This window comes from Osmerus eperlanus, chromosome 13 (assembly GCF_963692335.1).
Source record: "Osmerus eperlanus chromosome 13, fOsmEpe2.1, whole genome shotgun sequence".
Lineage (NCBI taxonomy): Eukaryota > Metazoa > Chordata > Actinopteri > Osmeriformes > Osmeridae > Osmerus > Osmerus eperlanus.
In genome coordinates, this window is record NC_085030.1 from 5,392,827 (window position 1) to 5,459,181 (window position 66,355).

Here is a 66,355-nt window from a genome sequence, read left to right on the forward strand (position 1 = left end):
TACCGCAGCTGAATACTCGAACTGTTTCAGTAATTGAGCAAGAGTATAATGGAGAGCAGCAACAAAGGCCTAGAAAAGTCTGGATCAGAGAAGGCAGGGAGAGGGATGGATGGAGAGAGATAGAGAGAGGGAGGGGGGGGGTGAAAGGAGGGCGCAGGGAGGGGGGAGGAGCTAAACAGTTTGAGGAGTAGACAGCTGTGGAGAGAGAAGAGTGGGAGAGAGTCAGTGCAGCTATAGTCTCTCTCCCCTCTCACTCGCTTTCTCTCCTTCTCTTCCTCTCTCTCTCCTTCTCTCTCCTTCTCTGTATTTCTCTCTTAGTTTGAACTCCATCCAGTCTCTGGGTCTCTGATGGGGCTCTCCTATTGGCTGATGGCTCCACAGTGATGCTGATAATAACCACCAACCAGGGCCAGGGAGCCCCCTTCACATGGTTACCACAGCAACGCCAACTGCAACACACTCACACACAACTCATGTGTGTGTGTGTGTATAGAGTGAGAGATAGCATATCATGACAGCTCATCTCTAAACTAATTACTCTTCGGTGAGTTGCATACACAGATGTCCTGTGCTGTACGTAGCTTCTGCAATGTACAAACATAAAACAACAAAACAACAGACTGGTTGTAGGGAGAGCGACAAGCTATACTTGGTAGCTTCTGAGTAGGTTATGTAATATAATGTTGTAATATACCGGCTTCAACCAGGTACTAACTAAAGCTGAGGAATTTAATTACCATCAGTGTGTGTAACACTACGATAAACCCTTGACCTAAGAGTGCAATATATGCGGCACACACACATATACACACCTTAGCAGGAGCTCAACCCCCCTATTAAGGTTCCCTCAAGTGTATGTATGTATGTATGTATGTGTGTGTGTGTGTGTGTGTGTATGTGTTTGTATGTGTGTGTGTGTGTGTGTGTGTTTGTATGTAGGTCAATTGTAAACAAGCAGACATAGTCGTCCAAAATTCATTTTTTTCAGCAACAGTTGGTCATTTTGTGTGTGTATTGAGCACCTACCTGTACAGGTGAAACACTTGACATGAAAGTGTGTGTCCTGGACTCGCACAACTTCCCCCTTACACACCTCCCGACAACGCTGGCATCTGATTGGTCCAGAGCTCTTCTCCCCGCCCACCGAGCCTTGCTGATAGGGTACTGCTGGAGACAAGCAGATCATACACTTAAACCAATCAGTACAATCAATCACAACAACAACCAGAACATTCCCATCATGCACTTTTAGACACTCCTACAACATATGCTGTGTCATTCTTAGGGTAATCTTCAGACAAATAGATTTCATATCGATTTGGTACGGGTCAGACAATACGTATTTTCACCCGTAAGAATTCAAGATATGCTGTCAAATGTGATGATGAGAAGCAAAGGACAGTGTGAGAGATGATGGAAGGAACCATACAGTAGGCTGTCAGGGCCAGTCATGATGAGCGAGCATCCTGTTAGCTGTGAAGGAGGACTTCACAGTCGTCCAATAAGATAAGGATGAGCCACGCTAACGTGCCGTGAAGCTGTTACTGCAGATCTGTCTGACACCTCTGGAAGCATCTCTCTCTCTCCTCCCTCTCCTTCATTTCTCTCTCTATTGCTGAGTCAGTGGTAGTGTGGGAGGTTGATATAGATCTCACTACCTCATTATACACCAGGTTACTTTACATTAACCGGGACAGAGAGGACTCCAAGACACTGGAGTCCTCAATTATATTAGATCACCTGCCTGCCTGTCTTGTCTGTCTGTCTGTCTGTTTGCTTAACTGTCAGGGGAGGAAAATGCGTGGGTCTGTCTTTCTCAAACAGAAGTGCGTGTGTGCGTGTGTGTGTGTGTTTGGCTGTGTGTTTGCATTTGCATGCATAGCTGTGTGGGTGAGTCCAGTATGTGAATGTGTTTCCAACTCTCCCACAGAGTCTATCAGTCCATTGTTTTCCTCACAATGCCAGAAAGATCCTTAACGCCCACTTGCCAGCCCTGTCCAGCCCTGTCTAGCCCTGACCATTCCCCCAGGCCTGTCCAGCCCTGACCATTCCCCCAGCCCTGTCCAGCCCCCCAGTCCCCGAGTCTTCTCCAGCCCTGCCCAGTCCCCCAGTCCTGATCAGCCCTGTCCAGCCCTGCCCAGTCCCCCAGTCCTGATCAGCCCTACCCTGCCCAGCCCTGCCCAGTCCCCTGGTCCCCCAGACCACCAGTCCACCAGTGCCCCAGTAAACCGGTCCTGTCCCGTGCTTGTTAATGGATGAATGACAGAGAGAATGTGTGTGGATGTGTCATAAAGAGAGTGAGAGAGAAAGTAAGTGAGTGTGAGACTGTTTCTGGGACACAGGACCCTGAGAACAGCATCTGGGCTAATAGAGTGCTGATCTTATCAGGTGTGAACTGAGGGTAATGTGGTTTAATGTCTGGAATTAGTCACAAAGGAAGCACACACACACTTCTACAATACCTCACTTCTCCCACACAGGAAACACAGCACCAAAATAATACTAAACGGCCTCACCTTCCCACAGTCCTTAGCTATGGAGTTATTCTGTGTGTGCTGTATTCCTTACAGAAGGGTCTGGAAACTTGTAGTGTCTAATCCTGACATAATCAGAGCGAGAGGCCCTAGGTGCAGTAAATAGGTGATGGATTAACCTTAATCTGAACCTGAGGTAAATAATCTGCTATCCCACATAGACCTGGGAAGTATGGTAAACTGGGATTAGGGCAGACCAGTGTGTTTGATAGAGTTTGTGTGTGTGTGTGACAACGCAGTTTATAATCCCTGGGATTACAGGTGTGTCCCAGGTGAATGGAACATTTCACCCCCCCCCTCCTCCAGCCCTAAGGCAGAATCCATGGCTCTCACAGCATCGAGGAGTGGTAATAACTCTGATTGGCTTGTTGATCTGTCTGTTCGTCATTCTCAACCCCTCTTCTAATCTACACAGTCCTATCTAGCTTCTGAAGTCAGTGAATAGTTTCCAGGATTTAGCCTGTGGTAATCTCCTAACCCAGCCAGACAACTTCAAACAACACCCTCCTCCCCGCATGGCGAATCAGACAACAAAGCCTAGAATAAAAACACACATGCACACATCCATGCAACCTTCTACCAACCCACACACATACACAGGCACACACCTCACCCACGCACCTCTTTCTCCCCACACACAACATCTCCCCCTCACTTCACACACGCACACACGCAGGTGTGCTTTCCACTCTTCCAGGTGGAAAGCAGCAGATTGGGCCACAGGTGCTGAGCCCAGACCGTGTGAGCCCAGACCGTGTGAGGCCAGTGTGTGAGGCTGTGGGAGCCCAGGTGTCCAGGTCTGCTCCTGGACCAGCTGGTGTTCCTGGGGCCTGGGATGCCTGCTGCTATTCCAGCCCTGCGACCTGACCAGTCTGCCGGGAGCTCGCCGTCACAGGGGATTGTGGTCTATTGGAGCTGACAGGTCCTGCCCTTGGTCTCCTCTCAGCCCAGAGGTTGGGAGAGATAGAGAGAGAGATATGGACAGACAGAGAGAGTCGTACTGTAACAGAAGCACTCAGGTAGATGAGCCTAAAGAAGCTTAGACACTGACCTTTGTCATTTGAATATTTTAAACAGAGTGGACTGTCTCCCTCCAACAGTGTTATGACTATTCATTCAAATAGATGCTCTCTCTCTCCTTCTCTCTCCTCTCTCTCCTTCTCTCTCCTCTCTCTCTCTCTCTCTCTCTCTCTCTCTCTCTCTCTCTCTCTCTCTCTCTCTCTCTCTCTCTCTCCTCTCTATCTCTCTCTATCTCTCTCTCTCCTCTCTCTGGACCTTGGAAGGGACCATACATCAGACAGTGATGGAGTGTCCAGTGACATCACCGACACGCCGTTGTTCTACGGCAGGAGAAGAGGGTCAAACTGTCCCTGACAGACTGAATGATCACTCACTCCCAACCCAATCCAAGGTCAAGCAATGGGGGTGGGGGTGTGTGTGGGGGGGGGTGGGGGGGGGGGGGGGGGGGGGGGGGGGTGGGGGGGTGTTGTCTGGATGCAGGACCAGAGAGCTAGAATGGGAAATGTCAGGTCTGTGTATGTACCGTATGTGTGTGCGTATGTGTACAGTATGTCTGTGTGTAGGTGTGTGTGTGCTTGCCCATTCTTCCTTTGTTCAGTCAGTGGTTGAACTACATAGCGTGGGAGCCGTGATAGATGATGCTTGGCTCTGGCTCCGACGGCTCTACCGATGAGGTGGGGGAGTGGCTATCATAACTGATACAGCTCGCCATCCACCATTGTTTTATATCATACCCCTCACACACACACACACACACACAGACACACACACATGCATGCACACGTGCACAGACATACACACAAAGATATGAGAGGCCGTATAGGCCTTAATTCATACTTGATCTCACATACACGCCATGACCTCACATATATACCATCACACTCTCACATATATACCATTATACTCTCACGTATATACCATTATACTCTCACATATACACCATTATACTCTCACATACACGCCATGACCTCACATATATACCATTATACTCTCACATATATACCATTATACTCTCACGTATATACCATTATACTTTCACATATATACCATTATACTCTCACATATACACCATTATACTCTCACATATATACCATTATACTCTCACATATATACCATTATACTCTCACATATATACCATTATACTCTCACATATATACCATTATACTCTCACGTATATACCATTATAATTTCACATATATACCATTATACTCTCACATATACACCATTATACTCTCACATATATACCATTATACTCTCACATATATACCATTATACTCTCACATATATACCATTATACTCTCACATATACACCATTATACTCTCACATATACACCATTATACTCTCACATATACATCAGTATACTCTCACATATACACCATTATACTCTTGCACATAAACTGGCATACTCTCTTACACACACAAAAATACCGTCTTATATGCACCATCATACTAAAGTATGACAATATATGTAAGAGACAAATAGTATGTGTGAAACAGAATGTTACTAAATGCAAGAGAATAACAGGATGTGTAAGAGAGAATACTTGTCTATGTGAGAGAGAATACTTGTCTATGTGAGAGAGAATACTTGTCTATGTGAGAGAGAATACTTGTGTATGTGAGAGAGAATACTTGTCTATGTGAGAGAGAATACTTGTCTATGTTTGAGAGAATACTTGTCTATGTGACAGAGAATACTTGTCTATATGAGAGAGAATACTTGTCTATGTGAGAGAGTTTGATTGAAACGGAAGGCAGTTTGATTGAAAAGGAAGTAGTACTGAATTCTCAGTTCCTGATTGGCTTACACATGAAGAAGGATTTGGGGTAGATGTAGCTAACGCCCACCTTCCCTATCAAGACGAGACTGAGTGACATGACAAGATGGATTCATCAATAACATTTTGCATACTCCAAATCCTAAGGCGTCATTGTCAGAAATGTTGTATCAAGGACGACAGCCATACGCGGGGGCTGTTTCTAACGCTAACGTTGACAATGAAATGCGCCGGCTCTTCAGACCTGGATCAGGTGCATCAAGGAGCGGCAGCAGCACTCTGTCAGGAGCTCGTCTTAATGCCAGCCAAGTGATGGCGCAATCCCAATATCAAACTCCGCAGTATTTCGGTTAAGACTCCTGACAGAGTGCTGCTGCCGCTCCGTGATGCACCTGATCCAGGTCTGAAGAGCCGGCGCATTTCATCGTTAGCGTTAGAAATAGCCACTGTGGATGGCTGTCGTCTTTGATTCCAACATTTCTGACAACGATTCAAGCAAATCCACTAAAAAACTCAAATGTAGAATTCCATAGTTGTTTAGGAAGCTATACCGACCCCCACTACTTGAGTCAAAAGTCCTAGATCAGTTTTTCAATTGATGAAACAAACTATCATTTAAATTAAAGCCAATGCCTGTGTGAATACCGTCCCGTGGCACTGGGGTTTTAACCGTTGACGTCTTTAATTAGCCGAGTGGTCTTTACACCTTTGGCTATTAACCTAAACTTCAATGCCACAAACTGAACTTGATGTCAATCTGTTCACAACATTTTCCAGTTGGGACTTTTAAGATCCTATTTGAGTGTAGGCCCCTATGCCCGATGAGTGCCCGCACCCATTCACTGCAACGAAAGCTTCATGGATCCGACTCGGAATCTGAGTTTAGAGACGCTTGACAAAAAAAATTCTTTGGCGTGTGGTGCGTTTTGGAATTGTTAATGTGATGTGTTCCCATCGTATTTAAGTTTACAAAGAAGAGGTTTGTTAATGTGACTGTATACATATCTCACTCGTACTGGCTAATCAGCTAACAGTATACATCCAAAGTCGCTGTCGTGAAACTAGCCTCATTTTCACAAAAGGCTTCGAGGTCAAATTAAAAACCTTTAAAAACGTCTACATTTAGCAAATATTATTGTGCACAAGTATTTTAGTATAGTTAATATGTAATTTAATTCCATAATTTCCCCAGGAATAACTGTAAAAACGTAATTCAGGAACGGGTCTGTCCTCCCTACAATAACGCCGCAGCATTTGGAGTATAAAATGTTAATAAAATGTTAATAAAATGTTATTAATGAGTCCAATGGCTTCATTAAGCCGCCCACTCTCTGCCATCTTATCATGTCACTCAGTCTCGTCTTGATAGGGAAGGTGGGCGTTAGCTACATCTACCCCAAATCCTTCTTCATGTGTAAGCCAATCAGGAACTGAGAATTCAGTACTACTTCCTTTTCAATCAAACTGCCTTCCGTTTCAATCAAACTCTCTCACATAGACAAGTATTCTCTCTCATATAGACAAGTATTCTCTCTCACATAGACAAGTATTCTCTCTCACATAGACAAGTATTCTCTCTCACATAGACAAGTATTCTCTCTCACATACACAAGTATTCTCTCTCACATAGACAAGTATTCTCTCTCACATAGACAAGTATTCTCTCTCACATAGACAAGTATTCTCTCTCACATAGACAAGTATTCTCTCTCACATAGATAAGTATTCTCTCTTACACATCCTGTTATTCTCTTGCATATAGTAACATTCTGTTTCACACATACTATTTGTCTCTTACATATATTGTCATACTTTAGTATGATGGTGCATATAAGACGGTATTTTTGTGTGTGTAAGAGAGTATGCCAGTTTATGTGCAAGAGTATAATGGTGTATATGTGAGAGTATAATGGTGTATATGTGAGAGTATAATGGTGTATATGTGAGAGTATAATGGTGTATATGTGAGAGTATAATGGTGTATATGTGAGTGTATAATAGTGTATATGTGAGAGTATAATGGTATGTATGTGAGAGTATAATGGTATATATGTGAGAGTATAATGGTGTATATGTGAGAGAATAATGGTATATATGTGAAAGTATAATGGTATATATGTGAGGTCATGGCGTGTATGTGAGAGTATAATGGTGTATATGTGAGAGTATAATGGTATATACGTGAGAGTATAATGGTATATATGTGAGAGTATAATGGTATATATGTGAGGTCATGGCATGTATGTGAGACCAAGTATGAATTATGGCCTATACGGCCTCTCATACAAAGACACGCACAGACACAAACACACACACACATCGTACACAGATGCACACCTGCATACATGCATGCAGAGGCACACACACATGCAAACACACATGCATGCGCAGACACACATCCATACACACACACCCAGACACATTCACGCACAGACACAGAGACGCAGACACGCACACACACATACATTGTGCACAGGCACACACGCTACACATGCTCACAGACACATGGGATATGCTCACAGTCACAGACACACAACGACACTCACACACAGACATGCATGAAAGAGAATCCAAACACATGCATGTGCTATCTGAGGTTTAAAGGTGACTGATTGTATAGCAGAGAACAGGCAAGCCATCCGAATGTGTAACTAACTATGTGTCCTCAGGTTTCCCCTTTAAAGAAAGAGAGGGGGAGACAGACAGATGCAAAGAACATGAGAGAGAGAGAGAGATAGGGAGAGAGAATGACAGTAAAAGAGAGATGGGAGGCAAAATAGAGACAAAGAGAAACAGAGAAAGAGATGGCGGAATATAAAAAGAGAGCCAAAGGGGGATAGAGAGAGGGGGAGAAAGGGATTGGGAGAGAAACAGAAAGTGAGGGGAGAGGGAGGGAGAGAGAGAGAGAGAGAGAGAGAGAGAGAAAGAGAGAGAGAAAGAGAGATGGAGGGAGGGTGAGAAGAGGAGAAAGAGGGAGAGAGGGGGGGGAACCGCATGTCAGCACTGCCAGTGATTCATGATTGTGCTGGTCTTCTGGTCCCTGAGCTCAATGATCAGTTTATTGATCAACATGTGTTTTATCACTCCTCAGAAACACACACACACAGCTGCTGTACCATGGACACACACACACACACACACACACACAATACAACATCATGCATACACACAGACATATGCACACAGTGTAGAGAGTCTAGACACTAATACACTGTGTGCAATTGGCCTTATTCATCAATGTGTCCAGGTATTGGGTGTATGTGTCTGTGTGTGTGTGTGTGTGTGTTTGTGTGTGTGAGGATGTGTGTGTGTGAGGATGTGTGTGTGTGTATCAGCCAGAGAAAGACTCCGCACCCGCAACTAACCTGCTGCTCTTCCTGCAGTCAGGCAGAAAATAGAGTACAGGACAGACGCACACACGCACACACACATGCACACACGCATACACACACACACACGCACACACACACACACACACACAAACACACACAGCTTTCACCTCTCACACAATGCTTGCTCATTGCCCATTATGAATGGAGGGCCTAGAAGATGAAGAGAGACAGAGAGAACTCTGGGTAACTACTCTGTATGTGTCTGTGGCCACCGGGCACTCATAGCCAATGTAGCATAAAATATGGTACAGCACTGGCTAACAGGCTAAAACAGAGAGGAGAGGAGAGGAGGAGAGGAGAAGAGGAGGAGAGAAGAGGAGGAGGAAAGGAGGTTGCAAGAGGAGAGGTGGGGGGTGAAGGTGGAGGAGAAGAAAAACTGCTGTTCATTTCTTGGCTCCTGTTCCTGCTGTGTTTGTGCCTGGGGCCAGAGCACTGACACATGTCACACTGCCATCTGCCTGCTGTGAGGCACACAGATGTGTGTGCGTGAGTGTGCGTGTACAGGGATGGTGTGTGTGTACAAGGACCATGGGTACTGGTGACATCTCTCCCATTGCCCCTTCAACTCTCATCAGCTGAGAAAGGAATGCCAAAGCTTAACTAAGGAATTCTAAATAGTCTCTCTCTCTCTCTCTCTCTCTCTCTCTCTCTCTCTCTCTCTCTCTCTCTCTCTCTCTCTCTCTCTCTCTCTCTCACACACACACACACACACGCACACATATACATACATGCAGGAGAAGGTACAATGTTAAATGAATATGGAACTGTATTGCATCCAGTGAAAGTGAGTATGATTTATGCAGTCACACCTAGTAGCCCAGGAGATAGACTGGCCGGGGCACTACAGGAAACACACAACAGTCACTTATCATCCTATCAGACTGACTATCTATTTCCTCTATGTCTCGTGGCAGACACACACACACACCCACACACTTGCACATACACACAGATGACTTGATGTGTGAACTGCTGATTAGCCCTCTGGCCCAGTCAACCAGCAGCTGAGAGTCAGCTGCTGGTTTGAGGTCATTGTGGTCTGGCTGGGTGACTGCTGACCCCGGGGCTGAACTTGGAAAGTCATCTGATCTGAGATCTGATCGCTAACAGATCAGTATGTTGTAGGAGAGATGGGACCACTGAGGGTCTAGACTGGTTGGAAGGTCAGTGATGATGAAGAAGATGGTGATGAAGATGGTGAAGATGGTGATGATATAGTCATGATGGTGATGGTGAGGATGATGGTGATGATAGTCTTTATGGTGGTGATAATGGGGATGATTGTCAAGAGGGTGATGACGGTGATAACAGTGATATCAATGTGATAATGATGAGGATGATGCTGACGCGGGACAATAGAAGAAGATCAATCTGTTTTGATGGATGTCCCATTAGAGGTGCCGACATAACTGACAGGTTGACAGTGAGAAGGAGTTAGAGAGACAAAGAAAAGAGAGCATTTATAGTCCATGTGTGTGTGTGTGACTGGGTGAGAGAGAGACAGAGACATACAGATACACAGAGAGGCAGAGAGAGAGAGAAAGAGAGAAAGAGAGAAAGAGAGAGAGAGACGCCTTGACAAGTCAAATATTGCAACAGCTGCCTGGTGGATAATTCCAAAGATTCTCCTTCAAGACGAATTGCAACAGATGATGTCACCTGAAATACTTACTGGCTACCCTACATTTGACACCAACCCTTTACTCTGTCTAACATACCCCAAGCCATCCCGGCTTGTCTTTGAACAATGTGTGGTGAACTAGAGATGAATGACCTCAACCTAAACAGTGTAAGTATGAATGTGATATCACAGAGGTATCAAATATAACACGAGTACTCACATAAACACTAAGGATGAGCGAAAAGCGATCATGCTTTAACAGTGGGTAGAACAGTTATTCTACTAAAATGTAAATTAAATGTGTTTTCACACTGGTGTAACCATGCTTTTTTTCTCTGTAGTTTTCCGGGATCCCCTTGCTTTCCCACGATAGGTGTATTTGCTTGAGCGGCGCTTCAAAGTGACCGGGAGGACACGAGCGCGCAAGAATGGACTTACCGCTGGTACTCATGATGCTCGAGGCTTCTCTTCCAAAACAAAACAGTTTTCGACAGCACTATTCCATAAAGAACAGACAAAGGTTTTTTTTCACCGTGATATTTCCTATGTCCGTGAATGAGCTTCACTCTAGAAAAGGATCCCCGAGACTGGCTCTGCTTTGCTTTGGAGAGGTGGATAGACCCAAACAGAACGAAAGAGAAAGGGAGAGCGAGCGAGCAAGAGAGAAAGAGAGAGAGAGATCAAAAAGGAAGGGGATGAGTAAAAGAGGAGAGAGGGTGTTCCCACTGTTGGGTGTCTGATTCTGCGAGCCTCCTCAGACAGTGTCTGCCCAGTGTTGTTCACAGATGAGAAACGATGCCGATAACAGAACAATGTGGCTAAAGCGCATTCCACCCTTGTTGTTTAGCTTCTGTCTCATTCCAATGGGTCTCGTTTAGTGTGCCCCGTGCGCTGTTCTTCCCGCTAAGTAGCCTGTATGTAACCACTCACGCTCCAGCTCTCGCATCCAACCGTGAGCGTCGTCACTCAGAGAGCGCGCTGGTTCGGTGAGCCACGCGAGTGAACGGGAGAGTGTGTTTGTTCTGAGGTCACAGGGAAGGAGAGGTGTCGGGACGCACGGGGGCTCGCACAACAGGGCTGGGTTTTTATTCTAGTGTTGGAAAGAGCGCTGATATCGCCCCCTTCTGGAAATGTGCCGTATGTCAATTAGCTTTATTGGATCATAGTTGTTGGAAAAAAGACCAATATTGTCCTTCCAATAATATCAGTGTTATTGACCTCAGCATTCATTTACTACTTTTTGGCACAATCAACTTTTTGATTTGCTGTTAAGGCAGTATATTGGTGAATGTTATGGTGCGTTCATTGTGTGCGCCTGCATCTCCTGAAAACTTGGACAAGGTCGCTCCCTGGTGGTTAGATGAAATAGGCACCATCACACATACAGGGAAACTGCAGTAGATTTAAGGGAAATGAAACAAAATAATATAACTAATTTAAATCTCTTTATTTTCACGTGTATAGCCATTCAGAACTTGTGTGTCATTGTTTCGTTTTTTTTTGTTGGAGACAGTTAACTTCATGATTCCACTTTCTCACTACACTTGATGCTGAGTATAGATTGTAGATGCATTTGTGTGTGTGTGTGTGTGTGCTCAAAGGAAACCAGACTTCTGAGGCCTGGAGGAAACAAGACAATTAAGGGATGTGAGAGGATCTCTCTCATTTCACTCTCTCTCCCTTTCTCTCTCTCTCTCTCTCTCTCTCTCTCTCTCTCTCTCTCTCTCTCTCTCTCTCTCTCTCTCTCTCTCTCTCTCTCTCTCTCTCTCTCTCTCTCTCTCTCTCTCTCTCTCTCTCTCTCTCTCTCTCTCTCTCTCTCTCTCTCTCTCTCTCTCTCTCTTTCTCTCTCTGTCTTTCTCTCCCTTTCGCTCTCTCACTCTCTCTCCAGAGACACTCTGTAACTTAACTGGTATCTTAGCAGAAAGACAAACCTTTCCAAACAGTGAAGGAGATGGTGTGTGTGCGTGTGTGTCCGTCCGTGTGTGTATGAATGTGCATGGGTGTCCGTCCGTGTGTGTGTGAGTGTGCATGGGTGTCCGTCCGTGTGTGTGTGAGTGTGCATGTGTGTCCGTCCGTGTGTGTGCATGTGACAAGCATCTCGTGTTTGTAGTACGTGTGCTGCTGTGTCACACCAACGCCGCTGCCATTGTCCTCCAATCTGGCAACCGGGAACAACAGGAAGCTGGTCTTCCTGAGGGCAGGGAGGCAGGGGCAGAGGGGTAGGGGGGAAGGGGGGCAAGAGTTCTCCCCCTCTTCCTCCCGTTGGTCCCTCAAATCCCAGCCTGAGCAACACCCCCCCCCCCCCCCCCTCTGTTGACTGTTCTAAGCTGTCACTCTAACCGTATGACATCATCATTGTGCCCCTTGAAAATACCCATTTGTTGGAGTTCTGTTTTGGGCAGAGGGCTGTTTTACTGCACGCTACATGCTGAGAATGTCTGTGTTGGAGTTTGTTTCTTGTTAAAAAGCTGGACACGTCCCATCTACTGTGAGATCAGATATGGACTAGTTATCAGTTATCACAGAGTCTCCATCGCCAGAAAAGTGATGGTCCAAGGCCATTATGTCAGCGCCATGTTTGCTTTGACAGACTATTAAGGGTGGGTCATGTGTCCAAATGTTACACAATCCCACATTTACGCTGGTCAGCAGTCCAACTAGGATTCCTTTCTAACCCCCACAATCCCTGTCCTTTGTCCAGGCACACGGCCTTTAGCTGCCGCTCACACACACACACACACACACACATACACACACACACCTTCCTCGAACTTGCCCTCCAACATTGAAGGGCTGTTATCTCTGTCCATGCAATCTGTGTATCTGTAATTAAGCGTGCAATGGGGCTATCTGGCTCCTACACACACACACACACACACACACACACACACACACACACACACACACACACACACACACACACACAGTTGCCCCCCCCCTCACACACACACACTTCACACACACAGGCCCCAGAGGGACTGTGTCCTGCACAGCCAACATTATGGTCACATGTGTGCCAGCTTATATTGTGTTCTCAGGGTGACTTTGTCATGGCTGACTGGGGCCTGTGGAGACACAATCAGTTCCAGGGTTTATATTTAACCAAGCTGGGGGGAAACGAGAAGAAAGCTCAGCTAGCCTGAAAGTCATCCTCTGCCCTGTGATAGGCCAGGTCACCGCCCAGGAAGTGACAGTGAGGAAATGGTCAAGAGAGGTGATTGGTGGAGAAGAGATGACACTCTGGAAGCCAAGGATCGGTTTAGCTTGAGTAGGACAGTGTGTGTGTGTGTGTCTTTATCTTTGTCTACCTACTGTATGAGCATACTTGTGTGTGTGTGTGTGTGTGTGTGTGTGTGTGTGTGTAATGACACATTAGCATGAGGAATGTTGACAATGTGAATAATAAAGGGTGAGCATTGTGAAGACTTGTTAGACATGCAATGATCGTCTTGGAAGGCAAAGCTAATTATAAAGCTGAGAGTTTGCCAGTTCGGTGTACATGATCTCATTGCTGACAAGTCCAACCTGATTGGTAAGATTAGTACATGGAATGAGGAAGTACAAAATATTTACAGTCCTTTCACGTTTGTTTAGGGCAACGTTGTGTTCATAATAACATTACGATATGAACGTTATCTTACTGTAATAGTTCTCCAAGACAGTATACAGACTTTTTAAAGTCTTCAAGCAAGGCTTAGGGATGACCTTATCGACGTTAATGCTCTCAAGAGCTTATAAGACATCTGATACAGAATAATTTATTCAGGAAATGTAACATTCAATAGAAGGGAAAGAGGGAGAGAGTTAGTTAGTACAGGGGGGTCAGAGAGAGGGAGAGAGAGAGAGAGTGAGGGGGGAGAGGGAGAGAGAGGGGGAGAGAGAGGAAGAGAGAGGGAGGGGAGAGAGAGAGGGAGAAATATAAAGAGAGAGGGAGAAATGTGCTCCTATCCAGTGAAAAGTTAGGGGAGGAGTTTTAGTACTTCCTCACTGACAGAGCTGCTGTCAGGGATAGTTTTGCTCTCTCTCACACACACACACACACACACACACACACACACACACACACACACACTCTCTCACACACTCTCTCACACAAACACAATCCTTTTCTCTCCCCCTCTCTTTCACACACACCACACTCTGTCTTCACTGCGATACCTTCACTCCTACACAGAAAGGGAAAATGACTGTTGCTTTGGAAGCAGCTGAGTGCTACACCTCGGCCAGTCAGCTGTGAGCACACACACACACACACACACTGTCAGTCACTCACGCACAGATACATACTTTTCCAGTCTGATGAGGAACGAAGCGACAGGAGAGAGCAGGGAGGACAGAGGTAAGAAAAACTTTGTCTGAAAGTCCACTCTGTGTTTCTCTCGCTCTTTCTCTCTCATCTTCTATCTGTTGTTCTCAGACTTCATGTACTCTACCCCTCTTTTCCAATACTTTCTACCTTTTATTTCCACTTCTCTGTTTGTATGTTTTGAGACACGTTTTTCACGTTATTCAAATTTGCTGACAGAACATACACCCTCTATCTCTAAGTGTCTGTTTATCTTTCTTTTAGGACACTACCTAGTCAGAGAAATGCAATAAAAATATAAATGCAAGGTAATAGCAGGTCAATAGACCATCATTTACTGTGTTGTTGTTGAGTGTGTGTGTGTGTGTGTGTGTCTGTATTGTGTATTAGCAGTTTGAATTTGCCAGCGTGCTCTAGTAAGTGAATCTCCCTGCAGCTCTTTGTGAGTATGTGTGTGTGTGTTGCCAGCAGGTTTAAGCTAAACTTAGAGTCCACAACACCCAGTCTCATGTTACGGTCCTCTCTGCCCATGCTCCCTTGCTCTGACAAACACACATCCCACATCTCTAACACTCATATATACACACACACACATCCCACATCTCTAACACCCATATATACACAAACACACACACGCACACACAAACTTCTGTGAACTGTCGACAGTGTGACATTTCCACAGCAGCACACAAGCCACAATGCAGACATGAAGATGTTAGAAGAGAACTACGTTCCAACTCCACCGTGTGGTCGGCCATGTTTAAAACCCCTTCTGTGTTGTCGTCCCCACGACGACTGACTCCGGAACAGGGTAGAGCACACTGATCGTGGTTCCTGTGATGTCCCTCCTCCTCACTGATTAGAGCTGTCGTGGTTGGACGGATGGTTGGTTTAATGCAGCAGAGCATCCACGGTTGGATGCACAATAGCTGTTCGAAACACGGCTTTGGGGCTGTGACCCACCAAGGTGTTCCAGTCCGGGGCTTGAGGACATTGTGACTTGTACAGTACCGTAATCAGATTACAATTCAACTCCACAGCAGTGTTGACCCTGTCGGTATGCTGGTCTACAGTATTCTGTTAGGATAGAGCTGATAGTGTTTTCTATGAGTCTGGTAGGTGAGATTGTCTGGGGTGTGTTTAGATATAGCAGTCTGGAAATGAGGCTGGGTGAGTAGGAACACAGACAGGTTTTCCAGGCTGTCACTGCACAGGGTTTATTAGATTGGGAATAACTGGCCCTAGCTGCTGAACACAGTGATGTTTCTCTCTCCTCTACTGTGTGAGTGTGTGAGCGTGTGTGTGTGTGTGTGCGTGCACGCATGTGTGTTTAAAGATATGTGTATGTCTGATGGGTAATGGGTGATGTGTGTGTATGTGTGCAGAAGCGCTTGCCTGTGTGTTTATAAGTGTGTCCGTTTTTGTTTTGTTTGTGTGTTTGTGTGTGTGTGTGTGTGTCTGTGTCCCCAGTGAATCATTGGTAAATAGTGCGAGTTTGTGTCCTGACACGCCTTGGAGCTGTTTACAACTGTCGGTCTAACAAGACTGACTGATTGAATCATCATGGCTAGACTGGTGTGATATCTCACCAGCAACATTTGGCGACAGGGTTGACTATGAGATACAGGGACCAGGCTCTCTCCCCACGTTTCAGAAGAGAAAAACATTGGATGACGGAAAGAGAGAGAGAGATAGGATTATTTTTGCTCACAGCCTTGTGTTTGCGTAGATCTGATGGGTTATTGATTAGTTATGCCTCAAGACTGACTGGTCTGGTTTAGATGCAACACCAGGGGTATGTAGTGGATGATTTTGACAGGTTGACCTCGTTCTCAACACCAGTGTTAAGGGTGACCGGTTCAGCGGGGTCAAACTGGAACTCAAATCCCACGCACTGAACCTCGCTCAGAAGGAATTTTACTCCCCTCCCCCCACCTCCCATCCAATGAAAAGCTTCCAAAAAAAGCATCCAAAAGTCTCAACTCTCTTCAGACTCCCCTGCCTCAGTACTGACGCAGTCACCATGAGAACCGTGGAGGGTGAAGGAACCCTTTCTGATTCTGATTCTGAAGAGGTCAGTCCTTAAACTCTGGTCTGAGACCAGTCCTTCAGTTAAGGCCATCAGCTGAATGCGGGGGTAAGTTCTAACCATGGTGATCTTGTGGGCAGCACCCATGTGGCATTATCTTACAGTGGATCAGCACTGCTCTGGTTCAGTGAGGACTGAGATGACTGGCACGCGCACATACACACACACACACACACACCATCAGACACATTACAAACTGCCGGGTTCTACACACTCTTGGAGATCTATACAGACACAAAACCCACACAGGCTTGCCCACACACACACATACCATTAGCAGAGTGCTTTGTGTATTCACGGACTGGGCAGCAACTGGAGAGAGAGAGAGAGAGAGAGAGAGAGAGAGAGAGAGAGAGAGAGAGAGAGAGAGAGAGAGAGAGAGAGAGAGAGAGAGAGAGAGAGAGAGAGAGAGAGAGGGGGGGGGGTGAGAGAGAGAGGGAGGGAAACAGAGGACAAGGATTTACAGAAAGAGGGAACGGAAAGCAAGTCAGAGAGTCAGCAACAATCAAAGCAAGATAAAGACAGCTTACAGAAAGAGAGAGAGAGAGACAGAGAGAAGGAGAGGGTTGAAAGTACCGGACATAAAGAAGTCAAAGTGAGGGCAGAAAAAGCGAAATCAGGAAGAGAGGAGGAAGGAAAGCAAGGGGTCGGAGAGGAAGAGGGGGAAGTGAGAGAAAAGGAGAGACAGACAGAGAGACACAGAGAGAGAGAGAGAGAGAGAGAGAGAGAGAGAGAGAGAGAGAAAGAGAGAGAGAGAGAGAGGAAGCGAGAGAGAGAGGGAGAGCGAGAGAGAGGAAGCGAGAGAGAGAGATAGAGAGAGAGCGAGAGAGAGACGGAGACATAGAGAGAGACATAGAGAGAGAGAGAAAGAGAGAAAGACAGAGAAAGAGAAAGAGCGAGGGAGACAGAGAGAGCGATCGAGGTATCCAGACGAGTTGATGGGATGGCACTGCTCTCTGGGAGCTGGGGAGCGCTGGCCAGCATGGCGTGTTGTTGTCGTCAACGTCTCCTCTCCTCCTCCTGCTGCCACCGGCTCATCACCCCCTGCCTCTGCTTCACAGGTTGGTCCCACCCTGCCCTGTGGTTCTCCACCACACCCCTGCCATGAGAAGGACCTGCACACACACACACTCACGCACGCACACACACACACACACACACACGTCTGTATATCAGTGAGGCATGGGCAACAGAAACAGCCACGAAGGTAACCGGCATGGTCGTGTCCTTGTTCTGTACTCTCGGTTTGCTTGTCTGTGCTCTGTTCCACGCTGTCAGTGCTAACAGTAGCTCGGTGTGGCATGGCGTTGTCTCAGTGGGTCCTCTGCACTGTGCTGTGTCGTGGTGTACTGTACTGGACTGTCGATGTATGCGAATGTATCGTGGCTTTGTGTCGTGTATAAATAAACCTCTGTTTGTTTGGTATACAGTCTCATCCTGCAGAGGTGGCACGAATGAGACACTGTTGTCTACCGTCAAATCGGTAATTGACGTCCCGATGACCGTTGGGTCATGAAGGCTTCATTCTGACTGAACCAGTCTGGCTGTGCTGTTGTCCGACTGTTGTTGTCCGACTGTTGTCGTCTGACTGTGCTGTCTGAAGCCCGCAGAGCAGAGGCAGGGGGAAGGAGTTGTGTGTGTGTGTGTGGGGGGGGGGGTGTTGGCTGATGTCAGACTAGCTGTGTGTTTGTCAGGGCTGTGTTTCGTCTGGCATGTGCTTCAAGTCAGCGCGTCCCATGTCCGCCCACCCCCAGCTAACTATGTCACTGTCCCAGTCCCTGCTCTCATTGTACTGTACAAGCTCACTCCCCCCCCCCCCCCCCCCTTACCCTGAACTGACCTCTCACACTTAGTTAGTATTCCCATTTCTTAGAATGAATTGAACAACATGTATGGAAGGCAGAGGCCTGTTTATGTTATTAGTTTGTCTTCCCAAGTACTTTCAGGTGTGTGTGTGTTTGTGTTTGTTTCGGGGGGGATGGGGTTCAGGAGGGAAGTCATTAAAAATGTGTAAGATTTGCCCACGACCATGTTTGGTGGTGTGCAACGCTAATTTCCTTCCCCCCTTCCTGACAGACATTTCTCCCGCTGAGCTGGATGCTCTCTGGAGGGAACCCCCGTACACGCTCGCAGTAGCCAATGAGCACTTCCCAGGAAATGACCTCATGGCACAAGGTAAAGTGTACAGCAGTGAAATGATTGGGCCCTGCTGAAAGGGTTCATTTCAACAGGATGCACTGCTAAATCACTCATTTTGTCGCGGCCCACACAACACAAACAAGCTCAATAGAAGTTTCAGCGTCGCTGCCGTGCCATTGGTCACAGATTGAGGAAGTGTTTGGGACATCCTCTCAAGCACAATGGACCCGGGTTCCCGGAGAAGACCGCGGACGACCGCAGACCAAACACCTCCGCCACGCCACGCCACAAGAGCAGGCCATGATGGAGATATTTTTAGATGCGGAACCCTGTCAGACTACGGATCCTGTTTATGTACTGGAACGAGCATGTGTTCATTGAAGAACAACAAAGCACAGATACAGTTTATAGTCACTTTAGAGCCCTATGTAAAGCCCTGTACATTTACATTTTTCTCTTATCCAGAGCGACTTACAGTAAGTACAGGGACATTCCCCCCAAAGCAAGTAGGGTGAAGCGCCTTGCCCAAGGACACAACGTCAATTGACATGGCCGGGAATCGAACTGGCAACCTTCAGATTACTAGCCCGACTCCCTCACCGCTCAGCCATCTGACTCCCCAGATGGGGCCCCTGTAATGCCCCACAGCTTACAATTCATTGGTTGTGACCTCCGCAGTCTCCAGCACAGTGTCAGATGAAGACCTCAGGGTCGATACTACTGCCTGGTGTTTTGATCAAGGAGGCCACAGCTGGAAGGTGACTCAGAGTTCTTTCCTGCATATTGATCCCCAGAACAGAAACCCTGCGTCGGTTTGTTGGGAGAGGATCCGCTCTTCAGACGCTTTACAACCTCCTATAAATCCTTGTTTCTTTTTCCAGCCACAGCCCAGTTCTTAAGCTGTGGTGATGTACACTTTGGCCTTAATACAGCATTTGGGAAACTTTGGCTTACAGAGCACAAGCCAGGAACCCTCCCCCCCTTCCTCGCTCTCCACCGATAAAAATCCCTGATCTTTGTTTCCACTACTCGGGGTATACCCACTGACTGAAAGAGCTAATCCAAGGTCAGCTAAACATTCGTTTCCTGTTTCCTGTCTCCAGGGTCAGGGGAGGAGTCTGAGGGTCCGGGGGCGGAGTCAGGAGAAGGAGGGGAGGAGTCTCAGAGCTACTGGAAGAGGAAGGAAGCGTTCGCCAGAGGAAGCACCGTGTCGCTGGCGGTGGGAGAGAGGTTCTCCTCAGGTAGGTCCACCCTCAGCTTAATGTTGCCTTGTTTCAGAATATGAGGCTCGCTGTATGAGTCAGTGTTCAGGGCTATTTGCATCCCCACTGTCTTGGCTATAAGGATATTACTTATTCTACTTGAACGACTTTAGATGAGAAGTTAGCAGAAAGGAGAAGGAGTTGATTTTATGGGAGGTATATTTTACATACAGATATGCATAGATATGGAGAAAGGTGGGATAATAGTTCTGGAGCACACTGCGACATTCAGGCTTCATATGTACTGACATTTCAAGAAGTATTTTTTTTTGCCAACACAGTACCTTCACCACTCTTCCTCAGAACTCTGAGTGCCTCTCTTTCTAATGGAGGTAAAGAGATCCACTCAGAGCCCTATTAGCTGTATTAGACTGTCTAGACTCAGACCCACTCAGCACCTCAGCAGAAACATGAGCTCACTTAGAGCATCTTAGAAGTTATATAGTGCTTACATGCCTTTTAAGTTATACAGTGTTTTCACTTTTGAAGATTTTCATTTTAATATTGTGTCTGGTGTTTAACTGTGTCAGTGTTTCAGCGAGTGTTAGCAAAGTATGCTAACCTCTCAAAATAGATAATAGTCACAATTTCTAGGACTTGATGATAAGATGTTTTTCCATTTACACGACACACAATTAGATAAATTATACTGTAGATGGCTTGAATCCAAGTCGCAAAGTAACTGAACAAATTAGTCCTAATTAATGAAGTGACTGTTTATCCGGCAGCCACAGGGACACTGTGAGTTTATGGCCAGTGATGTAATGGTGACTGAAAAACAGTGGTAATTGTACTGTTGCTAATAACAAACTCAGGGTATGGATACTGAAAAATGTTCTGCGTTCTGTAAGTGCTATGCTAAGGACGAGATTTGGTGTGCCCTGAGAGTGTGTTCAGTGCATCGTTTAGTGTCCTGTGAGTGTGTTTAGTAACGAGAGGCGTGTGTTCGCACCACCCTCCTCTGGCGTGCAGACGTGGTGTTGGTGTTCAGCGGGAGGAGGAGGGCCAGCGCAGTACCTGACGCTGACCTACAGGAGGCACTGCGCACCAGACTCAGAGTGGTGGAGAGCAACAGCCAGGATGTCATCCAACTCTTCAAGGTCAGTCAGTCAGGACCCATCTCAAAGTCAACCTCACACGTTCAGCCTCTGTCCCTTACAAAACATTCAAAGCCCATTTCTTGTTATCTTCCCCTCTTCCTCTTCTCCTTTCTCTTGTGCTCCTCCATCCTGCTCCCCCTCTCCTCTCTGCAGGACCTGTCGGCTCGCCTGCTGTCCGTCCACGCTGAGAAGGACAGCTTTGTGATCACTTTTAAGACTGTGGAGGAGATATGGAAGTTCTCCACCTACCTGGCTCTGGGTATGTCTGGAAGATTCCATACGCTACAGTCTCTGTGGTTCTGAGTGTGTGTGTGTGTGTGTGTGTGTGGGGGGGGGGGGGGCGACGACAACGACACACATTCAACAAAGAGGCTCTGAAACGTCTTCTAGGACGTTCACATCCGTATCGGGGCCAAAGTTTCAGCTGGTGCCTTTCTCACAGTTCTTTCTCTCAGTTGCTGATCTCAGGTCTCGTCTGATGTCTTTTACACGTACCATTGTGTTTGTGTTCTAGGCTACGTGGCTCGCTGTCTGGAGAACTTCCTGTGTGACCAGTCCTTCTGGTTGGACCCGGAGCTGCTCAGCGATCTGGAGATCAACGTGAGCCTGAACGAGGAACACCTGGCCACCCTGTATCTGGGACTGCTCCTACAGGAGGGTAAGGAGAGACCGACCCTCGTAACACCTCCCGACCTACTTTGAAACATCTTCTGAACATCTTCTGGAGATCTGATCATCATCTCAACACCGTTTGGACACGTTGTGAAGAGCCGATGTACACATATCAAGAACACCTTATGAACATCCTTTTTATTAACACTGTATGAAATAGACAGTGAACACATTTGGAACACACTCTTCAGATCGTCTTATGGAGCAAACACACTGTAATGGTAAAAAGATGCTAACAGATGCACTGTGAAGCCTGTGCAGTAGCTAAACGTTTGCTCCTGTTACCTTTATTACTCCTCCAGCTGCTGGTGAGCTGTATATGACTTTACACAGTCATTACTAAGTCTATCGACATTCGCTCCTCTTTAGTCTATTGATTGGCTTGAGGAGCATTCTTAACGTGGTTATGTTCTCTTCAAGCATAATGCCTCAGGGAAAGTCACAATAGGACTGCCATGTTAGCAAATAGCACTCAGAATTGCATTAAGTTAATGGGTAGGTTTGAGGGTCATTCATCATTGCATGTAGAGTTAATAAGGCTGCCATTGTTGCACGGATGCAGTTTATGACAGTACCTCTAATCTTTTCAATGTGACCAGCAGACGTATTTTGCTTGAACTAAAGAAAATTCGATTTTGTGTTTATCTCTTGAATCTCCGAAAATGTCTGACTCTTTCAGGGAACAGTACAAACACCCCCCGGGTGATTGAAGCAATGCATATACTGTATAGTGGTTGTGACTTCCATCATACAGCACGGAATGTTCAAGATCTTTATCAAGATTACAGTCAAACATGCGTACGTCTCTCTCTCTCTCTCTCCTTCTCTCTCTCTCTCTCTCTCCCCATCTCTCTCTCTGTATGTGTGTGTGTGCGCGCATGCTTGCGCGTGTACGCGCGCGCGCTCACTGCAGGCTCCTTCTTTGCCAAGGCTCTGTACGGCAGCAGTGAGAAGAGCGAGGAGGAGGAGGAGCTGGCGTTCGGGAAGAACGACCTCCTGATGGTGAGAGACACGGGGCAGGACAGCATGTGGGAGGGCACCCTGCTGCCCGACGGCCGTCACGGCCTGGTGCCGGTCAGCGCCATGCAGCCTCTGCCATACCCCTTCTACCAGTGAGTCACCTCAGCTCCTCACACAAAACAATCATGGAATGTCAGCCACGCGATGAGGCGATGTAGGCATGCGAGCCGATGTTTCAAGGTTGAGCCCAACATGGACTCCTTCCAATTTGTTTTGCATTCGAGGACACTGTTGCGGTACTGTGGCTAGCCCCAGGCTCAACTGGAAGTGTAAACGGGAAAATGTCCGATGTATTCAGTGTTTTCCGTACGTGAAGTCGGTTTTATTTCATGTAGCTGACCTTTGACCTTCTTTTGGGTCAGCAGAGTGGCCATTTTTGTAGCTGTCAGTTGGCGTGGTGTGTGAGGTGTACTTCCTGTTTGTGAAGGTGGTTCCTGAGGAAGTTTCCTGGCTGTGCTGGCGGCTCGGCAAGTGACAGAGGACAGCTCCCCCACCCCATAGGTCAGTAAAGCTGCTTCATGTTAGTTGGATAATTATTTGATAGTCAGGCTAAACTAGCATACACATCAACCAAATGTATGATTTCGTGCAAAATCCTAGATGATTTGAAAATGTTTGAAAATTGAAATGTGAGTTTTAAGGAGCATCAAAACAGTAGTTTGGATAACGTTGGGATTCTAACATGTACGAGAAGGTGTTTGCATGTGTCCACGTACCAACGGCTAAACACATCACAACACAGCATCAACCATTCCAGAGCTCAAGACTCCGTACAGTATCTCCTGCCACCTTTCAGTCTCCCACTGCTGTTGTGTGTTTGTGTCCAGCAACACACGCGTGTGTCATGTGTATGTATCCAGTGACAGGTGTGTGTGTGGCGGTGGAGGACTACAGCCCCGTGTGCGGGGAGGACCTGCAGCTGAGCCGGGGGGACAGGGTGGAGGTCCAGGGCCTGCTCCTCAGAGGACTGGACATGTTCGTAGGAACCAACTCCTCCACCGGACGCTTCGGCTTCGTCCGCCAGGCCCACGTCCAGCCTCTCGACACCAAACCACTGTAAGATGGACGGGGAGGAGTCTGTGTGTGTGCGTGTGTGTGTGTGTGCACGCGCCTTTGTGTGTGTGTGTGTGTGTGTGTATATTATATGAACTATTTGTTTGTGTTTCACATGATAAATGGGATTTTCCTTCTGACTCACTTATTTTTGATTTATAAACGATCTCACCAAGTCAAACGTCAAAGACACAAGGTTTCCCTCATGCTCCATGACGTATGTACTGCAATATAAAGTAATACAATAATGCTTGAGCCTTTTGATACAGTTTAGTAATGAGGTCAATGACGAGGCCTATTATAAAACTTGTTTATACCCCTCCAGCTGTCTATTCCAGGAAATATGTTCTCTGCACTAGTGTGATATTTATCTGTTTCGCTGACCTCTACGGGATTCTCTTTATCTGTGAGCGACAGTGAAGGGCAAGGGTTGGGCCAGTGTGTGTGTGTGTGTGAAGGAATGTGTGTGTGAGTGTTTGTTTAATGTGTGTGTGCATTGGTTCTTGTGTATTCGTTTGTGTGTGTGTTACTGTGTGTTTGCCTGCATTCGTGCGTGTGCGTGAGCTGACGACTCTGAAATGAGAGTCACATGGCTGATAATGCGCCCTTTGTGTGACTCCGACAGAGATGGACAATTGGTGTTTCTGACGGAGGAGGAGAGGGCAGGCCTGGCCTTGGTGAACCCCTTCAGCACGGAGCCCAGCGACAGGAGCCTGCTGGACAGACTCTTCTCCTCAGACATCAGCACTGTCTACCGGCTGGGTAGCGCAAACACAACACCAGCTCAGCTGTTTAACTAGCTTCAATTCTTCCATTTCTTGATATTTCCTGTGTACTTCCTGTGTGTTTGTGTCGACATGGTCTCGTTTCATTTTATGGAGCGTGAGAAAAACAAGGTTTTGCCTGTTTAATTTTATTGTCTTTTTTTAGATAGATTGGATGAATCGGACTTTACATATATCCGGAACCAACCAAAACAAGGTATGTCTGTCCCCTAAACATGGTCACTATGCGTGGAACCTACACATATTAAGGACTTTCACCACCTTCATCTCTGTCCCGCTTTTCTCCAGACCCCAAGACCCCCACCAGCACTCGCCAGAGCCTCATTTCAGAGAAGAGTGGGGGCACCCCCCCCTACCACTCCTCCCCAAGGGCCTCTGTCTCTCAGCCCTCCCCCCGACCTTCCCCCCGACCCTCCCTCCATCAGTCCCAGAACCCGGTGGGCCGCGATGGCGAGCTGCTGTCGTTCAGTCTGGAGGACACCTTCAGGGAGTTGGACGTGTTTCAAGACAACCCTCCACTCTTCCTGGAGGACGCCAGCTGGGAGGGGGATGAGGGCGAGCTCTGTGACCCCACGCTGACCCTGCTGAACCACAGTAACTTCCAGGTCAGAGATCAACCGTAGAAAATAAGAGTCCTTCCGTTCATCCATCCAACCAAACCACCATCCATCCATCCATCCATCCATCTATATATCCATAAAACCCACCATCCAGTCATCCAACCTTTCATTGATAGACTGATCCGCCCATCCATCTATTCATCCATCCATCCAACCTACCATCCATCCAATCCTCCATTTCTAGAGTCATCCATTTATTCCTCCCCATTCCTGCCTTCATTCCCGCCTCCAGGAGAGCTTCCTGCCACTGTATGACCTCCAGTGCTCCTTCCTGGGGGAGATGTTCGGAGGGCAGAGTGAGGAGGATCTACTGGGTCACCTGGAGGGTGCCAGGGAAGCTGCCAAGCGGGCAGGGATGCACTGGGCACACCGCCGGGCATGCTTCCTCCTGGGCAGGCTCAGCGCCAAGAAGCTCAAGTACTCCCAGGTCGAGAGGAACTCTTAAACACACACATATATTCTCACACATACTAGGGTTAACGATGATGAGGTTTCCCTCCAAATACTTGCTGGTTTCTCTTTGACGTGTGTTTTCATGTTGTTTTTGTTTTTTGTTTTTTTTGTCACGCCAGGCCCGTGTGTACTATGAGGAGTCTCTGAATGTGCGTGTGGACGGCTTCTCTGACCTCCCGCTCCTCACCGCTCTGTACACCAACCTGACCTCGGTCTACCTGAAGCAGCGCATGACAGACAAGCTGCCCCAGACCCTGGAGAGGGCCTGCGCCCTGCTGCTCTGCCTCCCCAGCCACAGCTTCACCTCCCTGGACGAGTTCGAGCTGCTCTGCCTGCTGCTGAGGAGGGCGGTGGTGGAGGGCAACAAGCACCTGGAGGCGCGGGTCTGCTACCTGACGGCCAGCCTCTTCCTGCTCCTGGGAAAGAGCGAGGACGCCCTGGCCTTCGTGGAGCGCCTGCAGTTCCTCACCGTCACCCTGTCGGTGGAGGAGGGGCGCCCCATCGCCCCGCTGGACCTCAACTGGCTCCTCTGCCGCCTCTACAACCGGAAGTACATGCCCTACCTGGCCCTGGCCTCACTCAGCCTGGACACCAGGCAGGACCACTCTCTCCAGGAGGCCTTCCAGCGGATCCAGCTGTTCGTCAGGAACTCGGTCCGGCTCAACCCTCACTGGAGGGAGGGCACGTCCCTCCTCCCGGCCCAGATCGTGGTGTACCTCCAGCATGCCCTGGCCCTGGCCGAGCAGGGCTCGGATCTGAAGACCCAGAGGGACCTGTGCCTGGGCCTGGCCTGCGTCTACCAGCAGTACGGGGCCCTGGAGCGGGCTCTGCCCTGCGCCCAGCGGGCTGTGGCGGCCGGGGCCTCCATCAACGAGGAGGAGGGCTTCCAGGCCTCGGTCCTGCTGGGCTGGCTGCTGGTGATGACGGGGAGGCCGGAGGGAGGCCTCCACACCCTGCGGCCCCTGCTGCTCTCCCTGCAGGTACTGGAGAGGCACTCCAACACACCTCTCTTTCCATACGGTAGTAAAGATATATATAAAAAACACACAATGTATATCTTTGCACCAGCTTTGAAGACTTTTTGTTAAAATTGTGGAACATTATGGAACACTATTATTGAACAATGACACCCAGTGATGATCAATCCCTCCATACATCCATCCACATCAACCACCATCCATCCATTCATTCATCCATCCATCAGTCCCTTCATTCCAATCGTCATCCGTGTACACCTTCCTTCACACCCTGCTGTTGTTGTCTCTGCAGGGCACAGACAGCCCCACCCAGAGGGGTGTGATCCACAACCTGCTGGCTCTGTGTCTGCGGAGGCAGGGTTGCGTCCGCGAGGCCGGCCACCACCTCCACTGCGCCCTTCGGATCTCCCAGGAGAGTGGCAACCAGAGGAACCAGGCCCTCGCCCTGGCCAACCTGGGATGCCTGGCCCTGGGGGCGGGCGCACCAGCTGTGGCAGAGCGCTTCCTCGTCAGGTCCGCTCATTTAAACCCTGAACACGTAACGGGACCACATGCCTAACCCTGATCCTGAATGACCTTAACCCTAACCGTGACCATGAACCCACCTCTGACCACGACCATGACCCTAATCCTGACCATGACCATGACCATGACCCTAACCCTGACCTCACCCCCGACCATGACCCTAACCCTACCCCCGACCATGACCCTGACCATGTCTCTGTGCTGCAGGTCCCTGAGTCTGTTCCTGGAGATCTGGGAGAGCCCCACGGACGAGGAGCACGTGCAGACCTACCTGTGGCTGGGGCGGAGCTACAAGGACAGGGGGCGGAGCCAGAACGTCAGGCTCTGCTATGAGATGGGCCTCCTCATCGCCCTGCAAGCTAGGAACCTGCACAGTGAGCTTGAAGTTTGGTTCATTAACTTTGGTTCCTTCGTTTATTCAGGGTGGGCCAGAGTTTGCTAGACACCTGACATTTGCAATTCATGAGCAGGAGAGGATACAATACAAAACAAAACAAACAATTCAGTCAGTCAGAGTGAGACTGCACAAATGCAGAACACTGCAGTGGAATTGAGATGGCCAGAGTGGAAGATCATTTGTCGAACGTTCGCAGGTTCAAATTCACACCTGTATGTCACTTTGGATCAAATGATCTGCTAAATGATCATATGACATAGTACTTTAGACTCTAAAGTACTAGTAAGGTTTAGTCATCTGGTCTATTGTAGAAAGCTGGTCCTGTGATAGCTCCTCTGTTTGACCTTGTCTCTCCTGTCCCGTGAAGGTCAGATGGTGGTGTCTAAGACGTTGAGTCGCCTGTACGCAGACCTGCTGCTGTACGGCCAGAGCATCATCTACTACGAGCACTGTGTGAGCGTGTCCAGGGAACTGAAGGACAAGAGGCTGGAGGGGGAGTACCTGGAGATCCTCAGCAGCCTGTACCTCACGCTCAACACCGAGAAGTCAGTCACCTCTGGGACTGTGTCTGGGACTTTCAATCTCTCTCTCTCTCTCTCTCTCTGTCTCTCTCTCTCTCTCTCTCTCTCTCTCTCTCTCTCTCTCTCTCTGTTTTATACAAGTAACTGTTTGTTACTTGTATAAAGTACTGTGTACTCATATTTCTCTATTAACTGGCTGTGCTGGAGTGAGGCGGGGAAAACTGTTTAGAGACTTAATCAGCCTTTCTTCTGTTTAAGTGTGGCAAACTATTCCTTTCGCTTTTTCTCTCTATTTCGGTTTCTCTCTCTCTCTCTCTACTGTCCTTAACAATAGGGCGTTCTCCTCCCTCTGTAAATCCCCCTCTCTCTGGCTTTAAATCACAACATCCCCCCTTGTGTGGCTCCGGGTGAGACTGAGCCCGTGCGCGGGCTGACGTGAGTGGCTGACGTGAGTGGCGTGTGATTGCAGGTCGTCCCGGAAGTCCCTGGACTGCTCCAAGCAGAGCCTGCGCATCTCCATCGACCTGGGGAAGAGGGAGGAGGAGTCAGAGACCTGGCTCCAGGTGGGACGCATCTACTACCTGATCCACGAGGACGAGCTGGCCGACATGTACCTGCAGGTGAGGGGCGGGGCTAGGAGGGAGAGGGAAGAGGGGGAATGGGAGGGGGGTCGGGGGGGGTGAGTGATTCGTAGGAAGAGGAGGACAGGAAGGGGTAGACCGAAGAATGAGGAGAGGGAGGCCAAGTGTGAATTGGAGGGAGAGAAAGAAAGATAGAAAGAAAGGGCTAGTAGGAGGTTAGAAAAGAAGAAGAAATGATGATGACTATCACATTTATCAACTGTTACCTGATGACGATCATAGTAAGCACCATAGACGGCACTATACCTACCCTTCAAAACAACTTGCTCATGCCATCATAAATTCCTTATCTCCTCATGCCTTCATGGCCTTATCGCAATCAATATACTCTTTATTGCTTTGACGATAAACAAAGCAATGAGTCGCTTACAAAAACGAATCAAAGGTTGCACGTTGATCGTGGATTTGTTTTCTGGGTGATGATTGGTTGACAGGCAGCGGTGAAGACAGCGCTGAGGATGAACGACCCTCACTTCGCCATGAGCATCTACGAGGAGGCCGGAGACGTGTTCTTCAAAGGACACAGGAACAGGATGGCTTCCCTGCCCTTCTACAGGGTAACACTGGGGACAAACTGTACCTCCACTCTTACATTGGAATGGGCAATGTGATTAATTTATGCTGCTATTAAATGTATTTTTTGCTGCTGTGTGTCCTATTGTGTGGCTGTTCTTATAAAAAATGTGTGTCATATAAGCTACTGGATGCTTTAATTTCCGTTGGGATCAATGAAGTCAATATCTATCTATTTTTCATGCCAACTATGGAAGGCTACTTGGTGAGACACAAGAGTTTACATGGCTTCCTGTTGTGTGTGTATGTGCGTGTGTGTGCATATGTGTGTGTGCGTGCGTACGTGTGTAAAAGGATGGCAGTCTGCCGTTCGCCAGGAGCATCAGAGACGTCCAGTCTGAGTTCCGTCTGCTGAGTAAGCTGACAGAGCTGCTGAGCTGCCAGGGGGAACACAAGGAGGCCCTGCAGTACGCTGTCCTGGCTGTGGAGGTCAGCAGTCACACAGGTACCACCGGGAGGAGGTGGAGGAGGAGGGTGGGGAGGAGGAGGGTGGGGAGGAGGAGGAGGAGGAGGGTGGGGAGGAGGAGGAGGAGGAGGGTGGGGAGGAGGAGGGTGGGGAGGAGGAGGGTGGGGAGGAGGAGGAGGAGGAGGGTGGGGAGGAGGAGGAGGAGGAGGGTGGGGAGGAGGAGGGTGGGGAGGAGGAGGGTGGGGAGGAGGAGGAGGAGGAGGGTGGGGAGGAGGAGGAGGGTGGGGAGGAGGAGGGTGGGGAGGAGGAGTGTGGGGAGGAGCAGGAGGAGGAGGAGGAGGAGGAAGAGGGTGGGGGGATGAGGAAGATGTTGAAAGAGGAGAAGGAGGAGGAGGAGAATAAGGAGGAGGATGTCGATATTGAAGATGATCCTTATTATGTTCGTTCTGATCCTCATCGGCACATTCTTATTATGATCATCATCATCCTCATCGAGATGATCCCCGTAACTTTAGCAGTGACCTACATTCGAATACTCCACGTGTCTGACCTTAACCCGACCTTCACTCTGTTGAACGCTGAGTGTGTGAACCCCCCGTGGTTGTTCCTGCAGGTGTGTGTGTGAACGAGCGCGCCGCCTACCACCGCCTGGCCTCGGCCCACTACTCCCTCCAGCAGTACGAGCTGTCGGAGAACTACTACCTCAAGTCCCTGTCCCTCTGTCCCCCCATCCTGCAGCACCCCAGCGAGGCCCGCTACTACACCAAGCTCTACTGCAGGCTGGGAGACCTGACCATGTACAAACTCAAGGTAAAACAAACAGACAGGAACAAAGAAATCCACCGTTTTTCGACAAACATTCGTTCCTAAGGGTGGTATGGCCTGAGAATGTGCGTGTTTACAGTTCGACCTCAGAGAGGTGTGTGTATGTACACACACACAAAACACGCGCACACACTTTAGATACGCCAAGCTCCCCTCGGACGTCAGAGGAGAGCCAGAAAGTCATAACTCAATACATGCCTTGTTTATCTCTAACCTCCACGCCCTCTCTCTACTCCCCTCAGGATGCTCATGACGCGGTGGGGTATTTCCAGCTAGCCCTGGCCGCTGCTCTGGAGGACCAGGAAAGCCCCCAGGCTCTGTACGTGATCTGCATGAAGCTGGCAGAGATCTATGCAAACCACATGCCGGACGCCCAGCTCTGCCAGGCCTACAGGGAGCGGGCCCGGAGCCTGAGGAGACAGCTGTCTGGACAGGGGGTCTCCGAGAGCAGAGAGGGGGGCGAGGGAGGGGTGGAGGGGGGAGGCGAGGGGGAGGTGGAGGGGGGGGTGGAGGACGCGCGCGTGGAGGGGGGAGACACGGGGAGGCGTCAGGTGGAGACAGAACACGCGGAGGAAACAGACCTTTGTTGCACAAGGAGCACAAGACAAAAGCACGTAGCGTCGAAGGCGGGGACGCCACCCGCAGACAGCCGTCGCACCGAGACGGGGGCAGGACGCCCGGACAGCCGTGACACGGACGGAGAACGCAGGGAGACCGGTCACGCTGGCGCGGAGACAGGGCGCACGGAGAACCGCGTGGAAGACGCCGAAACCGAACGCGAGTGGAACGGCAGGTCGGAAACAGATACAGAGGCAGCAGCGGAACACCCGGAGAACCTCCACCCTGACGCAGAACCAGAGGCAGGAGCACGACACGAGGAGAACAATCGCACAGGAACCGAGATGGAGAGCGAGAACCCTGGGACTGGCACCGAGACGGAGGCAGGGCACACAGCTACACACTTCACAGAAGCGAAGACCAACCCCACAAGGAAAGTGACTGAAAACGGGTGTGATGACTCCGACCATGCTAATACCACCAGAGCTAACCCTGTGAAGAGGTTAGAGGAAGACTCTGAACTCCATATGAGATGCTCGGAACCTACCGAGGAGACAAACGACGAGGGTCACAGTCAAGGGGATCCTGACAAAGACCTGGACCCGGGCCACGTGAATGCGGGTGAGTCAGACTAAGTGACACTGGCAACTCTATTGAACACAAGATCGGGCTGGAGCAAACCGTGAGAGCACTGTAGATAATGACCACATTATACCAATGACCACACGCGTAGCAGGATACCGTATGTGGAGATAGAACTGAAGATAGAGTGCTCTCTGACTGACTCAGCGCCTGTTTTTTCTGCCACAAAACAAAAGAATGAGGGCAGAAAACGGACAAAAAATATACAAACATGTTGTTGATGTTGTTATATGCACAAGCTTTTCTATATACAGTCTCTGTATATTACAGAGAACATCCCATTTGTAAAATACTGTAGGTTTTTGTAAATATGCTTTTGTAATTCAATAAAATGACTTAAAATACAATATGATTAAGCAGTCAATAACTCATTCACTGAATATGTGTTCGTCATCTCCTGGAATATTATGTGAAGTATCTACCAGCAGAGGTGTCTGCACGGAATACTGTGTGCCGTTTCAGATGAAAAGACCCAGAGCTGCCAGTGGGGGGCGGCATGACCCAACAGTCTCTCACATCGACGTCACACTGCTGCAGTCACTAGTAAGAAAACAAAGAGACAGAAAATGAAAGACAAAGGCAGAGTGTAAACAAGACAGACAGAGAGAGAGAGAGAGAGAGAGAGAGAGAGAGAGAGAGAGAGAGAGAGAGAGAGAGAGAGAGAGAGAGAGAGAGAGAGAGAGAGACAAGATGAAAAAGGAGGCCGAAAGTGAGAATAGAAAAGGAAAGGCACAGAGAGAGAGAGCAAAGAGTGTGTGTGTGTGTAACAGAGAGAGAGACAGAAAGAGACAGATATAGAGAACAAGAGAAAGCGCGGGAAAGAGAAAGGTTGTTGGTTTTCCAATAAAAGCCATTGGGCTTGGTCCAGACACAGCAGATGGAAACTGGCCTCTAAGATCCATTCTGGACCCAGAACCACCTCGTCCATCCAGCTATCATCTCCATATGTTACTTTAACTCCTTCTATGACAGCACCCCTCTCCCACCTCTAAACACGGGTGAACGCAATTGAAATTAGGTTACACATTCAACTACATACAAAGGGGATGGACAAAAAGGATGGATATGGATGACTTCGATTTCTAAAGGACTCTCAAAAATAGGAGGGACCGGTCTTAATGATTGAGCACACAATTGCCCCATAATGGCTCTTGATTGGCTGAACGTTGTACCCGTTGTCCAATTTCCGGTCTATATTTAGAGAAGTAAATACCCTTGTTATTATTGCTTTGCAGACAGTTTGGCCTCACCGTAGCTCGATAATGACTTATGCAGTTATCAGAGGAGAGCATCAGACATCTGTTTGGCTGCGGTTGTAGAACATTCTCTCCCTAGGCGTGCTGCGTGCCTGCGGACGCAGCGAGCACGGTTGCCCTGGGTCCGAGACGTGTGGAGACCAGGCCAAATACAGAGAGAGAGGAGAGGCCAGGGCTTCAGTCAGCACCGCAGCGCTCCTTATCAGGGGATGTTTGCATACGATTAGCATGCGGCACGCCATCTTCTCCAACCCCACCGGTACACTCGCAGGCTGGAAATGGGAATGATTTTGCCCTTTTGGAGAGCACTCCGGTGTTCTAAGTGACCTGCAGACACAGTCAATTTTGTTGGCCTGCCCACACATCGCTTTTAATCTTGTGGCTCTGTAACGAGAGAGAGAACAACAATGGGAAAAATAAGCCTCCATCATTATCATTGCCTTGACAACGAGATCTCCGGGCATCTCCAGGGCGACTTGTTGATGTGCCAGCCGACAGCCACCAGCCGTGCGCTGGTCGAGCTTTGCTGGAGGTGCCGTCAGGACAGCACACGGCAGAAATGCCAAAACGTTTCGCGTCGCAGTCGGGCCTCGCGGCGTGAGAAGCCCCTTTAGAAGTGTTGTCTTCTCTCCAAAGCGTTGGAGGACGTGGCTAGCATGGAGAGAGGGCGGTAGGAAAAAGGGGCACTTAGAGAACGGAAAAGCTCCACAGACAGTTGAGACGTGGCGTGACGGGAGTTGGACGCTTGGTTGGTGAAGAGGGCCGCTTGTGGCATGCAGAAACACCTCCAGTCCTGACTGGTGTTTGAACACAGTCAACGCAGTGGAGAAGGTGCATGGGGGGGTGGGGGCTGGTATTTGAGGCAGGGACAAATGGCTCAAAGTGTTTGGATGCACAAGCACAACACACAGACACGCACACACGCACGCACACACACACACACACACACAGTCTTCCCATCCTGACAACTCTGCAGAGCTTTACGCGATTCAAATTCTCTCCTGCTTTTGACTTGAAGCTATTTAGAGAAGCCTCTGGCTCAAATAGAGTATTGTTCAGCATGTGAAATATATTAGCGGTCATGGATCAGATTAGATTTACCCGCATTGTCTTGATGAAAAACATTGGATATAAAATTACATTAGGGGCATAATGGACTGTAACTCATTGGTCACGGCTTACTTTTCCTTATAGGTTTGGGTCCTGGGAATGAGAATCCAGTGTACTGGACATGTAGTTCGTTCTCTGTTCTGTTCTTCATCCATCCATCAATCTATCCATCCATTTGTTCATTCACTCATCTATCTATCCCGTTATCCATCCTTCCGTCGCTGCATCCCCCACCCGAACCCTGAACCCTTCTCCGCAGTCTCTATCATTTACTTGTAGGCCATTGTCCTTCACTGTCAAAGCAAATGAAGTGGGTAATCCCATCAGCTAAAGTTCCCCTACATACTCTCTCTCTCTCTCTCTCTCTCTCTCTCTCTCTCTCTCTCTCTCTCTCTCTCTCTCTCTCTCTCTCTCTCTCTCTCTCTCTCTCCTCTCTCTCTCTCTCTCTCTCTCTCTCTCTCTCTCTCTCTCTCTCACACGCACTCCCACATAGACAGACAGGCATACAGACAGATAGACAAACATCCAGTCAGAAAGACAGACAGACCGACGGACATGGGTGCATTGTCACATGTTGTCTTCCTGGGATCCCAACATTCTGTTCATGTACCTTTTCCAGAGTCAAACCGTGATGACACGCGTCACATGTGTTACCAGAGACAGGCAGTCAACATGAACTGTGACTCCTGTTCCAGTTCCCTCTGTGAAGCTGTATCCCAGCGTACGAGTCTGACAGCACTACAGCAACGTAGCGCTGGAAGACACCTCGTTCCTCATTCTCACATAGGAGAGGCTCTGGCTGAAGAAACAGCCCTGGTTGACCCACACTCCTCATCCAGACCGCAGCCAAGGCAAATACAGCCTCTCCATTGGTTAAACATCCGTGTTTGGTTATGACAGGTCTGTCATGACATCACTCTGGTCCTCCAGCAGGTCTGTTTATTATGATGACCCGGGACAGATGATGTGTGTGAAGCTCCAGAACATCTGCTCACTTCGGCCGGCACTGGGGAATCATCGTTCTGATGAAAGGCTCTGGAAAAGTCTTATTGATCTATGCTCTTTCTTTCTTTCTAACTTTTCTTCTTTCTACCTACCTTCCTTCTTTTGTTTGGTTTGGTTTTCCATCTCTCTCTCTCTCTCTTGTAATGAAACGCGGGTGTTTCGGTCAAGCTTCTTTGCGTGATCTCTACTTACCCCCTCTCGTCTCCTGTCCTCGGCATTGACATCCAGCATATGCGGATTGTAAACGTCGTCACCGGTGAAGTGTCACATTGTGCACGGCTGTCAAGAGGATTGATAGCATGGCATGCGGTACATGAGGCACTGACAACTGTGTCACACCCCTGTGCCATGGCACCATCAATAAATCTGGGCAACCAATAACTTTTCCATTTGGCTATTTTTGGGCATTACTTTCCTTATTATCTGCCAGATAAACCTTGCTGAATATGTCATGCTAACTGGAGTGTGTCCAGTGACCACATATACCCTAAAAAAGAAAAAAAAATGCTTATGTTTGTGAGTCTGGTCAGAAAATAAGAACACTTAAATGCATTACCCATGGCAAACCTTTTGCAGTTGGCCCGCTACGTGTTTAGAATACCAACGCCTGTCTTCCATTTTACACACTGTGCTCTCTGAATGAAAAACATGCTTTTAGTCCAGCCGGACATTAAACAGAAAGAAAATACAATAATCAATGTGGAATATTTCCTCAATTAAATATCCATTTTCCCTCTGGCGGGTCCAGAGAAAGACTAGAATCTTCATCTCCTGAGTCACATGGTACGTTCATCGAGGTCGTCTCTCCACACAGTGTTCCAGTGTTCCTTTGTGTTCCTGTCTCCTTATTAGGCTTCAGTCTACTGGGCTGTGGAGATGGATCTTGGACTCCTGATGGATCAATCGTGTAAGCTTGAGAGAGAAAGAGCAAGTGACACAGCAGTCCTGGAGGTAGAGAGCTTGACAGGGCCACCCTGGTGGGAATGACACCAGTTGTCTTTGCTTCCTTCCTGTTCCATGTGGGGCTGGCATGGAGGACGAGGCCCAGCAGGCAGAGCCAGGGAGGGGCTCCTAGAACGTCTCTTCTCTGACTGCAGTCACACCATGTTCTTTGTCTAGCTCTATTCCCAAAAAAGCCACTTTCCCTCTCTCTCACAAACGTGCGCACGTCACACACATACACACACTTGTCTTGATGTTCAGACTGCAAACTTCGAGAGAATGGTAGAAGTGCCAAGTTTACTGTTGTGGCTTGTTTTGCATACTTTTGTGAAGTAAATTATTTGTTTCTCTAGACCAATAAAGAAAAAGATGTTACATTCAACTTGTAACCACTCAGAACCAAGCACTAAATGTCCTGTCTCTGTTCAGCCCGGCTATCAATCAAATAAAAAGTGAGGAGGGAGGGAGAAGAAAAGAAAAAAGAGAGAGTAATAGATACAAATTCAGTGATAGATAGATATATAGGTGGATAGACAGATAGAGAGAGAGAGAGAGAGAGAGAGAGAGAGAGAGAGAGAGAGAGAGAGAGAGAGAGAGAGAGAGAGAGAGAGAGAGAGAGAGAGAGAGAGAGAGAGAGAGAGAGAGAGAGAGAGAGAGAGAGACCAGTCCAGATGACAGAATAGTAAATGGAACTCATTTATTATTGAAGCTCTCTTTCTGGCTGTTCATCCCTGGCACTGCTGACTGGTGAACAAATTATCCATTAGGCCTGGAGGCCGTCTTCACACACAGACACACACACACACACACACACTCAGGAGCACACACACAGAAAAGCAGGTGTTATACCGACGACACTCCTTCGCACTGGCAACATCGTTGCAGAAGGGGACTTTTGTGAAATATGCGTGATGACTGCAACATCAAATACAAACAGTCCATATGAATAGTTCCTTTGGCGGTTGCGGAGAGGATGAGGGGAGAGAGAAAGGTGGGGGGGGGATGCTGCATCATCTGGCAGATGCAGTGTTCTTACAGAGAGTAACAAGACAGTGAATTACATGTAATGGCAAAATCATTAACCGGAGAAGAGAAAGAACATCGCGGACAAGGAGGAGCGCGAGGGCGCGGAAAGTGGATGTGCGTGTGTGTGTGTGTATGCCTGTGTGTGTGCGTTGGTGTGTGTGTGGATGGGGTTTAAGTGCAGGGTGCATCTTTCATCATTTGATTCATCAATGTTTTCCTCATCTTGCTCTCATGGTTGTTGACAAGCCGTGTCCCTACTCTTCCTAGAGCCAGATGGCCATCAAACAAAGTTTCAGTTTGACCAAGTCCTCTCAGAAAGTGCCTGGCCACTGCTCAAGCCTGAAATGAATTGAAATTCAACTCCAGTACATGTGGGGTCGAAGTCCATCTGTACCACACTTTAACTCAAATGTAAGTATTCAGGATAAATCTGACATCACTATGCCAAGCATACACGAGAATTTAGGACTCCACAGGATGAATTTGACACAATGAGAAATGGGCAATAAGGATAAGAAAAAGAATAAGAATCCTTTAAGAAATGGTCAGGAAATGACCCAATTAGCAGACGTGGGAATGAGCTTCCACGTGTTGCCGTGACTACCCGAGGATGTGTGTTAGGAGGCCCTTTTATTGTATTTTTCTTGGCCTTGGGTACAGAATGAAAGCCATCTTCTTGGGGTTTGCAGTTTGGACCTTGAGTCCGGAACAGCTCGTTTTGCACACGTGCGTGTGCACACGTGCACATTCATGTCAAACACATACACACGTCACACACACGCACACATATCACACACACACACAGTAGTGAGGTAATAGGGAGTGTTTTGGGCCCCATAGACAGTGTGGTGCCTTGGTCAGTGTTGTAACTGGGGCCTCAGAGGTCCTTGCTGAAACACTGTAATGTTCATACTGTAGCTCACTGGCACATATAAACAGGTTCATGAGCCCTTTGAGGATGGTGATTAGCACAACTGGTGTTGTAAACCAGCATTCCAGAATGCCGAGGACACACACACACACATGCATTTCACACATAACACAAACACTTACACATAAATATAGACACACACCAGTGTTGTAGTACTCGAGACCGGTCTCGAGACCACATTTTGAAGGTCTCGGCCTTGCCTTGGAATCGACCACATTTTTACTTGGTCTTGTCCCGGTCTCGGACAAAGAGGACTCTGGATTTTATTTCAAGACCGGTCAAGACCACAGCTGCAGGAATATCACTTAATCTATTTGTTAATATCATTACTGTTATTGGATGTAAAACGTCACGCTTCAAATGCAACAAATAACTTAACTAATTTCTCATTTGAAATTACCCATCCCGCCTCCTCGCACCCCAAAAGTGAATGAGGAAGATGGGCGAAACAGTGGCTGTCTAAAGATGTTTTAGGGCGTTAGTTTCAGTTGCTTGCCAGATTTTGTTTGTGATAACGAGCCAGGCCACATAAAGCAATGTAGATAATGATGAATATAATGTTATGTTACATCAACGTTTACTCATGTCAGCTGCATAACTCTTCGACTTCATAATGTTAAGTTAAACGCGGCAGTAGCGCGCTCCTTCGCTTGGGTGAGAGAGAGATGTGAAAGCAGAGACCGAGTAGGCCTACTAATGCGCCTCTAAGAAAAAGAAGAAAAATAACATAGGCTGTCTTGCCTGGCCATAAGCACACGGCACGGCTTTAAGAGTGCTATTTTTTTGTTCAAATACAGTTACAGATCAAATCTAACTTAGGCTATGACCTAGTCAAACCCTACTGCTTGTGTATTTTGAGTGGTTTGGTCTTACCCGGTCTCGGTTTAGGTGGTCTTGACTACAACACTGACACACACCAAAACTCACTTAGGCACACACACACACACACACACACACACACACAAAGAGCTCTGTGGGTTGCTTCACCTTAAACGGGAAACACTCTGGAGAGAGACAGAGAGAGAAAGAGAGAGAGCAGACACGACAACCGACATGACGGTGGCGGTTGAAACTCAGGCACGCAGGACTGGAGGAGAGCAGCCCTCGAAACTCAGAAGCGGCTCCACTTACAGGGAAGACGTCTCCAGCGTGGCTGGGACGTTGTCATTGCTTTCCCGCGATTCAATTGACTAATTTACGTCAGAGAGCTTTTTCCCACTTTGTTTATGTCTGTGTCAGCAGTCTGCCGGACGCCGTGCGGCTGTGGCAGTAATTGGAACGCCGTGAATTGGATTATCAACAGGCCTCATTAATCCGCCCAGCATGTTGAAAGGGAGAGTGGAATTACAGCAATTGACAGGGGAGGAGGGAGGGGGGAGGAGGGAGGGCGAGGAGGGGAGGGGGGTGAGGGAGGGAGGGGGAAGGGGGGAGGGGGAGGAGGGAGGGGGAGGTGGGAGGGGGGTGAGGGAGGGGGAGGAGGGAGGGGGGAGGGGGGTGAGGGAGGGGGAGGAGGGAGGGGGAGGAGGAGGGAGGAGGGAGGGGGGAGGGGGGAGGGAGAGGAGGGAGGAGGAGGAGGGAGGAGGGAGGGGGGGGAGGGGGGGGAGAGGGAGGAGGGGAGTCGGGAGGGCAGGCTTATCAAAATAAACGTGCCCATTAGGAGAGACCCAACTGGGGCATGGCTCTGTACTGTACCAGGGCCATGCTGGCGCCACAGACATCTGCTCCCTGTGTCTACCATCAGGAGGCATCGCTGCAGTTTGATAGCATTTCGTTCCCTGTTGTGATCCAAGCGCTTGTTTCAGGAACCCAACTGGGCGTAGGATGATAACATGCTGACTGGCCAATGGGACACCCTGGCTTGGTAAAAGGTTGTGGTGACATACGGTGTTGCCGGGGTGGGCCTGGCAGATTTTGCTGCATGTAATGTTTACCTGGAGAGGATTGGAGTCAGGTTAAAGCTTCACCTGAGCATGAAGTTGCCTCAAATTCTATATGGTTGCCTTGGGAATGAAGAGGACATTTAGGAATTCATGCACGAACACACTCATACACACACTATGCTTGATAAAGAGTGGCATTGTAGTCATACAAATACAGGCATCATGTGTCTGAGACACATGTTGACATTGAGTGTTGAGAGAAAGTAACCTTTAAAACACTCAGATATATATGCAGTCCATTTAAAACAGTGTGCCCATTCTACTGGGAGTCAGGTGGCTGAGCGGTTAGGTAATCGGGATAGTAATCTGAAGGTTGCCAGTTCGATTCCCGGCCATGCCAAATGACGTTGTGTCCTTGGGCAAGGCACTTCACCCTACTTGCCTCGGGGGGAATGTCCCTGTACTTACTGTAAGTCGCTCTGGATAAGAGCGTCTGCTAAATGACTAAATGTAAATGTACTGGAGATAAGTACAAATACATTTCTTTTATGAGTGACCTCAGATTGATCAAAACTAATAGCTCATGTTGCCCCAGGCACATACATCTACAAATCAGCATTCTCTATATAATCTTCCATTAAAATTAAGAAGCCGTTTTCCTCTCAAATCAGCAGAAGGACATTGCATACGTTCCAACCACTCTCCACAGTCTTTCTCTCTTTTTTCCTCTCTCTCTCTCTTTCTCTCTCTCTAATCTCTCTCACTTCCTGGTCCCACGCCAGGTTTGAAGACATTTTTACGACTCAATACGTCTCCGCTCCGTCTCTGCGGGCCCACACCAGAATAGAAGAAGGTGATCTAGACCAAAATGTCATCAGTCGGAACGCCCGGACCCAGGACACAGGCCTCGCCGTGGATAGAATTCTCTGACAATATCTCCCCCTCCCTCCCTCCCTCCCTCCATCCCTCCATCCGAGTCCCATGCTCGGTGCTGGTCTTCCCAGACTTAAATAACCATGGCTGCCGCGGTCTGATGTCTGACTGCCGCATGCAGGCGGCGAACTCCCTGTCCTATAGAGATGGAATCAGTCTCTGTTTGTTTGTGCTGTGGTTTTGTATACTGTGTGATCTGTGTATGTCATGCACTGTGGCTGATAAGAGCTGGCTTCGGACCCCCACAGAGAGGGGATGGAGGGGGGAGGGAGGGGAGGGAGGGGGAGGCTGGGAAACAAGGGGCCGCAGGCCCCACAATCACACATTGGGGATCCACAAAGAGGCATTCAGAGGCGAGGTTATGACAGAGAGAAAGGTCATCACATGGTTTAGATGTCATAATTAATTCCATGGTTTATGTTTGGTACGGCGTGTCACGTTGTTAAATTCGGCCTTTGAATGGTCATGTGTTACATAAATGGCATGTATTTGGTGTGTGTTTGATGGCGGCAGTGTGTCTTGCTTGACCTGAAACAGACACACGTTGAGGCTCGCTCACAGGAAAAAAACGAACAATGACAGGACCTGGAACAAATACTTCATTTATTACTCCAATACAAATGTCATACTACACTTGTTTTTTTTTCCTCATAAATACCACAGGACAACTGCACACATTTCACGACATTTCATAAAATAAAAAAACGTGACCAATACTGTGTGAAAACAGCTCGAAAAGGAAACATACAGTAAACGTTCAACTGATACAACATATTCACTCAGGCCATGATGCTAAAGCCCCTAACAGGTTTTAAGTGTGATGTTTTACTCTGTTTACTCCACAAATGAGCTTTAGCTACTAAGTTTCAAGCTGTTTCCCAAGGACAATGTCTTTCATGGATAGCGGTGCGCTACAAGACACTGAAGATCTCACACGTGAACCGTGAGGGCTTGAGTTGGACGAGAAATAACACTCAAGTAAAATGGAATTTGACCTTGGGAGTGCACGCGTGTCAGCGCAGTCAACATGGCTCGTGTCTAAAAGATCTGAACAGCTTCGCTGCAGTCATTACACTTTGTTCACATGATTCACATTTCACAAAATGCCACGATGACATTATTTACATTAAATGGATTCACTATGTAGGGAGTGCTGTATGTACAGTGAGTGCGCGTGTGAGCGTGTGTGAGTGTGGGAGGGGAGGGAAAGTAACCCGGCGGGTACGCATCTCCTCACACTCTTGAGTTGCGTTTGGAATGTTGCAGAGTCAACTTGTTTGTTTCGAAATCATCGCACCGAGCGCTATCGTCTCCTGACGCCTGGTCGGAGTTAGACACCTTCCTTTCCGACACCTCATGCGAGAAAGCCTTACTTTGATGGAAAGCCCTCAGACACAGGTGCAGGGCTTTGCCCTGGCCAGGAGAGAGCAGTGTGGAAGCAGAGTTCATAACCTCTTCCACTTACATCGAAGGAACAACATCAGTTTGGCACAAAGAATGAAGCACAGAACCCACAGAGGCACAAACACAGTGAAACGCACCCACCGTTAGTACTGGGGGTGGGAAGTATTCAAAGTATCCTTATTTTAAACATAGGCTTTGTGTCTTACCCCTGAAATTACGCATGTCATTGTAATCTTTTTTCTTTACAAGTTTTACAGCATGATAGTGACACATAGTATCAAATACTTTGTACATAACATTCCACTTGACAATGAACCCATATGTTTTTATTCATACAAAAATACAGTATACGCCCTCCCCACTAACCTGCCTAAACACACACACACTCACGCACAAGAAAACAACTTGCGCAGCACAGTGACGTACAGTATCTCGACATTTCTTTCACGCACCGCCCTGCCAGCTGGCCTGAAGCTGCAGCACAGGTTCCTCCGCAGGAACAACGTTCCCAATTTTGAGCTTGCCGCGCTTCTGAAACGGAACGCCACGCGCACAAAAGCACAGGTCACCAACACTCATATAGACTGCCAGAGAAGCACCCACCACCACCCCCCCACCCCCCACCCCCCCGGGCCGAATAGTGGACACATTTAGCGCGCGCCGACTTTGATCTCAGCATCCTACAGACCACGCGCCCCACTGGGGGGAAGGTGATTACCCATGAAACCCCATCCCCGGTACGCATGCCTCCCCCCCCCCCCTCCTCCTGGACGCGGGAGACTCGGGTCACGTCTAAATCGGAAACCCCTGTTATCAACTGTCGCTCTCGAGAGCCGACGGCCGCGGCTAAAACGATACCAGATATCCTCCCCATGTGACTCCGGACTGGGAGTAAGGTATCAGAGCAGCTCTGTCCCTGCAAGGGTCCTGCCAGCCTGCACTCTGAAAACGTGACTCTCCCTAATCTGGAAATCTGTCCAGGACGATGATTTGGGGGTTGGGGGAGTGGGGGGGGGGGGGGGGGGAGTCGTTGGATTGTGCGGCTGAACTGCAGAGATAATGGACTGATTCTGGACTGAGGCATTTCCTGAAGAGCGCAAGCCACCGTGGAGGGAGAAGCCAGAGTTGACAGAAGACAGGGACAGAGAAGGAGGAGAGGTTAGAGGGATGAAGAGAGAGAAGCCATGGAGGAAACTAACTTCATTAAGTAGAACAAGCCAGAGAGAGAGAGAGAGAGTAATGGAGAGAGAGGGAGATTGGCGAGAAGTAGAGAGAACGACGGAGAGACTAAGAGGGTGAGCATGAGAGAAAGAGGGAGAGGGTGTGGAGAGAGACATACAGAAGCGGCCGGTGAAACTAAGCAAAGTAGTGGTCGGTATCTCTCTGGACCATGTGATGATCTTCCTAACGTCCACACTTTTATGAAACGTCAACAGGGCAGTTAGTCAGCCAGAGTCCAATCAGAACTGTCGGACCTGTCCTTCCATTTATGTTTAATGGGTTCAGAAGTCAGAACCTTCTGTTCAGGGACTTTGTTATCTCTGGCCTATTTTCATCCTGTTTGATATTCAGTCGCAGTTTATCCACTCCTTCCCTAGCGAATGAAACTGCTCCTCTGGTTTCAGTAAACACTGCGTCTGCCTGAACACAACGACAACGGCACATCTCATCAACAGAGAGAGACCTGTGAGAGACAAGCAGGGCTCCTGTGTTGAGGGAGGGGGCGTACAGAGTTGATGGGGCACATGATGAAAGTGAATCAGTGATGGACGTAATGGTCCGTTAAATTAGCAAGGCTCAAAATTGCATAAGCTATTCAAATGACAAGCTGTGTGCCGACAGTACACAAGAAAAGAGATTCTGTATTCAGCTTAACCTTCCCAAATTATTATACTTTTGCCGACTGGTAAACCTGTAATATGATTTCTCTCCAGAGGGACAGTTAGTGAAAGGACTCTGTCTGACTTATCCTATTGTATAACCTAAAACAACCAAATGAATTGTGAATTGGCCCCAAGCCGTCCCTCAATGCCACCACTGAAGTGCGGTGATTATTTCAAATATTCAGTGAATGTACACGTCTCTCGAGTTGTAGTCGATGGCAACCGATACTCCTCCGCAACAGGTTATATAAAACAATAGGTCGCTGCATTGGGAGTGTCGCTCGACAGTTTGTGGCGTAAACGTTGGCAGCAGAGACACACGGCAGAGAGACTAGTTCCACTGCACCTGTCGTCGCTTGTCTTACTCACAGTAGAAATTAAAGATGTACATAAAAAATGCAAAGAATTTTATCAAGGGGGAAAAAAAAACTCCACCCCTTTCAAAGCATTCTGCCGTTGCTGCAGGAATGTTAGTCTTCAGTTGACAGTTGAGAGAGAGTACCAACCAGGTTTAGAATGTGTTCCTTGTGTACATCTCTCCCACGCTCTCTAAGGTTAGGGAGTATAGGCTTCCCTTAAACTAATGATAAAGACTGCGTCAGTCGAGCTTGGTTGCTTTGGCCAGTGAATCACCATGACACGTTCAGATGAATGATAGAAGAAGAAAAAGAAACCATATGCTGAGGTAGATGTAAAAATCAACAGAATCACTCTCTGTATACAAAACAAACAGACAAACAAAACAAAAAACGTATCAAAAATGGTCTACCTGTCAACCTCTTGGATTATGTAACACCCCCCCCCCCCCCACAGCCCCACCCATGTCTCTATCTCCACCCACCTACCAGAAACCCCACTCTTTGCCTTGTCCGCCAGTCTTACCTTCAGCACTCGGAGGGAAAAAAAGCACGCAAGTGTTTAGTTAGTCCCTCTGCCGCAGTGAAAGCACATGGTAAATAGTCCCTTCGGGTCCGGCGGGCGGAAGGTTAAAGAACCGTGGTTAGACCCTTGCTGCAGTTCCCGTTCGGGTCGGTGGCTCTGTCCGTCAGCACCCTCTCGCAGCTCCTCTCCCCCTTCCCAAGACTTCCCTCAGCGGGGTCACTGTCCTCCGAGCTGCCCTTACTCCTACCCTGCTGTTCGCTCTGCCAGCTGTGCCCACTGTACACATATCCGTTGTTGGGTCCCAGGTTGGGGAAGCGACTCCTCTTGAAGCACAGGATCTCCTTAAAGGCGTAGCGGAACTCGGGGCTCCGGCAGTAGATGAGAGGGTTGAAGGCGGAGTTGGCGTAGCCGATCCAGTTCAGGATCCGGAAGGTCAGGTCGATGCCCTCCACCTTCCAGATGGCCATCACCACGTTGAGGAGGAAGAAGGGCAGCCAGCAGAGGGTGAAGATCCCCATGATGATGCCCAGGGTCTTCAGGGCCTTGTGCTCCCTCAGGCAGAACTTGACCTTCTTGGCCCCTCGGCTGTCGTTGCTCTCCAGAGCCCCGGCGGCGGCGTTGTTGTTGTGGGCGTGGTGGAAGCGTCCCTCGCTGCGGTCGATCTTCCGGAGCTGCCGCTTGGCCTCCTGGAAGACGCGGCTGTAGACGAACACCATGACGACCAGGGGGATGTAGAAGGAGACGGTGGAGGAGGTGATGGCGTACGCCGCGTTGGTGTTGAACTCGCAGCAGTTGGTGTTGTTGATGCACTGCTGCGCCTTGAGGTCGTCCGACGTCCACCACTTCATGTGGATGGGCAGGAAGGAGATGAGGCCCGCGATCACCCACACCAGCAGGACAACCACCCGGGCCTTGCACTTGGTCAGCAGCGACTGGTACCGGAAAGGAGAGGTGATGGCCAGGTAGCGGTCCAGAGCGATCACGCAGAGTGTCTCGATGCTGGCCGTCACACACAGCACGTCGGTCGCCGTCCAGAACTCGCACCAGAAGCTTCCAAAGTGCCAGGTGTTGAGGATGATGTAGCAGGCGCCGAAAGGCACCACGATGAGCCCCATGACCAGGTCGGCACAGGCCAGCGACGTGATGAAGCAGTTGGTGACGTTCTGGAGCCTCTGGAAGCGGGCGATGGCCGTGATGACCAGGATGTTGCCGAAGACGATGCCCAGCACTAGCAGAGCCATGACCATGCCCAGCAGGACCATCTGCACCTCGCTGTACCCGGCCTCGTCGCCATCCTGGCCCGGGCCCGACCCCGAGGCGTTCACCTCCCCTGTCACGTTGTTGAGGAACACGGCAGGGGCTGGACTTCCCATGATCTGCAGATGTGGACAATAAAGCACAGAGAATGCAGGAGAGAGGGAAGGGGGAGACGAGAGTTTGAGAGAGAGAATGCGAGAAAGAGAGAGAGAGAGAGAGAGAGAGAGAGAGAGAGGGAGAGGGAGAGGAGAGAGAGAGAGAGAGAGAGAGAGAGAGAGAGAGAGAGAGAGAGAGAGAGAGAGAGAGAGAGAGAGAGAGAGAGAGAGAGAGAGAGAGAATTGAATGAAAGAAAAATGAAAGAATGAAATGAAAGAAAAAAAGAGAAAATAACAGAGATAGAATAGGAATATAGAGGGAAGGAGAGGCAAGAATGAAACAAAAAAACGGAAGAAGCAATGAGCAGAAAGAACACAGAGTTCACAGAGGCACAGTGAGATCTAATCCGGGATTCTGACACCCATGCCAAGCTTTATTTACAGTACAGATGTAAAGCATACATATATCAAATATATATAGTGAAAACTATAAATGTGCACATGCAAGTCCAAACAAATCATCAAATCTAATTCAAGTGAATTAGATTTCAATGCAATATATGGGCATTCAAATAAATGTTTGTCATGCTTCTTCAATAAGACTAAGAAAAGGAGCACACTAATTTAATTTAGGTCCATAGAGGTGCATTTATGTTCACAAGTCAGGGGTTACCATTAAGAAAATTGTTTTACTAACCTCCTCTGGTAGAAGTCCTGTTCCCGGGCTCCCATACAAAGTTTCATTAAATAATTCTTATGGTGTGGATATGTCCTCAATTCATAAAATACTCTGTGTCAGATTCCCATTGTAAATCCAGTTTGCTTTAGCTTCTTTTCTCCCTTTCTCTCTTTGTCTCTTTCTGACTTGATCTCTCTATCTGTATGTGCCTCTCTCTCACTCTCCCTCTTCCTCTCTCTACCTCTCCCTCACTCTCTCCTGAGCGGTGTTTCTTCTAATGTGGCTCCCAGGCTGTCTGTCAGAGTCCTTATAACATTCAGCCATGACATCATGGCAACTCCTCAGCCAATCAGGTGCCTTGCCTGCCGAGAGCTGGAAGCTGCTGATAGTTTGAACCGCGGCTCTGCCGCTGCATGACTTTGTGTGGTGTGTGTGTGCGTGTGTATTGTGTGTAGTGTGTGTAGTGTGTATGAGTGTGTGTGTGTTTTCGTATTACCCCTGCTGCAGGGCTGCATGACTGCACCTAACTGAGCCTGAGAGGCAGAACTTCTTTAAGAGATAAAAGAAGTGTACAAACACAAGCTGCTCCTGGTACTTTTTGTTCGTTCCCTGTTCTTCCTCCTCCAGAATATGTCCAGAAACATTGGTGAAAGTAAAGAAACACTTTTATTTCATTTCAGTTTTACATTTATGCAACACGTTCCTGTTTCAGTACAATGTTCAGGCTGATCCCCCAGACCCAGTGTTTGGCAGCTTGTTCGTCTTCAAACCCAGGGTCAGAGCGATCATTCCATCGTCACACTTCTCTTTCTCAGGTGAGAGTAAAGGCAGAAGGAGGTGATGAAACAGTGCAGTTGGACCAATGAAAGGAGTCCAATTTCTCCTCGCTGGCTCGAGTTAGAGCCTAACTGCTGATTTATTGTGTGGTTTTCAGTTGGCCGTGCCTAAAAGAGACCATCCCGACGCTTCACCCACTCTGTCAGTTGCCAGCTAGTCATCCCAGAGGTCTTTTTTTCAGTCCTGAAGGGGAAAAAAAGCTTACTTCCAGTCAGCTCACGTGTCATCTCACAATGATCTCAATTTATTTTTGGAACTTGTGAAATGAGAGTATTCCAGATAACATCTTTAAATAAAAACAAAAAAAGGCATATCCTTTGGACAATAACGAAAGAATAGAAATCAGAGCAGGAATGTGTTAGCCTCTTGCTTTCCCAGAACACACCCAGAGAAACTGGTTTGTGATTCTTCAAGGCATACGCAATTTGTATCGTTGTGTTAACGTGTCAAATGTAATGGGTTTTGTCATGAACAATCCTTTCAAAGTCACTCTAGGAATCCAGACACATGGTAGCTTACTGTAGGCCTATTGCATTACCTGTTAGCTGTTCTTCTGTTTACAAGTCAGAAGAACATCATATTTTCGGGCACGAACATGTTCCCCTTATTAGTAAAGGGTATTAAAAACAAGGGCAATTTTGCATGCCACACGGAGTGTGGATTTACATTCAACATACAAACTTACTGTTGTCTGTGTCGACCCGGAAACAAATGTTGTGTCACAGTCTATATGTCTGTCATGAGAAGCTGTCCCTGACCCCAACTGAGGGAAAGCATCTGACAGCGAAAACCAGGAAGGGTTCCTCGATGACACGTTATAGTCAAATCCAGCTATGCATGATTGAGGTTTTCGGAGGGAAGCAACCCACTTTTAGACAGACATGGAGCCAGCTCACAACTCAGCTCAGTACTGAGCACGATAGATGGTCACGATAGCAGAACAAGGACTTCCTGTCCACAAAAGTAAATGCATGTCATTGTTAGTTAGCGTTATGTAAACATGAATTCAATGTAAGTTTTTATAGTAATGGTATTGCATTTTAACGAGGCACCACTTTGGTATTCACTTAGGCAAATCAAGGAAAATGTGTTTGTTTAATATGTAAGAATCAGTCTTCTGAAGGAAGTTAGATTATTCATATGACATGAGAGATGGTTTGGTTTCAGTGAACTCAATGAAATGGTGTAACTTAACCGAATACAATAAAAAGACCCGGGTCAAGATAACTGAGTTAAGTCAAGTAAATTGAATCTTAATCAGTCAAAGTTTACAATGAAAATTGAGTTTTGGAATTGATCCTGCCCCATTGTCATGGCACTACTGTGTGTCTCGGTGATATCCTTGGTAATGCCATATCATTGTTGTGGCATAGATGGACCTAAAGATGGATTGTCACAGTTTTATAGAGTTCAGAGTACAGGAGTCCTGTGTCTGAGGTCAGAAGTTGATTGGTCAAAGCTGTGCTGTCCCAGCTCCCCCTCTTCCATTTGTATCTACTCTAGATGCTAATCACTTAGGCTGGCTCACAATTTTTTTATAAGAATGTACCGGACATCTTTGTACAGATACAAAATAAAGTGGAATTATTGTTCTTTTAACGTTAGCTTCATGTACATGTACGGTTGACTGACCTAGCTCTACGGGAAGGGAAGTTTCATTAAAACATATATTTAAATCCACATAGTATCAAAAGAAAAGCACGCAAAATCACAAATCTTTTCATATCATCCTTTTATTGCCCATAAGAAATGTGGTCCTTGAGAAATGTTTGGAAAATCCATAAAAGTCCATTCCTGGATTAATCCCATTGTCATGACTCCCTCTTGATCAGAGACACAGGGCTGATGTTGATTGGTTTGTCTGTCGGCACAACAGTAAATCCATCTGGGCAAACCCTTTGAAGCTCCGTGGGAGAGATAAGGAGACATTCTGTGCAGAATGGAGAAGCCCCTATGTGTTGTATGGGATGTTTGAGGAACACACTGGGTGATTTGCAGAAGGCTGATTGTGTTTGACTGATGCGGTTGAATGAGCTACATAATGATTGTTCCTACATGTTGTTTACTGTAAGGACAGACACTTAGCAACATTTAGCTCACAAGATAATTTCATGGGTTCTATTACGTTAGGTGACTGGTCTCATATGACGTTTCTTTCTGCTACATCTCCAACAATATGTTTTTCTTCCGCATTTTGACCACATTGTTATCCAACTTTGCAACCCAGATGAGAACAGGGCAAAGTGTTCAGGACAGATAAACCACTCTAGAATGTAAGGGCTTTTCAGAGTCGGTTTACAAAAGTTTATTGTCGTCTGTCTTCCAGTTCTTCTGCTTGTCATTCCTTTGGCTCGGAACTCCCTGGGTCTGAACAGTGTCACACTGAAGAATAAGGCACGCTGTTCTGGAACATGTGAGCGTGTGTGTGTGTGAGTGTGTGTGAGTGTGTGTGAGTGTGCGATCGTGTGCTTCCACATCCATAGTCTTTCAAAGATTAGAAGGAGGGCAGACTACAACATCCCATTAACCTTGACAATCCCAGATAAAATTCTCTCTGACATAATGCCAAACTCAATACAGGAAAAAGCCTCCATTTGGAAAAGGTTTTCTCCAGATCTGTTCAGGGGTCTGAAACAGGGCAAGAGAGAAATGGCGGGGCGTCAAATGCCCCAGTTCATATTAATAAAGCTCTCGTCTAGTTGGTTGTTCTTGGCTCTGGATCATAGCGCCTAGACAATCTACTCTACTGGAAGTGCATTGCTCTTTGCCTCTATCAACCGCGTGTGTGCGTGTGCGTGTGAGCGTGTGTCGGTTGTGTGTGCGTGTGTTGGGTGTACGTGGGCATGTGTGTGCGAGGGTGTATTTCTGTGTGTGTGAGAGAGGATGTATGTGTATGTGAGGATGTGAGAGTGTGTGTGTGTGTGTGTGAGGGCGTATGTGTGTGACGTTATTCGAGTGTGTGTGTCCCTCTCTGAACTCCAGTGGGAGCAGTCAGGCTGATAGCATAGATACCGTCCACTGGCTCTGCTTGCCTCCAGGACAGTTGGTACATCAGAGGCCTCCCAAGCAACGATACTGACAAGATCATGACACTGCACGAAATATAACCTGCAGCTCTATACAGTATGACTGAGGACAACTGGTTTAGTTCTCAGCTCACCTCTGTGCCATACATGTATTCTTCAGTGTGTGAGTGCAGTCTAAGTAAGCAAGCACTGTAGCATATGCAGAAGTAGGGAGAAGGTTTGTCTGACAATGAATTTGCCTGCGTAGACATGGACACAAAAGCCCTTGTGTGAGCGGGTATGAGTATGAGTTTGGAACTACCACGACCTGAGGTGAACTCTCTGTGTGTGCGTGTGTGTTTGTCGGTGTGTGTGTTTGTCTGTGTGTGTTTGCCTGTGTGTGTGTGTGTGTGAGTGTGTGTGTGAGTGCAGGCCTGCTCCAGAGGGACTGCAGAGAGCAGTGATGTTCTCCAGAACCCACGCTGGCTGCTCCTGACCAGCCAGCGTGGCCGCCGGCTTTGCCTGAGCGCTGACGCAACAGGAGGACGATGACAGTCGCTGCTGTGCCGTAACCTCTCCACAGACCTGCGTCTTCGTCATGTGACCCACCACATCGTAAGGTGTCGGACCATATAGGTCTCCCTTTTGATGCTTTTGTCTCTGTATTTGGGTGAGTTTTATGATGTGAGGCCTGGCTTATGGTAGTAGCAAAGGGTTGTTATGAGGACTGAGCAGTCTTATTAAAATGAACTCTGCATGCTGCATGTACGGTATTGTTTGTACCTTCAATGTGCTGGAACTGTCACGACTGGGAAAAACTATTCTGCTGTGTCTCTTTTGCCTGGGGGGGAGGGGTGTAATGGGCCGGGGTGGGCCAGGGGGCTGGGAGGCTGGGAGGCTGGAACGGAGGCATGTTCTTCATGTCTGGCTTCCCCTGCCTCTGACGTCCCCTCTTCCTGTATCCTGTCACTCTTCCTTTGACTTTTGGAAAATCGCTAAGTGGTTTGGCAAGCGTTATCCTCCTCTCCTCTCGACACTCCTCGTCTGTCCGTTCCGTTTGTCCTCCTTCGCTTGTCCCTTCTTTCCTTGTCCTTACCTCTCCCTTCCTTCTCTCCTCTCTTTTCTTCTCCAACAATGCAGCTCGTCTGCTTTCCCCAACCCCTCGCCCTCCAGCGATCCATTCAAATCCCCCCCTCATCCAACTCCACTCTGGAGCAAAAACATGTTACATTTGACCCTGCCCTCTCTACATCCCCTCCCCGCCTCTCCCCTCTCCACTCTCTCTGTTGGGAACAATACCTGGAGGCCATTACTGAGACTCCCCAGAGAAAATGACTTGTTTCAGGTGTGGGAGAGGAAATTAAGGGGCTGTACAGAAACTTAACTCTCTTCCTATCTCTCTCCACCCTCCCTCTCTCCCCCGTTTCTCTTCTCCCTCTCCCCCCTTCTCTCGCTCGCTCGCTCGCTCACTCTCCCTCTCTTCCTCCCTCCCTCCCTTTCGATCTCTCTCACTGACTCATTCTGTAAGATGTTATGATTTCTTCGGGGTCTCTCTTTGGAGGTTAACCGTATCCCATCTAGACCCCGTCACGTTGTTGACTTGAGCTGATATGACCACTCTGACCTTCCGTGTTAAGTCGTCAGCCCGCTCTCACAGATGAAAGGATAACTGGCTTGAACTTGAACCCATATTTCAGGTTTTTATTATTTTCTACAGTGGGTATTTCTAAACCCGGAGGTGTTTTTGTAAACCCTGGGTCTCAACACACTTTATGTGTGGGTCGGCGACATGGTAATACTCTGGACATTACGGGGAAGACTTCTCACTGATCCTGCCTGAATATGGAACAGTTGTGTCATCATCACTTGAAAGTGTTTGGCAAATCCCATGTTTTTAGAGATGATTACAAAACACTGCCCTTTTATAACCCCTGAAACTATCCAGCGATAGTTGAGAAATGCCGGTTCAATAACAGACAAACCTTTAACAAAGACGTGAAGTGGAACATACATTTAATTTGAAGTCCAATTACATAAGAACAGAAAAGCGTTTCCCCTATACCACTGTCATGGTAGTTCAGAGTCAATAGGGTTGCCAAACGGTCTTCGGGCCAATCCATTGATGTCTGGGGGCATTGTCTAAATCAACTGAACAAAGACATTCCCTTGAGGATTAGACTGTAGCTCTAATCGCTAATTGGTTGTGTGGTACCATGGTCCCCCAGGGGGTCGGGACCACGCCTGGGACTGGGACTGGGCATGGATCCAATACTTTTCATAATGACCTCAAACCAACACAGACCATAAAACCTACAAGCTATTTTATTGCCCAGTCAAACCAACAATGGTATGGAATTCAATGTCATTGACCTTTCACACAGAATTTCCACAAAGCCTAACAAATACCTGGTCATGAAAAGCAGAAGACTCTACTTTATAATGACAAGGTCCACTCAGGTAGAGCTAACTCTATAATCTCCAGCTTTGTGACCATGTTAGGTTCAGTTCAGGTACGGATACATCTCTATTCTAATAGCATTTTGACCCTGTACAGATATACGGTAACCAGGCTGGGTTCAGTTCTGGTAGCACACACGCCTCCTTGTTTATACACATTACCCCAGACGACTTAGAGACAGGAAATGATCGTAAAAGTATGGGAATCACCACTGTTGTGCATTAGAACCAGTTTACTGTGTACTGCAGAGAGGGGTGGGGGGCAGAACGAGCTAAAGAGCGAGAGAGACAGAGTGGACAGGTGAACCTGCGTTCCACTACATAAACACGCGACTGAAGGAAACGCAGAAGACACAGTCCCGACACTGCGTTCACGCGGCAAAGGGACAATCCAACATGAGCCTGCCTGCGACACATGCCCCGCCCCCCACCCCGCTTCGCCCCCGCACCGCCACAACCCATGGTCTCCCCCTCCAGTTGCCATGGTGCCCGAAGCTGGGCCCCTGTTTCCAAAACAACCCCCGTTCCCTTGCACTGCACATCATCATCACAGATCAGAATGCATCTGACTGTTTGGCGTCGGCACCAATGAAATGAATAAATACGCGTCTTGCCAAGGTAAACCCTGCCGCGGACTCTGCTCTATCAGAGGGGAGCTCACCCCAGTCAACCCTACTTGGAATTATCTAGACTGCTGGGTGGACTGCAGGGGGTCCCAGCGGTGTTCCGGGTGATGCCTTACCGACTGTGACACCAAAACAACACTTCAAAGACGGGCTTACAGGGACACGAGCAGATAGATCAAAGGGTCAGCCATTCCGATTGACCCAGAGTCCTATTCAAATAAGCCCTGAAGGCAGTTCCCCCTGGGGTCCCTGCAAAACAACATTCCTCTTGGGTTACTGTAGATGGTTCTACTGCAGCCTGGGTCTCTGACGCTCAACATGACAACAGGAGCCAGAGACCAACCTCGCTGGGTTCTCTATCGCTGCAGGTCGCCAAAAGCACCATACCGAGACCTTGACAGTGCTTCTGTCGACATTGCCAGACAACCTGGGTTGTTTGCTTGGACATAGCCCCAGACGGGTTTCTGTTACATAGGATTCAATGTGCCGGGCCATGGCTGATAGACATTCTGTGTCTGCATTATCCGTCCCAGAAATGCTGACATGGCATTTTCCTCTGCACTGCCCACCGGCTACAGTTCCCACAGGAAACATTTAGCAAAAGGCCTATCCCATGTCAAATACCCAGACACGCAGATCCAGGATCAGGTTGCCACCCAACCCCTCAAACCAGAGCAAATCAGAGCAAATGAACCCAAACAGACTCTGGATCAGGCCTTAAGGAGGAGGGCAGTAGGGTGGTCAGGTGAATGCAGTCTCCCCCGAACTTCATGGGCTGCGTGATCAATCTTTCATAGACGTGGGAGTTGGCTTGGACGATAGGAGAGACCCTGAGTTAATAGAAACGTAAATAAATCAACAGCTAACAGAAGTTCTCTGTGGGGAGCTTTAAGTGAAAGTGATGGACCGAGAAGCGCCCAAGGAGAGCCCTCAGCTGCACAGCAAAAACATGTCATGGATATTAATCACCCGAATGAATAAAAAGCATCTTTCATTTCCCATCAATTTGTATTCATGAGCGAACGGAGGGAAGGGCAGTGCATTTGCCTAAAAGTCTATCGTCTGTTCTTTGCTTTTCATTTTCTCTCCCTCTTGTTTTCCTGTCTCTACTGTGTCTGCCCATCAGTCACACATCTCTCCTCTCCTCAGTAATCTATTTTGGAACTACAAACCCATGAACATAAATAAAAGACAGAATCGATTCCTTCCACTCGAACCAGAAGCCCTTAGCCGGGGATACATGCCATTCTTCCAGATCAGAGAATGATGTTGAACCCTGAACTCTTCAGATCCGCAGGATGGGATCTGCCTAGCTCACTCCTATATCTGAATTAGCGAATGACTGAGAGACTGGGGTGTGGACTGGTGTCCTTCTCTCTCTCTCTCTCTCTCTCTCTCTCTCTCTCTCTCTCTCTCTCTTTCTCTCGCTGTAACAAAAGGAAGACCTATCTATTTCCTGAGCTCTCAGCATCCACACCCAATTAAGTGGGTAAACAGTCAACTTTTGACCCCCTCTCTCTGACGGGGGGACAGAGGGAGGTGCAGGAGGGAGTGGGGCCTCACCTCTCCCTCTCTTTAGCTCCATCTCTCTCTCTCTCTCTCTTTGCTGCTGAAATGTTGTTCTCAGTGTAGCACTGGGCCCTGTTCCAGCTGTTATAAATAATCTTGGGTTGCTCTAAACAGTTTCTCTCCATTGAAACATATGCACCCCCACCCCCACAGATGTATATTATTAATCTATGTGTCTTTGAGTGTGTGTGTGTGTGTGCGTGTGAGAGAGAGAAACCACATTTTCATAAAACAACAAGGAACAGTAATGCTACCTACAGTTTGTAAAATTTAAGAACGGGATGTCAACACACGCACTCAGTGATTTACATCTGAACTATGGGTTTCAATTCCTAATCACTATGGAAGCATGTGTCGCTGAGAACCTGTCTTTTTGTCTTCCAGGTTCCCATTTACGATCACTTATTCAATCACACACACACACACAGACCCACACACACATCGGCCCCTGCCTGGCACAGTGCCACACATTGTTCTGATCCTCACTGCTCTTGTGGACTAACATGCTTCTCAAACAACAGACACACATTGGTCTCCAAGTAAAATAAAAACTGAAATGTCATGAACCGACTCTGATTGTCAACACATTTCTCCTCCTCAACCCTGGGTGTATAGAGTACATGCTGACTACTCAGGTTTAAGGGGCTGTGGATCATCATTTGGGGTGGGTCATCTCAGGATTGGAATATGCCTTCTGGTCTTTGACAAGGTAACCTTATATGACAAAAATAATATAGACCCAGAAACTACTACTAATATACTAATATAGACCCAATCCTAACTCTTATTCCTACCCAACACCATTCCCTAAACATGACCACAACCCTTACCTGTACCCTTGCTCCAAGCTCCTACCAGAACCACAACCCCTACTTTGACCACACTTCAAACCCTTAAACTGTGGGGAATGCTAAACAGAGTTATGGAAATCAGAATGTAGACAGTTCCGTGGGACAGTTTATGCACTGGGGCCATCCAAATATCCCAGAGGAAATCCTGATGTAAATCTGTATTTGTTTATGAGTAGACTCTTTATTTGCTTATCGAACAGATACTGTCCTGTCTCAGTATGCCATGGTTGTAATGATATTGCTTGTTTGTATTTAATTACAGCTATATGGTGCATATTTGTGGAGATCCATGGACTTAACAAGCCACGTCCCCAAGCCCAGAAGTGTTTGGGAGCGGGGGGGGGGGGGGGGGGGTTGCACCAGTGTACCATGATTGATGAAGCATCCTTTGTCAAATATGGTCAAATCTATTTGTTACTATGCTCTAAAATCTATTAATTGCCCTGTGTGCCCATTTCAACACCGCCTATATCGATAAAAGGGAGGTGTAAGGGTTTGAGGGAGAGCGATAGAGAGAGAGAGAGAGAGAGAGAGAGAGAGAGAGAGAGAGAGAGAGAGAGAGAGAGAGAGAGAGAGAGAGAGAGAGAGAGAGAGAGAGAGAGAGAGAGAGAGAGAGAGAGAGAGAGAGAGAGAGAGAGAGAGAGAGAGAGAGAGAGAGAGAGAGAGAGAGAGAGAGAGAGAGAGAGAGAGAGAAAGAAAGAAAGAGGGCGAGCGGGCCAAGACAGAATCTGGGAACCTGAAGGCTGGTTGGACAGGTATGTGCTTCTTCGAGGCGTTGAAGTGTAAACCAAAGAGGTCCAACCCTCAGCTATGCAAACACAGCTGTATCAGATCAGCCAGCACAATCCCAGCACGAGTACATCCAGGAAGGTTCTGACAACGTGTCTCACAAAAATCGGATTTGCTCCACAACATTAGAGAAACAATCATCCTAATGTGATGTTGAACAGGATCATGGGATAACCTGCTTCTAGTAAAATCCCATGAGAACTATTTCTATTTGTTTTTTCTTTGGCATTGCTGAGATGGCCATGCCCATGTTTGGGTAATATATCTGACTCAGGCAGGCCCTTGGTGGTGCATGAAAGCGAGCGATGACAATAGCTTACATACGGAGCCCTAATAGGCTGTTAGAGGGGCTGATCCTCTTCAGCTATTGGTGTTCTCCGTCCTTCACTGGTCAGTCCCAGTTATCTGGGATATAGCGTTTGTGTGTTTGGATAGCTGGAGAGACAGGCGGGCCTAGCTTGTCCTGTTGTAAATCTCAGAGGGGTTCTGATAGTATTTTTCCCATACAAGCTTATGATATCACTGGTGACAACTCTATCTGAGGAGAAAGCCAACTGACAGAAGGATGGGCTTAGCTGCTCATTCCCCTTTTTTTACTGCTGCTCTGTACTCTCTGTGCCCTGTCTGGCATTGTGTTAGTTTTGGCTCGGCGCCACAGACACATACACACACACACACACACTCATATAAACACACAGTCCTAAACAACAAATGTGTACACAGTACACAAGTCACGCAACCGGCGCTGTGATCAAATTGTCCGAGCTACCATGGGTGGCTACTGTGCGACAGCTGAGGGTGCACACATACTTACACACACACACACACAACCACACACAATCAGGATGGCATATTGCCATGCTCCTGACCCTCAGAAGTGAAACCTGAAAGGTGGATATTTTGACAACTTCAAACAATTACAGACTTTCAGCCCTGTGCTCCTTTGAAGTGAATATGAGAAAATGCATAAAAAAATAATCAGACTTTAATGAAAGTCTCCTTCTTACCCTCAGACTCCAAGTCCAAGAAGAAGTCAAGTTCTCTGAGCATTAAAAACATTTTAAATGACTGTTTCTTTCTGTAAGATATCCTTAAGGTTACAGTAAGACCTCAAAGAGACCACAACCACTCATGTTCTCCATGTACATTTAACCAACACTAACTAACTAACCAACACTCCGGGTTTGGGTACATGTTCTCTGAGAGTGATTTCACATTCTTAGATAAGCAGAGACAAACATGAACAAAAACTAACATATTTGGTGAAATGCCACGGTTTCATTTCCAGAGGATTACTCTGCATTCTATAGCTTTGAGCCAGGGATCAAACGGCAGGGTAGAACAGCACTCTAACATCATGTGTTCCTCTGGGTCTCATTTCCCCAGGATCACTACAGCAGCTAGCTATGGGACCCAGACAGGGGGGTTAGTGTAGAAAGAATCTGGCAACCCAGAGCCTCCACTGGGCAGAACCAGGAAGTGATGATGAGCGACAGACATGAGCTGGAGGGAGAGGCCAGCTGGGGTCACAACTGGTAACTACGTATGTGTGAAATTTGCATAACTCCCATTTCCTTGTTGGCTTATTTCAATAGCAACATGAGGGTGAAGCAGACACTTGAAACTTGAAGCTCTGATGCCAGCTTTGATGGTGATCCATCATCCAACTGACCAAGTCAGCATGCACACAATACCTGAATAGATATTGTAGCTGTAATTGAGGCTGGCTCTCAATGATACATCGACTGTAAAGGACACGGAACAGAGCATCCCATGGGTCTTTAGACATGCATGCCAGTGTCGGAGAGCAGGAAGACCGTCGCTGTCGTCACTAACCATCTGCTGTTTACCTGTGTGTGCGTGTGTGTGTGTGTGTGTGTGTGTGTGCCCTCCAGAGTCCCAGTTGGGCCCTCAATTCTTCCGTGTCGGCAATTCAAATGCATCTTCAACTTCTTCAAACTACTCATTCCAAAAAGTCTGAATCGACTAAGCAGTCAACATGCATGGGTAGACAGCCTGACCCTGTGTGATGAGGTCAATGACCTCACACGGCTCTTCAGGATATTACCGACCAGTCAATATGTCCAGCCTTGCTCCACTGACGCTGTTGGGGGGGATGACAGAGATTAAAGATCAATGTCGTTCACAGGCTGATTATCTCCATACGAATGTCCAATCAGACAGAGAAATTGACTGAACCTATGTTCTGTGTTTTTTTTCTTTTTTCTTGTGCTATTCATATTTTTTTTCCCCCAAGTTCATTTAGTGGCTTTAGAAGTTGTGGATCGACAAGATCGGCCCACCCACCACCTGAAGCTCTCTCCCCAGGGCTTGACATTGTTATGTATTCCTTCTGAAGGTAACTGAAACAGTGTACTATGTCCTGGGTTCAGTGATGAGGACAGCAGAAGGGAAACTCAGTGAGCAACCCACAGCCTCTCACAATCTATTACCAGTCATGTCTATTCAAGTGCTCGGGCCCACAGAGGAAACACATGAGCACCCACTTATGGAAACATACACACACGCACGCACGCACACGCACGCACACACACCCACGCGTACACACACATGCACACACACACTCATACACACACGCACGCACACTCATACACGCACACAATCATGAGTCTGTAGTTTTGGGAGTTTTACGGCTTGCTTTCAATATCCTCCAACAGACGTTACCAACAGACGTTACCAGTCGATCCCGTCAACAGGCCCTCCAACAGATCCAGGCTACAGATCCCAGCAGTAGACCTCTCCAGCAGTCTCCGAGTAGAGAGAAGATGCACTGTGTGAGCTCCTAATGACCCCTTAGTCTTGGGTGTGGTTAGTAAAACAGACTAAGTCAATGTTACTGTAATAATTGTTAACACCCACAGGATTGCAGCCATTAAATGCTGGATAGGGCCTCTGTGTATTCCAAACCCTCATGTAAAGACAGCGTGTGATCACAAAACAATGCTGGATTTGCTGAATCCCCTGGTTTAGGCCCGGAGACACAGGATCCCTAAGCCAGGGGCTCAGCCCACAAGATCCAACAATTATGCTTCGGAAACGGGCGCAATATTGTCGTCTTTGTCCTCACATGAGCATGTCTGTTTTTGCAACCTCGGGCCCCTCTCCTCTCCCCGATGGCCGACTTAAGTCCTCCATCCCTGGGTCTGGGAAGCCAATATGCTGTCTGATCCTTAAGCAGATGGCGGTCGAGCGAAGCGCCCTCCCAAGTCACCGTCTAAATGAGACGCTCATGGGACTCGGAGGGGGAATTTCACTTCTGGATAATATCCCCCCCCCTCTCTCTTCCCCTCTCTCTTCCCCTCTCTCTTCCCCTCCCCCCCTCTCTCTTCCCCTCTCCTCTCCCTCCCCTCTCTCCCCCCTTCCCCTCTCCCCCCCCCCTCCCCCCCTCTCTCTTCCCCTCTCCTCTCCCTCCCCTCTCTCCCCCCCTCCCCTCTCTCCCCCCCTTCCCCTCTCCCCCCCCCTCCCCCCCTCTCTCTTCCCCTCTCCTCCCCTCCCCTCCCCCCATTCCCCTCTCCTCCCCCCTCCCCCCTCCCCCCTCCCCCCTCCCCCCCCTCCCCCTCACCTCCCCTCACCTCCCCCCTCCCCCTCTCCTCCCCCCCCCTCCCCTCCCCTCCCCTCCCCCTCCCCTCCCCCCATTCCCCTCTCCTCCCCCCCTCCCCCTCACCTCCCCCTCACCTCCCCCTCACCTCCCCCCCTCCCCCTCTCCTCCCCCCCCCTCCCCTCCCCTCCCCTCCCCCTCCCCCCCTCTCCTCACTTCCCCTGGCGACCCAGAACACGCAGGCCATATGATTCATGAGCTCATTGCAGTTGCGTGCGGCGTGTGCACGGGGAGCACGGGGAGTTTCCCTCCACTTCGTCTCTCCACAGGCCCAGGCAGGAATTGCGCGCTGCTATTTCAAGGGGGCGCTAAAAGGTGCGCTGGTTCCTCCGTCCCGCCCGTGGCTCAGGTCAATTCTTTGGCCCGCTCCGCAGCGCTCGACTTATCAGATGGATTCAGAACATAGAGGAAGTGGGATATCTGCATTCTCTAAGGTCCTAAGGCGCCCTGGCTATGTTAGCTGTGCCACACCCAATGCTGGTCCGGGTATACATTGTGCTTTGGATACAAGCGTTTGCTAAATCATATTATATATCATACAAATATCAAATGAAGGACAGTATTCGAAGTTTCCCTTATTCCCACTCAGTGGTGACATCCAGCTCTGGGTTCAGTCACACATTGCAAGTCTGTGAATAGTGGCATGAACTTTGATCATTTCAAGAAGTGAGTACCGGTATGTTTGATGCCCACGGAAAAGTCTTTACGTGTGATCTAAAGTCAGTCGTCCTATCTCAGGGTGTTGTTACTAAGCACTGTCCTTCCCTGCACCACTCGGTCAGTGAGACTGCAGGCTGCTGCAGCAGATCAGGCACGTGTTGCCCTGCTGTGCTCCCGGAATGTTCTTGTCATTTGTCAGGAAGTCGCACCTCCCAGCCTCGGACGACCTCGGGGCCGCGAGCTCACGCTTCACACAGCGTAAACATGTCAGCGCTCCGACGGATGGTGGCAGAGGGCACAGCCGAGCGCGAGGACACAGTGCCAGCACGCATGAGAGCAGGTACGCTCTGGCCCCAAATCTCCCTGACTAATGTTGCTAAGGTCTACTTAAGATGACTTCAATGATCCTCCTTTGTTAGGATGCACAATTGAATTACCCTCTGTCACATTGTCTATTTCCAGATTTTCTTTTTCAAAATCCCTCTCTGAGTTAATGTTTTTATTTGTTTCCAGCAGCTGTCCGTTTACTTAACTACCTTGTACTCTAGTTACAACACTGTCTGTTTTAAGTACACACCAAAAAAGATATATCTTTTGAATATCAGATTACATCTTTATGAACTCAGCTGCAGTTAATAATCCTAAAACAACATCAAAAACTTGAAAAACCTGATGCTTTCAAACAGAACAGCCTAGTGTCATGTACTCAGTGCTCAGAAGTGGTTTACATTACATGATGACTGAAGGCGCTCTGCAGTATGTTAGCTGTGTCATAAATGTTTAGACAAGTCAGCGCTTCTTGTTCAAAACCATTTTTTATTTCTCCATCAACAAGAAGAGAGAATGCTCTACGATCACCATGGCAGGTTATGAAGAAATATTCTGTCCATTCACAGGAGAGAAATCTCCGAAAGGGGACCACATCACACAGGGTATAAAATTAAACTGAGTGACATTAATGAGAGAGGTTTGTTTCCAGCACTGAACATTATCCTGGATGGGCTTTTTTGTTGTTGTAAAATGTCTGACATTTTCATGGTTTTGTTTAAGTATATTTCATTAAACTGAATGTATATCTCAACGACTGTATTTTCCTGTTATATTTATGCGATCCGTCTAACATGAAAAGATTTGTGTGTTTTAACTTGGTGTGAATACTGAGCGTTTTGAAAGATGGAGATTGCCTTCCTCCTAAAAGGAACTACATCATGTCTCAATAAACCTCAGCCTTCTTCCCATTCTCAGATCCTTCCTCTTTCTAACAACAACAGCCCTGACAAAAAGCTTATCCTAGGTCTCTCATCATTTCCTTTCCATATATCCTTTTCTTTATTGACTACCCATCCTTGTGTCCTTCTGTCCTTGTTTTCGTTGACTACCATCCTTGTGTCCTTCTGTCCTTGTTTTCGTAACGTTACAGTCTCGTTCACTCTGGACATTTCACTCTACTTCCAAATGACTTTTCAAGCCTCAGAGTTGTAACAGTCAGCAAGTCGTCCAGTTGCCTAGCCATCCAGCCAGCCAGCCATCCAGCCAGTCAGGCTGAAATGACAGGAATGCCCTATCTGACACAATACCTCCTTGGCATTAGAAGACAGTAGCAGGGTGTCACCTGGAAAATATGTGTGTGCGTGTGTGTGGGCGAGCGAGCGAGCGAGACAGACAGAGAACAAAAAAAGAGATAAAGAGGCATTGTGTGAACGAGAGACTGATAAAGAATGGAAAAAAAGGGAGAGAAGAAGAGGTCAGCGAGAGACGGATGTTGGGCCCCTGAAGTTTAAGAGACACGCCGTTAGGACCCCTCTGGGGGTGTTTCCATCTGCCTGACAGATATGGCTGTCCCTGCATGTCCCCGGGGATCAGCAGAAGTCAGAAATGTGATATCTGTCAAGGAAGAAATCCGCAACCCTACCCTCTATACAGACCGACGCCACTGTGACACAGCACAATGCCAAAAACAAAGTATGCTTCCCTTAATGTGATTCCCCACAGCACCATGAGTTAATATGCTATGGTAATGCAACCTGAGCTCTTCTCCCTCGGAGGCCAACGTGACATAGCCAGGGACACACTCCCAGACCGGAGTGTACCAGAGTGTACTCACTCAGCTGTAACTGAAACCCCAATCTGGGAGAGCAGGGATGTGGTTGTTAGGGTGCGCTCACCCCCACACACGGGGGAGAGAGGGGAAGTGGAATGAGAGGGTGATGGACAAAACAGAGAGAAAGGAGAGAGAGAGAGAGAGAGAGAGAGAGAGAGGGGAGAGAGAGAGAGGAGGAGAAGAGAGAGAGAGAGAGAGAGAGAGAGAGAGGAGAGAGAGAGAGAGAGAGAGAGAAGAGAGAGAGAGAGAGAGAGAGAGAGAGAGAGAGAGAGAGAGAGAGAGAGAGAGAGAGAGAGAGGCAAATAGAGAGCGATGGAAAACAGAGAGAGAGCATGGAAAGACAGAGATAGAGGAAACATGCACCCACACAGCGGGCCTTTTTCTGTTAATGCATCAGGGCATTTACACCAATAAACCCTCCCAGGATTCCACCTGGCTATAACTGTCAGCTACCGAGGAAGAGTTACAGTGGTGAGGAGAGAAGAAGAGGGGCCCGTGGGCGCATAGCAAACCCCCCTCCTGGAGAACACTGTCTGGTAAACAGGGGTGTATGGACTGGCACTGTGAACAGGGGTGTATGGACTGGCACTGTGAACAGGGTGTATGGACTGGCACAGTGAACAGGGGTGTATGGACTGGCACTGTGAACGGCAGCTCCAGCCTGTAAATAACCATGTTGTGTTCAACCCCTGGAGATACAGTAGTGTGATTTAAACTGGCTTCCAGCTGTTCAGAGGCTGTCCACGTGGTTTCTTTTCACAACAGAGTTTGACACGGCCTGTGATGTTAAATAGCGTCAAGGTTTTAGATGCGCTATGCAGCAGGCTTCAGGTAATACTGGTCTGCTATTTTCGGAGTGTGGTGTCGGAGCAGTTCTCAGTCCTCATCTGACGGTCCAGTCATGGTTTCTCCTGCCCCTTGGGCTACCTGCAGCCACACAGGTTGCATCTTCTCCCTGTTGAAGGCAAAGCAGGGCGACCCTTCACAGAACACCTCCATGAGAGTTGCACATGGACTTTATACATATTCATAACCTTTCACTTTTTTTCTCTCTCTCTCTCTGTCTCTGTCTCTGTCTCTCTGTCTCTCTGTCTCTCTGTCTCTCTCTCTCTCTCTCTCTCTCTCTCTCTCTCTCTCCTACCCTCTTCTCTCTCCCCATCTCTCTCTCTGCATCTCTCAACCCCCCAATCTCCACCTCTCTCTCTCTATCTCTCTCTCTAACTCTCTCCTCCTCTCCCTCCATTTGCTCATGGCCTGCAGGGGCATGTGTTAATCAGCTGGGTGGTGGTGAACAACCCGTTGGTCATGTCTGTGCCTGTTTCATCACACGCACAGGCTGGAGTTCATTCAGAGCAACTTTCTGGAATTACAAAGGTTGAACTGAAAATAAGTTTTACTGCTTGTTTTCTGCCCCGTTAGGACACATGACTGCCTTGTGCTGAACCTACCTTCACACCCAGTGAAGACACCTCTACCTGTTCTGTTGACTGCTCTGACAAGGTAACCATGGACAGCGCATAAAATTGTCTCGATGACAACAAGGCTGTCAATGTTTAACCGGTTCTCCCTGGTCTGCAGTGACACAGCACTGTACATGTGTGTTAAACGTCTGCTGCAGCACTGATGACAGTTTCTAGAAACATCCTCCACCTGTTCTGGCTGAGGCGGGCTGTGTGAAGGTGGTGTGTGCAGCACTGAGGTGAAACCTCACCTGTTGTTCCTCAGGCTCAGGGCTGACCCCACATCAGCACGCAGAGCACACACACACCTTGGGGATACCAAGGGGAGGGACGGCAGCTGCTTTCACCAGCACCAGGAACCCTGCCACTCCCCCTGCTTCTCCCCTCTCACTCTTCCAGCACGTTCCGAGGAAGAGGTGGCGCGGTGAGCCAAAGGGTAAAAGCTAATGATCTGCTAGCGTAACTGTTCCTATCTGGGTTCATTTATCAATATGACCTCTGACCCCGGTTTGAACTCTTGATACCCTCTCGTGTCCTTGGCTACCATGTGGGAGGAGCATTCTGGGATGCACAAGTCTTATCATAGTAGGTTTGTCATTTGAGGTGACATGGTGTGTGTGTGTGTGTTTGCGTTGGTGCCACAGGCAGACCCAAGGACATGCTCAGCATATTTGAAAGTCTTCCAAACATGAACAATTACACCCAGATTTGTCCCTTAAGGATGCTTCTACAAATTCTATTAGATTAAAAAGGTCAATATGACATCAATTATGTTTCATTATTGAGTCCTAAACACTGCAAAGGTGTTCTTTCACTGACTATAATATGGTACATATGGCCTTACTCTTTGATTAAACGTTGTTTACAATAGGAAAGACTGTACGAATAGCCGAATTACTCACTGAGTCAGAAAGACGAGCATTGTGAAAGGATTGTGAAAACCTGCTTGAGGGGTCTCATATGGTTTCTCCCCGTTTCTCCCACGGAGAAAGAATTTACATGCCTTGTAAATCTTGATGTTTCTAATTGGGAAAAAGAAACAGGGGCACAAAAGAATGACTGTTCGTTTCTCATTTGACAAAAGCTTTATTGGAAGTCTACGGAGTATTATTTCAAAAGCCTGCGGCCTGTCTCATTGTGCACTGCAGTCAACCCCTCACACATGCTGAAGCAACACATGACCTTGAA

The 66,355-nt window shown here is 48.1% G+C and overlaps 2 protein-coding genes across 10 annotated transcripts; one reads left to right on the forward strand and one right to left on the reverse strand.

Moving 5' to 3' along the window:
• The first annotated feature begins 14,407 nt into the window (after nt 1–14,407).
• sh3tc2 (SH3 domain and tetratricopeptide repeats 2) lies at nt 14,408–32,251 on the forward strand. 9 transcript variants are annotated; one of them, XM_062476350.1, is made up of 24 exons: nt 14,408–14,685; nt 14,917–14,960; nt 17,803–17,948; nt 18,818–18,916; nt 19,984–20,121; nt 21,115–21,242; nt 21,396–21,501; nt 21,757–21,900; nt 22,828–23,026; nt 23,362–23,435; nt 23,795–23,990; nt 24,613–24,749; nt 24,918–24,968; nt 25,061–25,377; nt 25,625–25,819; nt 25,965–26,825; nt 27,115–27,335; nt 27,555–27,721; nt 28,112–28,289; nt 28,735–28,885; nt 29,341–29,463; nt 29,774–29,924; nt 30,499–30,695; nt 30,953–32,251. In XM_062476350.1, exons 3-24 carry the CDS (start codon nt 17,924–17,926, stop codon nt 31,901–31,903), a joined length of 4,809 nt encoding a protein of 1,602 aa, XP_062332334.1. In that variant the 5' UTR covers nt 14,408–14,685; nt 14,917–14,960; nt 17,803–17,923; the 3' UTR covers nt 31,904–32,251. The 9 variants fall into 9 exon arrangements, with proteins under 9 accessions (XP_062332334.1, XP_062332337.1, XP_062332335.1 ...); XM_062476353.1 differs by lacking the exon at nt 17,803–17,948; XM_062476351.1 differs by lacking the exon at nt 14,917–14,960.
• A 9,328-nt stretch (nt 32,252–41,579) lies between these two features.
• adrb2a (adrenoceptor beta 2, surface a) lies at nt 41,580–47,484 on the reverse strand. Its single transcript, XM_062476288.1, has 2 exons — nt 47,212–47,484; nt 41,580–46,538 (listed from the first exon to the last, which is right to left on the reverse strand). Exon 2 carries the CDS (start codon nt 46,533–46,535, stop codon nt 45,267–45,269), a length of 1,269 nt encoding a protein of 422 aa, XP_062332272.1. The 5' UTR covers nt 46,536–46,538; nt 47,212–47,484; the 3' UTR covers nt 41,580–45,266.
• Nucleotides 47,485–66,355: the final 18,871 nt, after the last annotated feature.

Bases quoted from the DNA above. Each gene is read 5' to 3' on its own strand.
- sh3tc2 (XM_062476347.1), top strand. From the start codon at position 17,685: ATGGCACTGCTCTCTGGGAGCTGGGGAGCGCTGGCCAGCATGGCGTGT. The intron at 24,969-25,060 runs GTATGTCTGTCC...GCTTTTCTCCAG, and splicing joins CCGGAACCAACCAAAACAAG to ACCCCAAGACCCCCACCAGC. The intron at 27,336-27,554 runs GTCCGCTCATTT...TCTGTGCTGCAG, and splicing joins GCAGAGCGCTTCCTCGTCAG to GTCCCTGAGTCTGTTCCTGG.
- adrb2a (XM_062476288.1), bottom strand. From the start codon at position 46,535: ATGGGAAGTCCAGCCCCTGCCGTGTTCCTCAACAACGTGACAGGGGAG.